The following is a 60,948-nucleotide window of genomic DNA, read 5'->3' on the forward strand; positions in this document are numbered from 1 at the left end:
GTATAGGGTTAGTTAAATAGATCGGACTGTAGATAACAGAAAACATGGGGAAGTGGAAATATTATTTGACTTTTTGTTTAATTAAAATACTTTTAAAAAGGTTAAAGCATGGCATGACGTGATTCTACTGGCTCTGTGGAGGTGTTTTCATTATTATTTGCTTGTAGGGATTTTGTGGTTTTTTTTCTTGAATTTTAATTAGATTTGAATGAAGGAAGTAACTCTCTGGCCTGGGTCTCCACTTTAAGGAATTGGGTTCCAGCCAATTATAGCTGCAGTTATGTAAGAGGATTCAGCAAAAAACAATAATAACATTCATACCATTTTGATGAGATCTATACTTGGATCTTTAGTTTGTTCTATGTACATGTAAGGGTTATTTAAACAGTTGCACTGTAGATAAGAACAGAAAACATGAGCATAAATGTTTAGTTCTCTACACATTGTAATTATACCAATAAAAAAAATTACAGTACCTCTTGTTTCTTCAGAATCAAGAATTTTGTTCCCCTGTGCGTCTGTGAGGATTAACGTGTCATAGCTGCCAAGGGCATCTTGGACTTTGCTGAGTATGCGCTGCACGGTGGCCTCACTCTCCATGAAACGGATCACCACCATTCTGCTTGGTCTTAGTTTGGCATTCACCAAGTCTGCAATGAATATAGATCTAGAATATATCCAAAAGAGTGAAAAAATACAAACCCTTCAACGGCCTCCTTCACGTCTCCTGATAGCTTCTCCTGGTAGCGCCTCCATGCTCTGGACACTACGCTGACAGACACAGCAAACCTTGTTGCCACAGCTCGCATTGATGTGCCATCCTGGATGAGCTGCACTACCTGAGCCACTTGTGTGGGTTGTAGACTCCGTCTCATGCTACTACTAAAGTGAAAGCACCGCCAGCATTCAAAAGTGACCAAAACATCAGCCAGGAAGCATAGGAACTGAGAAGCGGTCTGTGGTCACCACCTGCAGAACCACTCCTTTATTGGGGGTGTCTTACTAATTGCTTATAATTTCCACCTGTTGTCTATTCCATTTTCACAACAGCATGTGAATTTGATTGCCAATCAGTGTTGCTGCTTTAAAATTCAACAAAAGGACTACAGTATGAAACATTGTTGTGAGCTTGGCTGCTTAGTGTGATTGATACTGATTGTTGTTTGTGTTGTTTTTTTTTGTTTTTTTATCTCTATTTTTAGGAATGTGTTTTTATTAGGAATGTGTTTTTAGGTTATATTTTAACTGGCTTATTTATTTTTATTTTATTTATTTTATTGTCCTTTTAAATGCACTACAAAAGCAGCTGATGAGAAACAATTTTTCGTTTCTCTGCATATTGAAATACCAGGTGAAATGACAATAAACTTTATCTATCTATCTATCTATCTTACACACTGCTGGCCGATGGCACACAGTTAAGTACATTATAATATGTTGCGCTGTACTAATTTGAGGATGCATTATAAAGCCAATATTACTGAACAAACAAGCAGCAGTCAATAAAGAGTCGAATACAGTAGGCCACAATTCAATCAAGTTCATGTTCGCGGATCGCGGCCTCAACCTATTCAGTCAAAACTGTGCTGATGGTGGAGGAGTGCATAGTTCATTAGGAAAACATGTTCATTTAGCCAAAGTCTGTTTATCTTTTTAATGTAAATAATAGTAGTACTAATTACAATGAAAAAATTAAATTAATTAGTGATCCCCACAGCTGCATGATTTTACTGCTTCCATGGGAGCTCAGACCCTCCTTATGGGAGCTAAGCTCCCACAGACTCTCACGTAACTCGAACCCTGGGCTTCATCCAGCCAGAGGGATGACCGACTGTCCGCGGTGCACCAGGTCGCTCCCGCGGCCTCCTCTCCCTTTCCCAGTAGGCTCCAGCACCCGCTACCTGCTCCGACGGCAGACTTACTATGAGTTATGTTGCCAGTGGAACAGACACACTGGACGGTCAGCGGTCGTTCCCTCTGGCTGGATGAAGTCCGATGCTCCTAATCTATGTGTCCCTGCAGCTGGAGGCTCTCCGCAGTGGCGCACAACTTTCTAAATTCTTTCATCTCCGAAAATAAAGGTCAGGTCAAAACATTGTATCCATCCATCCATCCATCCATCCATCTTCATCCGCTTATCTGGGGTCGGGTCGCGTGGGCAGCAGCTCCAGCAGGGGACCCCAAACCTGTCTTTCCCAAGCCAAATTAACCAGCTCTGACTGGGGGATCCTGAGGCGTTCCCAGGCCGGTGTGGAGATATAATCTCTCCACCTAGTCGTGCCTGGAACACCTCCCTAGGGAAGTGTCCAGGAGGCATCCTTACCAGATGCCTAAACCACCTCAACTGGCTACTTTCGACACAAGGAACAGCGGCTCTACTCTGAGCTCCTCGTGGATGGCTGAGCTTCTCACCCTATCTCTAAGGGAGAAACCAGCCACCCGCCAGAGGAATTCCATTTTGGCCGCTTGTACCCGCGATCTGGTCATGACCCAGCCTTCATTACCATAGGTGAGGGTAGGAACGAAAATCGACCGGTAGATCGGGAGCTTTGCCTTACGGCTCAGCTCTCTTTTCGTCACAAGGGTGTGGTAAAGTAAGTGCAATACCGCCTCCGCTGCTCCGATTCTGCGGCCAATCTCCTGCTCCAGTCTCCCCTCACTCGTGAACAAGACCCCAAGGTACTTGAGCTCCTTCACTTGGGGTAAGGACTCATTCCCTATCTGGAGTTGGCACTCCACTGGTTTCCTGCTGAGAACCATGGCCTCATCCCAACCGCTTCACACTCTGCTGGGAACCGATCCAGTGCGAGCTGAAGGTCACGGACCGATGATGCAATCAGGACCACATCATCCGCAAAAAGCAGTGACGAGATGCCAAGCCCACCGAATTGCAACCCCTCCCCATCACGATTACGTCTCGATTACAGCTCTCGCTTTGCATGTACAGGGTTTGGATAACACTGAGAAGGGACCCCCTCACCCCATACTCTTGCAGCAAATCCCACAGTATCTCCCGGGGGACCCGGTCATACGCGTTCTCCAGATCTACAAAACAAAATGTAGACTGGATGGGCTTACTCCCAAGCCTACTCCAGGATCCTTGTGAGAGTAAAGAGCTGGTCAGTTTTTCCACAACCAGGATGAAAACCACATTGTTCCTCTTCAATCCGAGGTTCGACTATCGGCTGAACCCTCCTTTTCCACTGTGGAGTTGTTTGACTACCTCAGTGACTTCAATCCCCCATCAGCCTCAAGCTCTGCCTCTACTAGAGAGGGCGTGTCAGTCAGATTTAGGAGTTCCTCAAAGTGTTCCTTCCACCGCTCAATTACCTCCTCAGTTGAGGTCAACAGAGTACCATCCTTACTGTACACAGCTTGGACGGTTCCCCGCTTCCCGAAAGTCCTTCTCCATGTCTTCTCCGAACTTCTCCAACACCCGCTGCTTTCCATCTGCCAGAGCAGAGACTGCAGCCCTTCAGGCCTGTCGGTTTCTTGCAACCGCCTCCGGAGTCCTCCGAGACAACTAATCTCGGAAGGCCTCCTTCTTCAGTCGGACGGGTTCCCTGACCACCGGTGTCCACCATGGTGTTCGAGGGTTACCACCCCTTGAGGCACCTAAGACATGGAAATCACAGCTTCCCGCTGCGGCTTCAGCAATAGAAGCTTTAAACACTGTCCACTCAGGTTCAATGTCCCCAACCCCCAAAACCTCCGCCGGGGTTGTGAGTTGAAGATCTTACAGACAGGGGCCTCCTCCAGAAGTTCCCAGTTCACGCGCACTACCCGTTTGGGCTTACCGGGTCTGTCCAGAGTCTTCTCCCACCATCAGTTGACAGCTCCGCCCCTCTCTTCACCCGAGTGTCCGAAACATGCGGCCTCAAATCAGATGAAACGATTACAAAATTGATTATCGATCTTCGGCCTAGGGTGCTCTGGTACCACGGACACTTATGAGCATTCTCATATTTGAACATGGTGTTCATCATTGCCCACATGCATGTTTAAGTCTCCCAGTAGAACTATGGCATCCCCTACTGGAGCCCCATACAGAACTCCATTCAGGGTCTCCAAGAAGGCCGAATTCTCTGAACTGCTGTTTGGTGCAGATGCGGCTGTGGCTCAGGAGGTAGAGCGGGTTGGCTGTTAATCGGAAGGTCGGCAGTTCAATCCCCGGCTCCCCCTGGTTGCGTGTCGAAGTGTCCTTGGGCAAGATACTGAACCCCGAATTGCCCCTGGCGGCTATTCCGCCAGTGTATGAGTGAGTGTGAATGTTAGTTTCCGTTTGAGCACTTAGGCTCAGTGTATGAATGTGTGTGACTGGTGAATGCAGATGTAGTGTAAAAGCGCTTTGAGTGGTCAAAAAGACTAGAAAGGCGCTATACAAGTACGGAGCATTTACATTTACACAAACAACAGTCAGAGCGACCCTCTCGTCCACCGGAGTAAACTCCAACGTAGCGACACTCAGCCGGGGGCTTGTTATTATAGGCCAATATTAGGCCTAGTTGCAGTACCGGAGGCTCATCTTAATTAGGCAACATTTAATCAGGCACTGTCATCGCCCAAGTGTAGGCTATCTGCTGCAGATTTATCAAGTGTAACACACAACAGCTACACAAATTGGACTCAATATGGTCCAAATATCAAAATCAATATTTTTCGACAGAAAAACAAAACAACATCTTGGTTTTTTGGTTTGAAACAAAATAATGAAAGAATGAACCATACATGGATTTAAATCCCTGTTTTCACAGACACACGAACGTAAGAGTTCTCACATCTCGTAAAGATGTGTTTTTTTCTTTACTATTTTCAAAATCACAGATGCCATACTGGAAAGTACTCCACTACAACTAAAAGTCCTGCATTCTTGTAAAAGTATGTCAGTATTATCAGCAAAATGTAGCCTAGTAAGAAAAGAGTATGAAAAGTAAAAGTACTCAGTAAAATGTTTCTGTCAGAGTTTTAATGATGTTTCTGGATTAATCTACTGCTGCATTAATGTGTAAGTATGTAGGCTATACTTTAATTGCAGAAAAAAGAGGAAACAAAAAGAACAAACTCATCTTGTTTCAGTGTCAAGTTTTTTCCCATGGAGGCAATAAAACCTCTCTTGCTCAAATCAAAGTGAAAGTTTCTCTGAGTGACAGCAGAGCTGCAGTCGAGACAAATCTCTCCGTTTCTCTCTAAAGAAACATTCAACTGAATCCATCAGGTTTTTCTCAACAAAACAGCAGAATCTCTGCCAAATACTGGTGAGTACACGACGCTACAAAGCCAAAATGCACTGACTCAGTATTTGGACAAAGTTTAGTTCAAACCAGAATCTGACTGTCAAAGCAGAATCTGACTGTACAGATAAAAGATTGTGTTGATAAAGTGGAATTGGGCCCCAGAACAATAACTTCAGTTTATCTGAGTTTAACATTAGAAAATTACAGGTCATCCAGCTTTTAACATCCTGAAGGCACATTTGAAGTTAAGCTAACTGATGAGTTTCATCTGGCTTGATCGATAGATATAACTGAGCATCATCTGCATAACAATGAAAGTTTATGGAGTGTTTCCTGATAATATTGCCTCTGTAATAGGATCTGATGGTCAATGGTATCAAATGCAGCGCTAAGATCTAATAAAACCAGTACAGAGACAAGTCTGATGCAATAAGGAGGTTGTTATTAATTTTCACCAGTGATATCTCTGTGCTATAATGAGCTCTAAATTGCTCTGTAGAATGTCACACAGCTGTTTGGCAACTGCTTTCTCCTGGATCTTAGAGAGAAATGGAAGGTTAGATATAGGTGTTGTGAACTCAACCAGACGCACTTCAAAGAAGGTCAGATGGTGTCAAAAGAGGGAGGGAAGTTTCCCTCCCCAAGAGTTGACCTTTTCACACGTAAAACCCAGAGACATCGCCTTGTGTTTCGTAAGGACTGAACTTTCTAGCCATAAAGGTGTCACTAAAGACAGTTCACAGGACAGGAAAAGGGGCGATCTGACCCCTTCTCCCTCCCGCAGGTCACCTCCAGCCTCAACCTGACTCTTTTCTCTCCACATAACGGCTGAGCCATAAACCACCATTTCATTCTCTGATAACCGGTGCGATAAGCCAGGAATGCAGAGAAGAGAGACCATAAAAACCCCTGTTTCTCGAACCAAGCAAGGTTCCATTATAACTGTGTTTATTCTCTTTAAATAATAACCTTGCTAAGTGAGCAGCGGTGTTCGCCTCTGAGTTTAGTAAGTAATAACCCTGTTGTTATTCTTTAGTGATGTTTGAAGACTAGCAGCAATCACCATGTAATTGCATAAACGAAATTTTACTGTCACACTTACATCTAAATTGTCTAATGAGTTAAAACCAGTAACCAGCAAGTATGCTGAGGACAGGTAATCAAGCTTTTTTACGTTTTATATAACCATTATAACCTTTTTCCATAGTGTTTAGCCTTGTTTTTAGCCTTGTTTTTAGCCTGTCTTTATCCGAATTTAGAACTAAGTATTTTTCCAAATGTCGATATTGTGGAGAGAGAGATTAAAGGGAAATACGTGCAACTTATATTTCTTTATCCCAAAAAGTTAACACCTTAGCGACGTTTGGGAGGCCATCCCCAAAATGACGTCACACTACCTAGCGGGATCAATAAAAAGGCCCTGCTGTCTTTTGTTCGCTTCTTGCCTCTTCAAAAAAACTCTTCTTTTAAACTTTCTTGAAACTAAACGTATACGCTCTCTAAACTTCCTTTACTTTTGAATTTCCGATTTTTTTGTTTCGTACTTCAGACGAGCTGAGAAAGCTACGACCCTGAATTCGGGAGATTTAATTTTTGTTTATTCTATTTGGAGCTGCCTGCTTAATCTCAGCAACATTAAATAACCTATATTCCCGAGGCCTCGTGAACCTACGGCGAATGTGTGAGTTTATTTGATTTTGTTGTTGCAACCTCATCCGACCGTTGTGAGCCACTTTGGACCAGAAACTCAGAAGCCTTCATTTATGGCCTTGAATAAATGAAACCACGGCGCCGCTATAGCGACACCAAACGAACTGAGATCAGAGCAAAAGCCTTGGCTGACAGCCCGTTGCTGCAAGCGCTTCCCACAAGAGGACTCCGGACCCAATCCACCGGTTTCAACCCAACTCGAAAACGCCACTGGGGTCGGGCCAGAACCGACTTCCCGAGCCAACCGACAGTCGAGACTCGCCACAGGACCTGCGGCAACAGTAGGGCAAAACAAACCATCCTCTGTGACTCGTTGGTGTTCTATGGGGGCTCCATCCACAGTTAATAACCCTTAGAATAGTCAAACTAAATCTGCAACCCAATTTCAGTCATTCGTTCCCTCATACTCGTAGAATTCTCTCCCTCTACAATATAAACTGAAATTCAATCGAACCTTACATAGGCTACCCTGTTTTAGTACCTCTTGGTTGTCATATTAACTGTTATCCCTGTAATATCACCACATTTACCCACTATTGTACCCTCTTTTGTTAGTTAATAAATTCACCTTGAGCACAGCGATGTATGTGTGTGTGTTATTCAGAATCTAGAGTCCCTATACATAGAACTTACGCTCAGATCTGAGACTGACTGATTGACCTTATGATTTCATGAATTACCAGAACTTGGTATAATTCGCAGGCTATACTCAAGGACCTAAAGCCTTGGGCGGACAAGCAAATCTTTAGCAAACCTCTTCAAATTTTGAGATATAAATTAATATTCCCGGAAATATTAATTTTCATAACTGTATTAATAATGAATGAATAATAATTCAATACTTGGCTCAATAGAGCTGTGACTCTCTGTCAGCCTGGCTACAGTGCTAAAAAGAAACCTGGGGTTGTTCCTATTTTCCTCTATTAATGACGAGTAGTACGCTACCTTCCTATAAGTTTTAAGACTATCTTGCCAAATTGAACGAGAATTTTCGAACGGCAATTCCTCTCAAGTTTCCGCGATATTTGCTTTAATTTGTGAGTTTCAGTATTATACCATGGAGCTAACCGTCTTTGTTTTATTATTTTCTTTTTTAGAGGGGCAACAGAGTCGCAAAATCCCCAGGGACTGCTGCTTCATTGTTTAATATTTGCCGGCAGACGTGGCTCGTATGTCATTATAACTGCGATTTGAATCTAAACAAGCTTATAATAGCTTGTATTCAAATTAGCCGCTGAACTCTAACCTTTCGAGTGACACCACAGTACGAGCTTACATGTCCCTTTCACATCCTACAGTAGCCAACAAGAGCCCGCGCTCTAAGGAAGGGCCACAAAATCTCACACAAAAACACAAAACCTGAGCTGCAGGTCAACACTTTCATCTCTGAGATGGCTGCTCAGTTCAGACAGTCAGCTCAACAGAAAGCCAGCAGCAGCAGCTCAGAGCAACAAGCTGCCAAACCAGGAGAAGTTCCCTGTGACGTCTGCACTGGAACCAAAGTGAAGGCCCTGAAGTCCTGCCTGGTGTGTCTGGCCTCCTACTGTGAGACTCACCTGGAGCCTCATCTGACAATGGCAGGCCTGAAAAGACATCAGCTGATCGACCCTGTGGAGAACCTGGAAGGCAGGATGTGTACGAAGCACGATAAACTGCATGGTTGGGTAAAAAACTAAAAGCAGGATAATAACCAGGATTTTAAAGTTTTTAAAGATGTAAATGCGTTCAGTTATGTGCTTTGATATCAGATATCATAACAGTATGAATGAGGAAATGAAACTAATGAGACAGCCGCCTCAGGCTCTGCAGGAGGGGAGTAGTTAGAGAGAAACTGCCGGTTTTTCAACTTATCCTGTGAACCTTCACAGCATCAGTTGCCGGAGTTGCTGATCTAGGCAAGGCAAATTTATTTGTATAGCACATTTCAACAACAAGGTAATTCAAAGTGCTTTACATAAAACATAAAATCTAGGGATCTAGGGTTTATCTGATCTCGCTCTCTGAAACAGAAAAACTCAGAGTTTCGCTCATCTCAGGCTTAACATACTTCGAATTTTCACTAATCCCGATTTCTGAAACGGGGCCCAAGTGTGTCTCATGTCCCTGTAAACAAGCTTCTTTGGTCTTTAACATTGTGGGGCCAATAAATGTTCCAAAAAGAACTGCCAGTTGTGGGTAGTATTCAGATCCTTTGCAAAAGTAAACCATAATGTGAAACGAAATACTCCAGTTAAAGTAAAAGTCCTGCATTCTTGTAAAAGAATGTAAGTTTTATCAGCAAAATCTACTAAGAAAAGAGTATGAAAAGTAAAAGTACTCATAGTGCAGTAAAATGTTCCTGTCAGTGTTTCACCATTATATCTGATGTTCCTGGATTAATATTCCTGCTGCATTAATGTGGAATTATGTATACTTCCATGGTAGAAAGAAGAAGAAACATAAAGTCTGAACTTATTTTGTTCCAAAGCTGTGTCAAAGTATTTCACAAGGAGGCAATAAAACCTCACTTACAGATCTGCACTGAGAGGAGGAGAAACAGGGAAAGAGAGCTGCAACGTCACATTTCCTCAAATGAAAGTGAAAGTGTGTCTGAGCAACAGCAGAGCTGCAATCGAGACAAGTCTCTCTCTTTCTCTCTAAAGATACTTTCAACTGAATCCATCAGGTTTTTCTCAACAAAACAGCAGAATCTCTGCCAAACCCTGGTGAGTACACGGCCCTACAAAGCCAAAATGCATTGCAAGTTTAGTTCAAACCAGAATCTGACTGTTTACATCTGTTTTAACAGATAAAATATATGATGTCATAGATTTGTGTTAATGTTGTTGACACACAGTAAATATTGGTAACTGTACTTGTTTTGCAGACTCTGCTGTGTTGTTAAGTCAGTTTAACTTTTCTTTTCACAAGAAACAGACTTGTCTCGACTGCAGGTCTGCTGACACTCAGACAAAAGTTTAGTTTCATTTTGATCATGTGAGACTTAAACTGTCGTGCTTTTCCAGTGCTGCTCCACCTCTTTCTGTTCTGCAGGTGAGGTTTTGTTGCCCTTCAGGTTCAGGTGTGATTAGTTATTTTCTTCTTTTGGCAGTAGTAGATTTAGTTGGAGCAAGGCACTGAAGGATTATAAGGGCATGGTTACTAGAGACTTCTATTGTAATTTTTCTTATACTGCAGTCTACAGCATGCTCTAACAGTCAAGTAAAACAAAAGAGGTCACATGTAAGAACAAACTGTGGGCTCAGTGGGCTACAACACTTGACGGTCACTCTTCAAGCCCACAACAATCCCAACATCAATTCAATGTTAAACTTTATCATTTTTTGCACCCTTCTTGTCCTCAGAGTGTGGATATGTCTGCTGCCAGCTGTCTGCTGACTGAAGATCAGTTTCTGTGCTCCATCTGTCTGGATGTGTTCACTGATCCAGTCAGCACATCATGTGGACACAACTTCTGTAAAACCTGCATCACTGAACACTGGAATATTAATGTCCTGTATCAGTGTCCCAGCTGTAAAAAGGTTTTCAACACAGAACCTGAGCTGCAGGTCAACACTTTCATCTCTGAGATGGCTGCTCAGTTCAGACAGTCAGCTCAACAGAAAGCCAGCAGCAGCAGCTCAGAGCAACAAGCTGCCAAACCAGGAGAAGTTCCCTGTGACGTCTGCACTGGAACCAAAGTGAAGGCCCTGAAGTCCTGCCTGGTGTGTCTGGCCTCCTACTGTGAGACTCACCTGGAGCCTCATCTGACAATGGCAGGCCTGAAAAGACATCAGCTGATCGACCCTGTGGAGAACCTGGAAGGCAGGATGTGTACGAAGCACGATAAACTGCTGGAGCTGTTCTGTAAGACCGACCAGATGTGTGTCTGCGTGCTCTGCACTGTTTTAGACCACAAGACACATGATGTTGTTCCTCTGAAAGAAGAATATGAAGGAAAGAAGGCCGAGCTGGGGAAGACAGAGGCTGAAACTCAGCAGATGATCCAGAAGAGACGACTGAAGATTCAGGAGATCAAACGCTCAGTGGAGCTCAGTAAGGAAGATGCAGACAGAGAGATAGCAGGTGGTGTTCAGGTCTTCAGCGCTCTGAAGGAGTCTGTTGAGAGAAGCCAGGCCGAGCTCATCGACACGATCAAAGAGAAGCAGAGAGAGACAGAGAAACAGGCTGAAGGCTTCATCAAAGAGCTGGAACAGGAAATCTCTGAGCTGAAGAAGAGAAGCTCTGAGGTGGAGCAGCTCTCACGCTCTGAAGACCACCTCCACCTCCTCCAAAGACTCCCGTCCCTGAACGCTGCTCCACCCATGAAGGACTGGACAGAAGTCAGCGTCCGTCCACCTTCATATGAGGGGTCTGTGGTGAGAGCTGTGAGTCAAGTGGAGGAGACGCTCAGTCAACAGATGAAGAAGCTGCTCGCTGAGGCCGAGCTGAAGAGGGTCCAGCAGTATGCAGTGGATGTGACACTCGATCCTGATACAGCAAGTCCCAAACTCATCCTGTCTGATGATAGAAAACAAGTTAAACATGGTAATGAAAAGAAGAATCTCCCAGACAATCCAGAGAGATTTGATCCGTGTGTTATGGTTTTAGCAAAGCAGAGTTTCTCTTCAGGAAGATTTTACTACGAGGTTCAGGTTAAAGGGAAGACTGACTGGGATTTAGGAGTGGCCAGAGAGTCGATCAACAGAAAAGGAAACATCACAGCGAGTCCTCAGAAAGGTTTCTGGATGATATGGTTGAGGAATAAAAATGAGTACAAAGCTCTTGCTGGCCCTTCAGTCCGTCTCTCTCTGAAGTCTCAGCCTGAGAAGGTGGGGGTGTTTGTGGATTATGAGGAGGGTCTGGTCTCCTTTTATGACGTTGATGCTGCAGCTCTTATCTACTCCTTTACTGGCTGCTGCTTCACTGAGAAACTCTACCCATACTTTTGTCCTTGTGTAAACAATGGTGGTAAAAACTCTGCCCCTCTGATCATCTCTGCTGTCAATCACACTGAGTAGAGCAACCATTTGATTTTCTACATTCAATGTAATAAATGTATATTTGTGATTCATGTAAAATGTAAGTTTTAGGAGGCTTGCTCGTCACAATTTGTTGGATGCTTTTTACTGGAGTCGCGTTTCCTGGATCTCTACAACTCAGCTGGAAAGTACAACACATGTCCAACAAAGAAGAAGAAGTTTAGAGTAAGTTAACCTGAACATCTTGTTTTTGCCGACCTTCAGTGGTTTTACTTCTCACCTTGCTGCAGTGATGTTCAATGCGACACACACAACAGCGATCAACACAGCTTTCTCTTTTTTAGGTTAAAACGTTTCAACGTTCCTCAGAATGTAAAGACAGATAAGCTGTATGAAAACCTTCCTCTGCCGTTGTTGCTGCAGCGGTCTGTGTGACAGCGGGAGCAGAGGGCTCTGTGAGCGGGCGTCTGGCCGGCCTCACATGCTCCTCCCCCGCGTTGGCACAGGCTTCGCCCGCAGACACTTGTGGAGCTCCTCAACTCCAAAAATATTCAAGCACATTTTTGTTCCGCCATCACTTCTTGTAAAACTGTCAATATTCAAAACCTACACAGTTGATTTCTCACCTCAAAACTTCTCAGAAGTGGATTTAGTGATGAAATTCCATATGACAACTGTAAAATATAAAACTGCAGTAATGATGATGCAGTGAATAGTGAATATTCTCTCTGACCAATCAGCAGTCTGTCGTGTTTTCACGTTACATTTTAGTATCCCTCAGCTCGCTTGGAACCTCGAGGGAGGTGAGGTGATACAAAAAAAGTACCTGGAAGCAGGTACAGGTGGAACATTTCTACAATGGAAAACCAAACAAAGGCGAGTCGAGCCTAAGGGCCTCCGCTCAGACTAGCTTGGTTTGGGAAGGAGAGGGAATAAGCCAAAAAGCATAATACCACCTCTTTAATACAAACACACCTGTCATCATGAACAAACTGCAGTCTGTGTTTTATTAAAGTGTCTCTTTTATCAACAGGCGCTGGTGATTCTTCTTTCTGTGAATGAAGTAGTTAAAACTTGATCCACCTCGACCAATGACAACATTAAGCCACTTTTTAAAGGGAACGTAGTCACCGGCATTAGTTTGTTTACTGCCAATCACATGCATATGGTGGATAGCAGTTGTAGCCTTTTCAAATGTTATCGACCGAATGGATCACATTCTGATTGGGAAAAGAGTAATTCGCTCGGGTTTTGATGGTCAAATATATCGATCCACCGTGTTACAACATCTGTTTTGGCTGCTAGTAAAAGTTACTTCAACGCTCAACCCTCTTCGTTGAAACCACACCCCCTACGCAAAGTCAGGGCCAAAAGTGAAAAAACTGATCTGAAAGTTAAGGCACTAGCGCCAGCACACAGGTAAGACATGTGAAATATATGAGCCATTTTGAATAGATTCTTTGGGATATTATCCCACAGTGGCTCAATATTTTATCATAGGGACACACATTAAGGGAAAATGCGTTTTTAGCTGGAAGTGAAGCATTGCTAGGATTAACATGAACGAAGTTAGCTTCATACTAGCTAGCTAGTGTTGTGACTTTCACCCTCATTTCAATAACTAGCTCAAGTTTTTTTTGCCTTTAACGTGGAAGGTCTTTGTTAACTCTGTTTGTGAGAATGTCGACCATAACTCGACAGTGGCTGCAGCCGCACAGAACCTTATAAACAAAAAGAAGAAAACAGAGTAGTTCGTCCAGCGAGTAAAGTCTGTATTCAGGAACAAAGAAAGTTCAACGCTGAAAAAGTTGTGTCTCTTATCACTGCTTGCGCAGTTGTGGAAAAGACAATGTGATGGCTGTGCTCAGGTCTACTTATACCTGAGTTGAGGCCCAACAACTGGGGGTACAGTTATTGGGCCTCACAGTCTGGTTTAACTTGAGTCCTGAAAGCAAAACTATCAAGCATCAAGTTCTGACCTGGTAAAATCCTCAAACAACAAACAATAAAAAAATTAATAAGACAGCAACCCTTGAATTGACAGAATTTGAAGTCAGCTAATTAAAGATAACAACAAACACTTACACAGATTTACCTCTAACACACTCCAATATATGCATACCTCTGGTTGAGAAGAATGGAGTGTGGATTGTAGAGGCACTGTAAAGGGAGTGTTGTTGCCTGTAGATCAAAAGATACACTATGTTCCATCTTTGTTATGTTGTCTATTTGTAATCATATGGTCTTTTGGCTGTTGAACACTTCCATTGTAGAAATAGAACAAGAAACAAAAAATAAAAACTCATCTGGTTCCAAAGCTCTGTCAAGCTATTTCCCAAGGACGCAATAAAACCTCACGTCCAGAGCTACAATGACCATGGACAAAATATTCTGACTAAGGTGTTTACACAAACAATGAATAATGAGGTCACCTGCCGAGATTTGCATCCCTTCCTTCCTCAGACCAGGTGAGTGTTAAAAGTATGATATTCTTTATGTCAAGTCAAAACAGCCCCAAAAAGTAGCTTGTAACAATTTTTGATTCTCAAGTGTCTTAAAACAAACTTGAGGTGAGTGTATTATTTGGCAAAACTGATTTTCTACCTGCCGAGATTTGCATCCACCTGTTTTCTCAGTGTATAACGCATTTCCTTTGTGTGGTGCCAATGTTATTATAACTATAACTAAATTCTCATTTTATTAATGTCCAGTCATGCTATCAGCTCTGTGTGGCTGCACTTGTTAAAGGCTAACATCAGAATGCTAGTACGTTTTTGTCCCCCTTCAAACTCACCTTCACCTGGCAGTGATGAGTTGTGTGTACTCTGGTGTTACAAAAAGCAACTAATAAAAACACTGACATTGGCATTTTCCAGCTGATCCAAGGAGCGTTTAAATTGTTTATTTAGCTGAAGGAGGAGGATTTTCGCAAACGTATGAAGCTATGTGGTTTTCACTGGACAGGAAGGGGATGAAAAACTGTAATCTGAAAAGAAACTAAAGCTGTCAGACAAATGTGTTGATGTGCAGTGGTGAGACTCACACTGAGCAGAGGTCAGGCGCTGTTGGCGTGATGATGACTGTTGTTACACATGGACTGGTCGTCAAACAACGACACTCTGCAAACAAACATTCAGATGAAGTTCAGTAACATCTACGGAGAGAAAAGCTCATGGCGTGCCTCACACTTCCCCCAGATAGTAAGATACTAATTTCAATTTACTGTGTGCGCTTTAAAAAACTATTTCAAATGTATTTTTAGAAACCAACATCAATTAAAGGGCCACAGAGGACATCAAACAACTTCCTGAGAAAACTGCTATTTGCACTGAATAAGATTCTAAACACCATATTTAAACTTACCATATCTTATAGAGTACTTTTTACATCTGTCAGTCGTACTTTTTGAACATTCCTATCGTGATTGACACAATGACAGACTCCACCTCGCCAAAGAACAGACGGACCTGGAAAATATGTAAGCAAAGTTTGTTTGTTTGTTATTCTAGTTATTTTAGTTAACACAACAAATCCATCCAGATACAAACAACAATCACAAACAACAATTTCTAATACAAATATTAATACATTTTATTTGTAATGCACTTTACATTTGAAACAAATCTCAAAGTTACAGGAAAGATAATAAAAGCAAGGTAAAAACATCCATCCATCCATCCATCCATCCATCTTCATCCGCTTATCTGGGATTGGGTTGCGGGGGGAGCAGCTCCAGCAGGGGACCCCAAACCTCTCTTTCCCGAGCCACATTAACCAGCTCTGACTGTGGGATCCCGAGGTGTTCCCAGGCCAGTGTGGAGATATAATCTCTCCACCTAGTCCTGGGTCTTCCCCGAGGCCTCCTCCCAGCTCCCTAGGGAGGCGTCCAGGAGGCATCCTTACCAGATGCCCAAACCACCTCAACTGCTCTACTCTGAGCTCCTCGCGGATGGCCGAACTTCTCACCCTATCTCTAAGGGAGACACCAGCCACCCGCCTGAGGAAACCCATTTCGGCTGCTTGTACTCGCGATCTCGTTCTTTTGGTCATGACCCAGCCTTCATGACCATAGGTGAGGGTAGGAGCAAAAATCGACCGGTAGATCGAGAGCTTTGCCTTATGGCTCAGCTCTCTTTTTGGTGCAGTAAAGCGAATGCAATACCGCCCCCACTGCTCCGATTCTCCGGCCAATCTCCGGCTCCAGTCTCCCCTCACTCGTGAACAAGACCCCGAGGTACTTGAACTCCTTCACTTGGGGTAAGGACCACTCCACCGGTTTCCTGCTGAGAACCATGGCCACAGATTTAGAGGTGCTAGTCCTCATTCGCACTCGGCTGCGAACCGATCCAGATCCAGCTGAAGGTCACGGACCGATGATGCCATCAGGACCACATCATCTGCAAAAAGCAGTGACGAGATCCCAAGCCCACCGAACCGCAGCCCCTCCTCGCCACGACTATGCCTCGATATCCTGTCCATGAATATCACAAACAGGATTGGTGACAAGGTGCAGCCCTGGCGAAGGCCAACCCTCATCTGGAAAGAGTCCGACTTACTGCCGAATACTCGGACACAGCTCTCTCTTTGGATGTACAGGGATTGGATAGCCCCGAGAAGGGCCCCCCTCAACCCATACTCCCGCGGCACCGAGGGACCTGGTCATACGCCTTCTCTAGATCTACAAAGCACATGTAGACTGGATGGGCATACTCCCAAGCCCACTTCAGGATCCTTGTGAGAGTAAAGAGCTGGTCAGTTGTTCCACGCCCGGGACGAAAACCGCATTGTTCCTCTTCAATCTGAAGTTCGACAATCGGCCGAACCCTCTGTTCCAGCACCTTGGAGTAGACTTTACCGGGGAGGCTGAGAAGTGTGATACCCCTGTAATTGGCACCCACTCTCTGGTCCCCCTTTTTGAACAGGGGAACCACCACCCCAGTCTGCCACTCCTTGGGCACTGTACCCGACTTCCATGCAATGTTAAAGAGACGTGTCATCCAAGACAGCCCCTCCACACCCTAAGCTTTTAGCATTTCTGGGCGGATCTCATCAATCCCTGGGGCTTTGCCACTGTCTAGTTGTTTGACTACATCTGTGACTTCCACCAGGGAAATTGACGAGAATCTCCCCATCAGCCTCAAGCTCTGCCTCTACTAGAGAGGGCGTGTCAATCGTATGTAGGAGTTCCTCAAAGTGTTCCTTCCACCGCCCAATTTCCTCCCCAGTTGAGGTCAACAGGGCCCCATCCTTACTGTACACAGCTTGGACGGTTCCCCGCTTCCCCGTCCTGAGATGGTGGACAGTTCTCCAGAAACACTTTGGTGCGGACCGAAATTCCTTCTCTATGTCTTCTCCAAACTTCTTCCACACCCCTGCTTTGCATCTGCCACAGCAGAGACTGCAGCCCTTCGGGCCGTCGGTGCATTGAAGGCGTAGGGAGGCGACCCTCTCGTTCACCGGAGTAAACTCCAACGTAGCAGCGCTCAGCTGGGGACTTGTGAATATCCCCACACCCGCCAGGCACCTCACATTTTGAGCAACTCCAGAGAAGAATAGTGTCCATCCCCTATTAAGGAGTACGGTTCCAGAACCGAGACTGTGCGTGGAGGTCAGCCCCACCAGATCTAATTGGTAGCGCTCCCGCACAAGTTCCGGTGAGAGAGGTGACGTTCCACGTCCCCAGAGCCAGAAGGTAAAAACATCTATATGAAATTACAGATAAAAAGTGTAACAACTTGCAAGGTTAATTTTACACTCATGAGTTCTGCTAAAAAGTCCTTTTTTAAAAGTCTCAGTAGTTTGAGGTGCACTCAGATGATCGGGGAGGGCATTCCAGATCCGAGGAACGGCAGAACAGAAAGCCTGATCACCTATATTGCTGAGCTTAGTCCTGGAGAGTAGGTGGTGATTGAGTTTGTTGAGCGGAGGGATCGTGTTGTAGTTAGAGGGGTGAGTAGTTCTTTCAGGTAGGGGGAGGCATTTCCATAGATGCACAGGTGGGTGAAGAGGGAGACCTTATTTTCAATCCTAGCAGAAACAGGAAGCCAGTGAAGTGAATGGAGATTGGGTGTGATGTGGTCAGACTTTCGCACTCTCATCAGGATCCTTGCAAGCCCTTTTCTGGACATACTGCAGTCTCTGCAGACTCTTGCTAGGGATTCTGATGAGAAGTGCGTTACAGTAATTCAGTCTGGAGGAGACAAAGGCGTGGACCATTAACTGAAATAAAAATAAAAACAAAGCTTTAAAAAAAAAAACGATAACTAACTAACCTACTTATGTAGGCTTTATTGTAGGTTTGAAAAATAACTACAAGTAACTAAAATGAAAGAGGAAAGGTCCTTACTTTTCGTTTATTTATTTCATAGGCCAAAGCCTACGTTTCGAGGTACGCGCGGTGATTAGCAAATTAGCAAAGTCCAGTAGGCACCTGTTGGTGAGCTAGTGAGCGGGTGTGTTATGCTTTTATCCTCCGTGTGAAGAGCTGGCACACTGCGTGTCATGTGGCTGGTCTGCCATGATTGCTTTATCCGTCAAGAGAGCCCGGGGTCAGGGCGGCGTCTGGCTGCAGCGTAGTGGCTGGACACTGCTGTTAGGAGAAGAGCCCCATGTAACGTTAGAGGGAGGCTAACTGAGCCGGGTAGGGATCGGCTGGTAGTTGGTGGGATTTGAATATGTTTTCTATTATTATTTATACATTGTAGAAAATAATATGAATAATAATAATAAACTTTATTTTATAGAGCGCCTTTAAAAGCAGCTTCTCAAAACGCTGTACATAAAATCACAATCCACAGAAAAATACAACAAAAAAAGGTTAATAAAAACAAAAAAAACAACATTAATAATAAAAACAATATAAAACAATCATAAAAAAGACATCAGCAATCGAATGCAAGTTTAAAAAAGTGTGTCTTGAGAAGAGCTTTAAAAGTGCCAAGCATCTGGGCTTCCCTGAGTTCAGGAGGAAGAGAGTTCCAGAGTGAAGGAGCATAAACAGAAATGGCCCTGTCACCCATAGATTTTAGGTGCGTTTGAGGAACAGTTAACCGATTACAATGTGAGGAGCGCAGTCTGCGATTCGGGGTACAAGGGCTTAATGAGCCAGATAAGTTTTGCGGAGCCAATCTGTGTAATACCTTGTATGTCAACATGATGATCTTTCTCGACACGGAACCTGACCGGGAGCCAGTGTAAGGACTTCAAAACAGGAGTAATATGGTCGGATTTCCTGGTTCCCGTCAGGATCCGGGCTGCAATTTGTTAATTGTGGTTTTAGAAACTCCGGCTAAAACGGCGTTAAAGTAATCCAGTAATGTGACAACAAATTAATTAATCAGCTTTTCAGCGACAGATACATTTAGCGTTGCACAACAGTGCTCTGAACAAAAAAATCAAAGGTGAGGCTGGTGTCAAAAATTACATCAAGGTTCCTCATTGTACTTTGGGTCTCTAGAACAGAGCCATCAACCAACAGGGACAGTGGAGCCGCTTTTCAAATTTGATGGAACCTATAAGCATAACCTCAGCTTTCCCACTGTTCAGGCAAAGAAAGTTATTGCTCATCCATGCTTTTATCTCAGAAATATAACCGGAAAGATAACAAGCATCAATGTCTTCACCAGATTTAGAGTGAATGTAGATTTGGGTATCGTCAGCATAAAAGTGATAATGGAGGCCAAGCGATTGAAATGTGTTGTGTTGTCTTAATGTGCTGTGATGAATTTGATTTGCATTGGCCTCTCAGGGCCACCGTATTAAGCCGGTCAAGCCCATGCTAATACAAACCCATTCTCATTCAGACATATACTTCACATTACTGCAATACTAGTATTAGTGACAATAACGCAGCTCTGTCACAGTTAATCTTATAGGAACAGTCAGTCTGTCTGTCATATCAACTATGAACAGTGCAAAACCGTTATGATAACTACACACTAGAGATTAAATTGGACTAAGGTTAAACTGTAAGTGTTTCCTACAGACAGGCCAGCAGAGGTGTTTCCTGCCAGGCGAGATTGGGGGCGATGTTTCACTCATTGCATTTGAATAAAGTCCACTATAGAGCAGACAAAGTCTTTGAAAATGAAATGTCAAATCTGTTCTCATTTTCATTGTCACATAGTTAGGAAATGGCATTTTAATTTTAATTTTGACCTAAAAAGACCATGAGCACATGGACGTGTAAATGCAATAGACTGGTGGCGCTGTTTCACTCATTGCATTTGAATAAAGTCCACTATAGAGCAGATTAAGTCTTTGAAAATGAAATGTCAAATGCTGTTCTCATTTTCATTGTCACATAGTTAGGAAATGGCATTTTAATTTTAATTTTGACCTAAAAAGACCATGAGCACATGGACGTGTAAATGCAATAGACTGGTGGCGCTGTTTCACTCATTGCATTTGAATAAACTCCACTATAGAGCAGATTAAGTCTTTGAAAATGAAATGTAAAATGATTGCATTTTCTTTTTCATTTTTACCTAAATAACACATGTGTGGAAAATGATAATGTAATTGTGGGATTACATTTTCATTTTCAAGTTTGCATGATAATTTTAATTTAGTTGCCTGTACGCTTCCATAGTATGGGGTAATGTTCCTCCATGGATATTTCCTGTGCCTAATGTGGACTTGAAGCTTCTAGAGAAGAAGAAAGAATGGAGTGAAAGGACTGTGGATAATATTGGATATTTGATTCAAGATTATGTGAAGAGGAATAATTATAACTATATGCTATATTTATTGACGGATCAAAAGATCCAGGGAGTGAACATGTAGGATCAGGAGCATGCACACCTGAGTTTGATGTAGTTATATGTAAAATAATTAATGACAAATTATCTGTATATACAGCAGAAATGGTTGCTATTATTTCAGGGTTACAGTGGATAGAAGAGGGGAGAGCAGAGAGAGTTGTCATTTGTTCAGACTCCACTGCAGCCCTTAATAGTTTGAATTCCAAAGAAACGGTAAGAAGTGATTTATTGATTGAAATACTTACAATGATGCTGAGAATACAAAGAGCCGGAGTTGATGTGCAATTTGTTTGAGTCCCTGCTCATGTTGGTGTTGAGGGGAATAAGAAAGCAGATGAGACTACAAAGACAGCGTTGAAATTAAAAGATGATGAAATCATGACAGTTCCCTTTGGAAAAGGAGAGGCCAAATCATTAATAAGAAAGGCAGTGTGTGTGACGGATGGCAGAAGACGTGGGACTCAGATACTAAAGGGAGACACTATTACAGCATACAGAAATCAATGAAGGTGAAGGGTTTCAAAGGGAAATGCAGAAGAGATGAAGTGTTTTGTTCAAGATTAAGATTTGGACATACTGGATCAAAATCAACTCTTTATTTAATGACATAATGTGTGTCTGATAAATGTGAGGTTTGTAATGTTCCTGAAAATGTCGAGCATGTCATCATGAAGTGTAGTAAAAATGATTTTGAGAGGAACATCTTGCGTGACAAGTTATGAATTAGGACAGGGATGGAATTTAGAAAGGATTTTAGGGATTAGAGAGGAAACAAGGGAGAGAAGCAAAGCTCTCTTTATTTTTCTTAAATGTACAGGCTTAGATCGTAACATATAGTTTGTTTGTTTTGTTGAGTTTTATTTTATTTATTTTTGGTTTTATTGAATGTGCAACCTGAAGTATGTAAAGCCTTGTTATTACACACTCCGGTACAGTTGGGGGCGGTATGCACCTAAACATGGTTGGTTGCGAACAGTGGTGTAGTCTAGTTTTTTGTAGTGAGTATAGCCTACTGTGATTTTTCCCTCACGCGTCCCAGAGCGATTTCCCATAAGCACCACTACACTCACATACAGTATGTACATGTAATAGAGAGCATTCTGATAGACTGCTTAGGCTATATGTTATCAACAACACAAAGACTTTTAACAGCCAATGAGAGTTACAGGTGGGAACAAAACACTTAGCATACGAGACGTGACATTCCAGAATATTGGGGTCACGAGATCAAGACTAGAAGGTGCATTTTGGGCAATGCAGATGCAGATCTGTTTTTCTATATTTACATTGCATTGCATGTTTTCTTAGTGTGCCAAAAAAACTTTCTCATAGCGCTTACATTTGTTATTTAACATTTCCTGTTGCTATATTTCAGAACATTTTGAACAAATATTTTCAAAAGGTGGTGGGGACATGCCCCCAGTGTAAATGACACAGGTAGGGAGAATAGACTGATTTTCTAATGTTTATTAATCACCATCTAACTCAGTTAGGAGCTGCATGAAGCCTTAGATGTTATACGAATCTGGTTTTAGCAGCTTACAATTTTCAAAGCACATTTAAGAGTGTTAGTTGCAACTATTATTAATACTAATGGAAAGCTGAAGCTTATCAGTAATAACTATGAACATAGGCCTATGTGCACTTCTATCACCAAAACTCATTCATTCAGAATATTAACAACAGCGAGGACACAAAAAGTGGTCCACATCATCTCAAGAACACTTATCTTCCAAAACCATTGTCAAGGTTATGTAGCTGTATCAGCTGAATTGCATGAGCATCACCCAGGAAGTGCTACAACTGCACACACACACAGTATTCTGGCATCGAGAGGAGGAGCAGCAGCAAAGGAGGAGAGCTGCACCGTCACATTTCCTCTTCTGAAAGTGAAAGTGTTTCTGAGTGACAGCAGAGCTGCAGTCGAGAAAAGTCTCTCTGTTTCTCTGTGAAGAAACTTTCAACTGAATCCATCAGGTTTTTCTCAACAGAATAGCAGAATCTCTGCCAAACCCTGGTGAGTACACGGCCCTACAAAGCCAAAATGCACTGACTCAGTATTTGGTCAAAGTTTAGTTCAAACCAGTATCTGACTGTTTTACATCTGTTTTACCAGATAAAAGATATGATGTCATAGAAAAGTGTCTTTTTCTATAAAAACTACATGTACATTTAGCTGGAACTATAAACAGAGTTAAAACCAAACCCCAGTGACTGCAGCTGCTTTGTGTTTCCAGTATTAAGTCAAAACCTGAGCTCTACTCAAACAGGATGTTCCTCTCTCAGCGCAAGCCTTTTTTAAGCTCCTCTGTTGGCCGTTGCGTTGAAGAGAGAAGCTGTTACAGTTTCCTGCAGTCCAGAGCAGCTTCCTTCTTTTCTTCTGCACATATAATGTGTCTGATTCTCTGCTCTTTGTATCATCATCCTCCCTGTCTCTGTCTCCTCTTTGTCCAAACTCATTCTCTAACACTAAAGGTATTTGCACAGAGGAGGTGATTCTTCTTTTGCTCCACTCCCTCAGATGTTTTAATAAAACTAATAATAAAGCCAAATACTGGCTATGTTTAGCCGACTTTGAAAATATTTTCACTCTGATCACCATAAAAGCAACAGAGTAATATAATGTGAAAATATTGCGATGACCCCTGTGGGGCCCTGCTGTGTAACTTCTGCTTACTCTCTTTAAGGATGATGATCATGAACACCTGAGGTCCAAGTTTGTGCTGATTACTTAAGCCTGGCAGTATTGCAGTTTCCTGTCTCTTCTTTCCCTGTCACCACATGGCGTTCCCCTCCACGGGTATGGCTGAGGCCGTTTTGAGTTAAATTATGTTGTTGTACTTTCAACACGGTGTGCCAGATCGTGGAGGAACTCAAAAGAAAGGCAAAGTACTGCAACAGTGAAAAACTGAAGGTGGGGAGTTTGATTGGGGAGGTAGCCTACACCTGTCAACTGTAACGCAGGTGTTCTGAGGTGAGCTCAGGGAGGACAGAAACCCTTTCAGTACAATATCACAACAAATACATACACAATATAATACTAATAGTCTAATTCTTACAATATTTAGCATAAATTGTTTTCTTAATGAAGGTTGGCACCTGTTGATAGGCTATTGAATTTTCTTATGTATGCAGTATGTAGGAAATATTAACATCCACATCAGCACCTCCTCTACCTCCTGCCCTCTCTCTCTCGCCACCTGTTGTAGTAGCTTCTGTATATTTTGCGTCTTTTATTTGTCTTATTGTCCTTTTCATTTCTCATAAACTTGTGTGGTTTAATGCTTGCTAATATAATAATAATTCAAATAATATTTTTTGAGTAATATTTTGAGAAATAGAAATAATAAACTAGACAGTGTGAATGCTGGCTGTTGGAGGCTAATGCTAAACTGAATTGCAAAACTTCATGCAAGCTCTCATTTCAGCCTCTCTCTTAAACAAGCATTAGATGCTGTCTCCTTAACCCCCCCCCCCCCACTGTGTTCTGATTGGCCGAGATCCTGAAGCAGGATGATTATTCCGCTCAGCAGTACAGACAGATAAAGCATAGGAGTTGCCAGTTGTTATTGAGTTACATAAGACAGAAAATATAAGAAGCCTAATAAGTCTCCTTTAATGTGTGTGTGAGTGTGTGTTATGCATACATGTGTACTGTGTGACAGAGAGACAGGTGGACAATGAGACTGAGATGGACTGTGAGACAGAGAGAAAGGTGGACTAAAAGACTGTGAGACTGACTGTGAGAAAGAGACACAGGTGGATTAAAGAATGTAAGACTGACTGTAAGACAGAGACACAGCTGGACTGTGAGACGGACTGTGAGAAGGACTGTGAGACAGAGACACAGGTGGACTGTGAGACAGAGACACAGGTGGACTGTGAGACGGACTGTGAGACAGAGACACAGGTGGACTAAAAGACTGTAAGACAGGTGGACTATAAGACTGTGAGACAGAGAGAGAGGTGGACTAAAAGACTGTGAGATGGACTGTGAGACAGAGAGAGAGGTGGACTGTGAGATGGACTGTGAGACAGAGACACAGGTGGACTATAAGAATGTGAGACTGTGAGAGGGACTGTGAGACAGATAGAGAGGTGGACTATAAGATTGTGAGACTGACTGTGAGACAGAGACACAGGTGGACTAAAAGACTGTGAGACGGGCTGTGAGACAGAGAGACAGGTGGACTAAAGACTGTGAGACAGACTGTGAGACAGAGACACAAGTGGACTGTGAGATGGACTGTGAGACAGAGACACAGGTGGACTATAAGAATGTGAGATGGACTGTGAGACAGAGACACTGGACTAAAAGACTGTGAGACTGACTGTGAGACGGACAGAGAGGTGGACTATAAGACTGTCAGATGGACTGTGAGACAGAGACACAGGTGGACTAAAAGACTGTGAGACTGACTGTGAGACAGAGAGAGAGGTAGACTGAAAGACTGTGAAACAGGCTGTGAGACAGAGACACAGGTGGACTGTGAGACGGACTGTGAGACAGAGACACAGGTGGACTATAAGACTGAGATGGACTGTGAGACAGAGACACAGGTGGACTATAAGACTGTGAGACTGACTGTGAGACAGAGAGAGAGGTGGACTATAAGACTGTGAGATGGACTGTGAGACAGAGACACAGGTGGACTAAAAGGCTGTGATACTGACTGTGAGACGGACAGAGAGGTGGACTATAAGACTGTCAGATGGACTGTGAGACAGAGACACAGGTGGACTATAAAACTGTGAGACGGACTGTGAGACAGACAGACCGGTAGACTAAAAGACTGTGAAACGGGCTGTGAGACAGAGACACAGGTGGACTGTGAGACGGACTGTGAGACAGAGACACAGGTGGACTATAAGACTGTGAGACTGACTGTGAGACAGAGAGAGAGGTGGACTATAAGACTGTGAGATGGACTGTGAGACAGAGACACAGGTGGACTAAAAGGCTGTGATACTGACTGTGAAACAGAGAGAGAGGTGGACTATAAGACTGTGAAACAATACACACCCATTATAAACTCAGAAAAGAGCAAAAAAAAAAAACATAAAACTTTGACAGCGACCATGAAAAAACCATAAAACATATCAAAAAGCTGAATACATCATTAATAGATTAACTTCTTGTGAGCAATTTACAGTTCAAATCAAGGCTGTAGCTGAAAGTATGCTGAACTGGTGAGCTTTCAAAGTGGAGTAGGTATGAGGAGGATTTTGACAGTCTCTCCATTCACTTACAATGGGAGAATTTTCCTGGAAAACCTTGAATAATTTGGAAAGTAAGATGCGAATGCTTGCAGCATTCACACACAACAAATAAATGTTTTGGAATGTAGATTATTTTCTGAGCTTGCTGATCTCATAGAAATACCACCACTGAACTGCACATCTGAGCTCTGCTTCACTCGCAGTATAGTCCAGGACCTGAGTAATGAGCTGTCTCAGTAAATCAGATGCTGAATACATGCAGACTGCAGCCGCACATTCATGACAACCACAGCTCATATTTGTATTTGTATAACAACAGAACTCAGGATGACTCTCCTGATATCATTGTTTGTTTGATTTTATGAATCAAAAGATATTTAATTACAGTTTTGTTGTTTCCCTTTTTCATCCTTCTTGTCCTCAGAGTGTGGATATGTCTGCTGTCAGCTGTCTGCTGACTGAACATCAGTTTCTGTGCTCCATCTGTCTGGATGTGTTCACTGATCCAGTCAGCACACCATGTGGACACAACTTCTGTAAAACCTGCATCACTGAACACTGGAATGTTAATGTCCCGTATCAGTGTCCCAACTGTAAAAAGGTTTTCTACTCAAAACCTGAGCTGCAGGTCAACACTTTCATCTCTGAGATGGCTGCTCAGTTCAGACAGTCAGCTCAACAGAAAGCCAGCAGCAGCAGCTCAGAGCAACAAGCTGCCAAACCAGGAGAAGTTCCCTGTGACGTCTGCACTGGAACCAAAGTGAAGGCCCTGAAGTCCTGCCTGGTGTGTCTGGCCTCCTACTGTGAGACTCACCTGGAGCCTCATCTGACAGCTTCACGCCTGAAAAGACATCAGCTGATCGACCCTGTGGAGAACCTGGAAGGCAGGATGTGTACGAAGCACGATAAACTGCTGGAGCTGTTCTGTAAGACCGACCAGATGTGTGTCTGCATGCTCTGCACGTATTCAGACCACAAGACACATGAGTTTGTTCCTCTGAAAGAAGAATATGAAGGAAAGAAGGCCGAGCTGGGGAAGACAGAGGCTGAAACTCAGCAGATGATCCAGAAGAGACGTCTGAAGATTCAGGAGATCAAACGCTCAGTGGAGCTCAGTAAGGAAGATGCAGACAGAGAGATAGCAGGTGGTGTTCAGGTCTTCAGCGCTCTGAAGGAGTCTGTTGAGAGAAGCCAGGCCGAGCTCATCGACACGATCAAAGAGAAGCAGAGAGAGACAGAGAAACAGGCTGAAGGCTTCATCAAAGAGCTGGAACAGGAAATCTCTGAGCTGAAGAAGAGAAGCTCTGAGGTGGAGCAGCTCTCACGCTCTGAAGACCACCTCCACCTCCTCCAAAGACTCCCGTCCCTGAACGCTGCTCCACCCATGAAGGACTGGACAGAAGTCAGCGTCCGTCCACCTTCATATGAGGGGTCTGTGGTGAGAGCTGTGAGTCAGCTGGAGGAGACACTCAGTAAACAGATGAAGAAGCTGCTTGAGCTGATGAGGGTCCAGCAGTATGCAGTGGATGTGACACTCGATCCTGATACAGCACATCCTTGGCTCCTCCTGTCTGATGATGGAAAACAAGTTAAACATGTTGATATAAAGAAGAATCTCCCAGACAATCCAGAGAGATTTGATACTTGTGCCTGTATATTAGCAAAGCAGAGTTTCTCTTCAAGAAGATTTTACTACGAGGTTCAGGTTAAAGGGAAGACTAAGTGGGATTTAGGAGTGGCCAGAGAGTCGATCAACAGGAAGGGACAAATCACAGCGAGGCCTCAGAAAGGTTACTGGACGATATGGTTGAGGAATGAAAATGAGTATGAAGCTCTTGCTGACCCTCCAGTCAGTCTCTCTCTGAAGTCTCAGCCTGAGAAGGTGGGTGTGTTTGTGGATTATGAGGAGGGTCTGGTCTCCTTTTATGACGTTGATGCTGCAGCTCTTATCTACTCCTTTACTGGCTGCTGCTTCACTGAGAAACTCTACCCATACTTTAGTCCTTGTAATAACGATGGTGGTGAAAACTCTGCCCCTCTGATCATCTCTCCTGTCAATCACACTGAGTAGAACAACCATTTGATTTTATCCATTTAATGTAATAAATGTACATTGATGTATTTTTCAGATTCTGATCTTTTTTTGTAAATGTTTTTCTTTGATGTTTTCAGATTGATTTGATCTAATGTCGTCTAATTTATTCTAATAACTGCATTACCTGCCTTCAGCACGGTTAAATCATGAGAAAACAACGTCCTCAGAAATAAGAAGCATTTACACATTTCTTAAATGTCTGGCTGCCAAATTCTAAACTGTTTATATTCTGATCATTGTTTCTATAAGAAGTGTTGCATACTGGCACAAATTACTGAAGAGCAGTTTATAAATGAGACAAAAGTCTTTTGTTTTCTCTCTTTTTCTTTTTAAATAAACAAAAGCAAAATAAAGTTTTATTGTGTCTGATTAAGTTATTTTGTTTCTGATTGGTATCAAAGCTGAGAAACAGCTGATGGTGTTTCTAATGACACCAAATCATGTGATTAAAAACAACATCAGCTGTTCTCAGACGTGACTCGAGCTGACGAGCTCCAATCCCCCATCACATCTGAGACAGTCTGCAGTGGAAGATAACGTGGTGTTATTTAAGGTCTCCTGCTCCTGGAACTTTTCGCGGTGTGTGCCGTTTAATTATTCTAAAATTCAAATGGATTCCAGAGACAAAAGTAACAGTGAAGGCAAAACATAAACAAGGAAAAGACACAACAAACAAGAGCTTTACCTCAACATCTGCGTAAGTTTGGTTAACTTTCCAGCTGTATCAGTTTTTTTTTTTACCATCTTGTTCCACAAAGAAATTCAAAGAAGAAAAGTTCCAGAGAAGAAGGAGAGGATATTGATTCATGAACAAGTCCAACCCTCCTGCCTTGCCTGATTAGTTGGATGGAGGTCTGCTGATCTGATAAAGGCAGTTAGTCTAAAAACTATTAAAACAGTTAAACTGAGTTTTTAGTATGAAAGATTGTTGGAAGTAACCACTGCAGATGAGAAACCGATCGAGTCACGTTTCAGTAATATCAGCTGTTCAAGGACATTTAAACAATCTTATTTTAGTATTTAGCCACGACAGTTGACTTCATCATATTCTGCTCATTTTCAGGTTCAGAGTGTTATTTAGGGGTTGTACCAGAACAGGTTTACATGGTTTCATTTTCGAGGGCGTGCCACACTAGCTGCTAGGTGAGCATTATGATGCATGTTAGTGACGCAGATATGTTACAGGAGTAAAGGCTGAACTACAATCCAGCTGTTTTCTGTGGGAGATGGTTACTCCCTTCAGGGTGGACTTTTTCACTTTGCAAACCTAGTGCATGCACAAAATATTTAAAACACAATAAAGGAAAGAGCAAAAGGCAGAATATGACCTCTTTAAGAGAGTAATGTGATGAAAATAGTCTTCTACCAAGACTGAGAAATGATTTATACATTAAAATATAATAGCCTTTTCTCCCTTCTGCTGGTGAAGTAGCAGTAAAGTATTCATCCCTGATTTTTTCCTGAGGTGGGGAAGTGTCTCCTGGAGGTGGACATGTTGGAGCTGCTGGGCCGTTTGACGAGAAGTTGACGTACGAGGACTTTGTGGAGGGGACGGGGAGCTTCGAGGAGGACACGAGTCTGCCTCAGGGCCTCCGAGACTGGAACCAGGAGAGAGGAGGAGGCCGAGGACACGAGCCCGGCTCAGGACAACCAGCGGGACCATGTAGAGTCCGAAAACTCTTAACACTCCCCTCAACACAGACATTTGGGTTTTATCTGTTTAAAAAAAGATGTACAAAAGAGAAAGAAGAGGGCAAATGAAATTATAATTCCTGCTCTTAAATTAGGACACAAATGAAGTAATTTAAGTTTATTAATCACCACTTTGAGAGAATATTTCAGTCAGAAGTGTTCCTCCAGAGAGCCACCAGGCTCTGCACCATCTCCACTTAAATGTAGAATTTACTTTGATTCCACTGAGGCTGCGATCAGTTTGTTTTTTCACCGACGCTCCAAATCGCCTTAAACAGGAGATAAACAGACTGTTTTTAATCTTCCTGAACCGAGTGTACATGGTGCACATTTACAACCGACTGATTTTTATTTTTATTTATTTCATAAAAAGGGAGTTCTGCTCCCTGACTGACGTTGGCCTTCCTGATAACGAGGAGGAGGAAGTCGAACACAGTCTGAAGAAGTTTTCTGCAGCCAAATGTTTCACTGTTCATGTCTTAAACACCACAGCAACTGTCAGTTTGAGCTCTGCTGAGTTTGGTTTTCTTCTATACAAACACCTTGATGCTGTAAAAAGATGTGGAGATGATTGTGTACATTTTGTGTGATAATGACTAAACAGGAAGCTGCTACATCCACTGACTGATGGGAATTAATATTTCAGTTTTCTATGAAGGATTTCTGCTGATTCAAGGGAAAAATCTACAGTTTTCTGAGTGAAAGGCTTGTCTTTGTTTTAATTATTTTAATCATCCGCTCCCCTGAAGGATAAATCCAATTAAACTTATTAACAAGTACTTTCTTTATCTGCCTAAACTATTATAAACACATAAGAGAGGTACTGTTACAGTGCACAGTGTTCCTCTCTGAAAAGTCTTCTAACATAAGAGATAAAATACAACAACGTGTCCTGATATGTGGAATTCAGTTGTTGTGTCTTTAGTCCCTGAAACTTGGTCTTCGGGGTTAAAATGCTGATTGCAAACCTCCACCTACGTAGCAGAATGTAGGTTATTTAAAGTTAATTGAAAACAGTGAAATTAATAAAATCAAAGCTTAAAATGTAGAAGTACAAGCTCATTTGACTGATTCCAGATCAAACTGAAGCGTTTAAAGGCAACATTAATGCCTTAAATTATAATAAAAGTAAGACCCACTTGATTATAAGCCGGAAATCAGTGGGTAAAACTTTCAAACATATATTTAAAAGTCTTTTTAAAGACATTTAGAATTTAAAACATTTGTCACAAGAATTTAAAAATACTTCTTTCCAGTTTAGCACCAAGAAAAGATTTTCTTTGGATTTTATCTAAATTTAAGGCCTTTAATTGAAGCCATTTTAGACTTCAGGACCTGCAGAAACATTTACAATAAAATCAAAAGTTTGCACAGTCTTAATAACTCAGACACAAAACGTGGTCCACATCATCTCAAGAACACTTATCTTCCAAAACCATTGTCAAGGTTATGTAGCTGTATCAGCTGAATTGTATGAGCAGCACCCAGGAAGTGCTACAACTGCACACACACACACACACACACACACACAAACAGCATTCATCGATCCACCACATTAACGTTAGGTAAGTTAACTAATAACAGATGCAATTTAACAGGAAAACAATACTGTTACAGTTCCGTTAATGAGAACGTATATGCTGTTTTCACTCACCAGGTAACGTTACGACAGCATCAGCCTCATCTGGCTCCTTTTCTGTAGTTTCTGTAACCTTAACCTTCATGTCATCTGCTGCAGCCCGTGTCACCAGGAGCGGCAGCAGATTCAGCTGCAGGCTCACATCTCCTTCACATCTCCTCGAGTAATTCACATCAGTTCATTTCAAACGTGCGCAAAGTGACAGCCAGGCAGCTGCGTTGTTGTTTGGTAGGTGACGTCAGATCCCGGTCACAGGCCACGGAAGCTGCAAATGTCAGTTCACACAGACGGGGTGAATTTATGAATGAACGTGTGAAAGTTCTGTCACAAAACGATGTTGTTACGTATCATCGCGCTGTTTTAAGTGAGTATAGGGAAATCTTTGACCGTTCCTAGTGGTTATATGGCGTATACCTGCGTATCACGTAGACTACACCACTGTTTAGAGTTGAGATTAAAAAGCAACAAATGAACAGGACGAGAAGGTTCAGGTCACATTTTTTCAGCTTTAGACCTCCATTTCCTCACGTCCTGTTCTTGTTGAAGTTAGAATCGTGCATCAAATAAAGAAGCACCTCATCCCCATCACATTTATGCTGCTGCTGGTGGCATCACTGGCTCCCAGTGTGTTTTAGAATTGACTTTAAAATTCTATTGATCACTTTTAAAGCTCTTCATGGTCTCTCGCCTTGTTATATTTCTGACCTTTTAGTCCCATACGCACCAGCACGTACCTTGAGATCCTCGGGCAGAGGTCTGTTGTCTGTTCCAGAGTCTCGACTGAAAACTAAAGGGGACAGAGCGTTTGCTGTCAGGGCCCCGAGGCTCTGGAACAGCCTGCCCGAGGAAATCAGGTCGGCTGAGTCAGTGAACTCTTTTAAGTCCCTTCTTAAAACATACTTTTATGGGAGAGCCTTTCCCGATCTTATTTGACTTTATTTTATTCTATTTTACTAATTTTATATTAATTTTTCATGCTCTTAACTTGTTTTTTTAAATTATTCTTTACACTTGTTAAAGCACTTTGTAACTTGTTTTTGAAAAGTGCTCTACAAATAAGGATTATTATTATCGAGAGGAGGAGCAGCAGCAAAGGAGGAGAGCTGCACCGTCACATTTCCTCAAATGAGTGACAGCAGAGCTGCAGTCGAGACAAGTCTCTCTGTTTCTCTGTGAAGAAACTTTCAACTGAATCCATCAGGTTTTTCTCAACAAAACAGCAGAATCTCTGCCAAACCCTGGTGAGTACACGGCCCTACAAAGCCAAAATGCTCTGACTCAGTATTTGGTCAAAGTTTAGTTCAAACCAGAATCTGACTGTTTTACATCTGTTTTACCAGATAAAAGATATGATGTCATAGAAAAGTGTCTTTTTCTATAAAAACTACATGTACATTTAGCTGGAACTATAAACAGAGTTAAAACCGAACCCCAGTGACTGCAGCTGCTTTGTGTTTCCAGTATTAAGTCAAAACCTGAGCTCTACTCAAACAGGATGTTCCTCTCTCAGCGCGAGCCTTTTTTAAGCTCCACTGTTGGCCGTTGCGTTGATGAGAGAAGCTGTTACAGTTTCCTGCAGTCCAGAGCAGCTTCCTTCTTTTCTTCTGCACATATAATGTGTCTGATTCTCTGCTCTTTGTATCATCATCCTCCCTGTCTCTGTCTCCTCTTTGTCCAAACTCATTCTCTGACACTAAAGGTTTTTGCACAGAGGAGGTGATTCTTCTTTTGCTCGACTCCCTCAGACGTTTTAATAAAACTAATAATAAAGCCAAATACTGGCTATGTTTAGCCGACTTTAAAAATATTTTCACTCTGATCACCATAAAAGCAACAGAGTAGTATAATGTGAAAATATTGCGATGACCCCTGTGGGGCCCTGTTGTGTAACTTCTGCTTACTCTCATTAAGGTTAGTCATGAACACCAAGTTTGTGCTGATTACTTAAGCCTGGCAGTATTGCAGTTTCCTGTCTCTTCTTTCCCCGTCACCGCACTCCACGGGTATGTCTGAGGCTGTTTTGAGTTCTCCGTCGTTTTATTTCTTAACTTTATTGGTTTTCCTTTGTGAAATGATGTTGTTGTACTTTCAACATGGTGTGCCAGATCGTGGAGGAACTCAAAAGAAAGGCAAAGTACTGCAACTGTGAAGAACTGAAGCTGGGGAGTTTGATTGGGGAGGTAGCCTACACCTGTCAACTGTAACGCAGGTGTCCTGAGGTGAGCTCAGGGAGGACAGAAACCCTTTCAGTACAATATCACAACAAATACATACACAATATAATACTAATAGTCTAATTCTTACAATATTTAGCATAAATTGTTTTTCTTAATGAAGGTTGGCACCTGTTGATAGGCTACTGAATTTTCTTATGTATGAAGTATGTAGGAAATATTAACATCCACATCAGCACCTCCTCTACCTCCTGCCCTCTCTCTCTCGCCACCTGTTGTAGTAGCTTCTGTATATTTTGCATCTTTTATTTGTCTTATTGTCCTTTTCATTTCTCATAAACTTGTGTGGTTTAATGCTTGCTAATATAATAATAATTTTAGGCTCGGCAATAGGTTATCATATTTTATGAGAAATAGTAATTTTCCCCAGGCAGCCAAATAAATGTTTTGGAATGAAAATTATTTTCTGAGCTCATAGAAATACCAGCACTGAACTGCACATCTGAGCTCTGCTTCACTCGCAGCATAGTCCAGGACCTGTAACAATGTAGCTCAGGATGACTCTCCTGATATTCCACTAATCATTATTTGATTTTATGAATTAAAAGAAATCAGTTTTGCTGTTTCCCTTTTCACCCTTTCTGTCCTCAGAGTGTGGATATGTCTGCTGCCAGCTGTCTGCTGACTGAAGATCAGTTTCTGTGCTCCATCTGTCTGGATGTGTTCACTGATCCAGTCAGCACACCATGTGGACACAACTTCTGTAAAACCTGCATCACTCAACACTGGAATATTAATGTCCCGTATCAGTGTCCCAACTGTAAAGAGGTTTTCTACTCAAAACCTGAGCTGCAGGTCAACACTTTCATCTCTGAGATGGCTGCTCAGTTCAGACAGTCAGCTCAACAGAAAGCCAGCAGCAGCAGCTCAGAGCAACAAGCTGCCAAACCAGGAGAAGTTCCCTGTGACGTCTGCACTGGAACCAAAGTGAAGGCCCTGAAGTCCTGCCTGGTGTGTCTGGCCTCCTACTGTGAGACTCACCTGGAGCCTCATCTGACAGCTTCACGCCTGAAAAGACATCAGCTGATCGACCCTGTGGAGAACCTGGAAGGCAGGATGTGTACGAAGCACGATAAACTGCTGGAGCTGTTCTGTAAGACCGACCAGATGTGTGTCTGCATGCTCTGCACTGTTTCAGACCACAAGACACATGATGTTGTTCCTCTGAAAGAAGAATATGAAGGAAAGAAGGCCGAGCTGGGGAAGACAGAGGCTGAAACTCAGCAGATGATCCAGAAGAGACGACTGAAGATTCAGGAGATCAAACGCTCAGTGGAGCTCAGTAAGGAAGATGCAGACAGAGAGATAGCAGGTGGTGTTCAGGTCTTCAGCGCTCTGAAGGAGTCTGTTGAGAGAAGCCAGGCCGAGCTCATCGACACGATCAAAGAGAAGCAGAGAGAGACAGAGAAACAGGCTGAAGGCTTCATCAAAGAGCTGGAACAGGAAATCTCTGAGCTGAAGAAGAGAAGCTCTGAGGTGGAGCAGCTCTCACGCTCTGAAGACCACCTCCACCTCCTCCAAAGACTCCCGTCCCTGAACGCTGCTCCACCCACCAAGGACTGGACAGAAGTCAGCGTCCGTCCACCTTCATATGAGGGGACTGTGGGGAGAGCTGTGAATCAGCTGGAGGAGACGCTCAGTAAACAGATGAAGAAGCTGCTTGAGGCCGAGCTGAAGAGGGTCCAGCAGTATGCAGTGGATGTGACACTCGATCCTGATACAGCACATCCCAACCTCATCCTGTCTGATGATGGAAAACAAGTACATGATAGTGACGTAAAGAAGAATCTCCCAGACAATCCAGAGAGATTTGATACTTGTGCTGTTGTCTTATCAAAGCAGAGTTTCTCTTCAGGAAGATTTTACTACGAGGTTCAGGTTAAAGGGAAGACTAAGTGGGATTTAGGAGTGGCCAGAGAGTCGATCAACAGGAAGGGAGTACTCACAGTGAGGCCTCAGAATGGTTACTGGACGATATGTTTGAGGAATCAAAATGAGTATGAAGCTCTTGCTGACCCTGCAGTCCGTCTCTCTCTGAAGTCTCAGCCTGAGAAGGTGGGGGTGTTTGTGGATTATGAGGAGGGTCTGGTCTCCTTTTATGACGTTGATGCTGCAGCTCTTATCTACTCCTTTACTGGCTGCTGCTTCACTGAGAAACTCTACCCACTCTTTAGTCCTTGTCTTAATGATGGCGGTGAAAACTCTGCCCCTCTGATCATCTCTCCTGTCAATCACACTGAGTAGAACAACCATTTGATTTTATCCATTTAATGTAATAAATGTACATTGATGTATTTTTCAGATGCTGAAAATGTGTTTTTCTTTGATGTTTTCAGATTGATTTGATCTAATGTCGTCTAATTTATTCTAATAACTGCATTTCGTTCCTTCAACACTGTTAAATCATGAGAAAACAATGTTCTCAGAAATAAGAAGCATTTGCACGTTCCTTAAATTCTAAACTGTTTATATTCTGATCATTGTTTCTATAAGAAGTGTTGCATACTGGCACAAATTACTGAGGAGCAGTTTATAAATGAGACAAAAGTCTTTTGTTTTCTCTCTTTTTCTTTTTAAATAAACAAAAGCAAAATAAAGTTTTCTTTGTGTCTGATTAAGTTATTTTGTTATTGATTGGTATCAAAGCTGAAAAACAGCTGATGGTGTTTCTAATGACACCAAATCATGTGATTAAAAACACCATCAGCTGTTCTCAGACGTGACTCGAGCTGACGAGCTCCAATCCCCCATCACATCTGAGACAGTCTGCAGTGGAAGATAATGTGGTGTTATTTAAGGTCTCCTGCTCCTGAAACTTTTTGCGGTGTGTGCCGTTTAATTATTCTAAAGTTCAAGTGGATTCCAGAGACAAAAGTAACAGTAAAGGCAAAACATAAACAAGAAGTAAACAAAAGACATCAAAGACTCAACAAACAAGAGATTTACCTCAACATCTGCGTAAGTTTGATTCACTTTCCAGCTATCACAGTTTTTTCCATCTTATAAATCTCCACTTTGAGAGAATGTTTCAGTCACCTCAAAGCTGTGCTTCAAAGTTAGTTATCAAGCATCATATTCCTAATTTGATTAAAGTGTAGGACTACATCTTAAGTGTCAGTCTTAGTGTTGATTCACCACACTTTGCTGTGCCGCAAACAGGATTTTGGTTGACGATGTATGCAAGGACCAATCACTGAACAGATTTCCTTATTTAAGAATATTCTCAGATAAATTCACATTGAATGGTGAAATTCCTACGAGGAGTTTATATTCAACAGACATTTAACAATAAAGAATTTCCGAGGGTACACATTATGATATACACATTGGAAATGAAAGATATAAAGATCAACTTTTTTAATGAGTGCCAGTAATTGTGGCCATTACTCCTGGTAAGCCGGCTATTTTCAAGAATTGTGTTTGCTTCTGTCGGATTACGGATGGTGTAGTCAGGAAGTCGATGAAACGCGTGACAGTGTGTGGAGCTGTAAATGCCATGATTCAGTCAGGACAACTTTGATCAAAGACTGTTGTGCAAAATTATATCTGGCGGTATGGTTCTGTTCTGGGATCTCCCTGCCCATCCACGGGCCTACGCAGAAAGCCATGAGGCGGGGAGAGCACACCTCTCTGCTCTTCCACATGCCTACGTGGAACGCCATGAGGCGGGGAGAGCACACCTCTCTGCTCTTCCACGTGCCTATGTGGAAGAGCCGTAAGGTAGGGAGAGCACCTCCCTGCCCATCCATGTGCATACATGGAAAGCCTGAGGCAGAGAGCCGCAGCAAAGAACCCCATACAGAACAGAGCAGGGGTGCAATTTACATGCTTAATCAGATACTAGATGGGCACTGAAGCACGATGTTAAACGAGCCTGGCACTGAAGACTGTTTATTATCAGGATGCAGCCTCTGCTGCCCTGTTATCGCCTCCTGCACACAAACACACATGCGAGCTCATACGCACAAACAGTGGCATGCGCAGAGATAGGTTGTAGACACGTTGAAGTGAAGGTAACTCCAAGCCACTGCAGTATGTCCAACAAAGCCTCAAGAATAAAAGACATCTTTGTCGAAACATCCATTAAACGAGCATTACATGTAGAAGGGGTTAATTGATCCACTCTGTCGATGTCTCTCATCCTCTATGTTATTAAAAGCACACTGCGCCAACGCTAGCTTGGCATTTAAATTCACGTTTATTCATCTAGCTGACGCTTTTATCCAAAGTGACAATTACTACATATGTCAGAGGTCACACGCCTCAGGAGCAACTAGGGGTTAATTGTCTTGCTCAGGGACACATTGGTGTCTCACAGTGGCAAAGCTAGATGTACAACAAGCAAAATGAAAGCTGTCTGAAGTCTAACCGTTAAACTTAGATTGCCATGTATCTTCAATCTGCACATAGTTACCTGCACTGAATCACACAGACACAGAGGGAGGGAGGACAGGAGCTAGCCCGGAACGCCCAGGACAACCTCCCCGACCCTTTATGCGCTATGTGGAAGTGCCAGCAGGAGGACCCTACTGAACACGTATTAGTCAGTTACTCCAGATCACCTGAGTGAGGCTATTTGAATTAAACATACTAGTTTGAGTTGACAAAAACCCAGCAGTTATGACACATGACAGGGCACTCATGGCCCTTGAGCATAGAGGATGGCTTGATTCTCAGGCCAAAGGTAGCGTTCAAAGACAGATGATGACCAACACTCATAGTCTTGGGTGCTGTAATGAAGCTATGGCTGCTGCAGTGATTGGCTCCTAGCAGAGAGAATGATGAAACGCTATGCAGGAGACCGCAGAATTGAAGAGGAGGCGAGGCGAGAGGCAACCCGAGCTCGAGTCATGGGTTCCCCTCATCAGAGACACTGTTTTGCTGGGGGTATTACAGTGATTTGGAACTCTCTGCCCTTCGAAAAGTCTACCTGGAAGGCCATCTAGCCGGGAGAGCACCTTTATTTGCACCTCTATTATTTGTGAAGCCTGAGGCAGAGAGCAGACCCCTCAAAATGACCACACCAGGTAAGACTCCCAGGCCCTCCATAAGCTATATGGAAAGGCCAGCGAGCCGGTCGTTCCACGTGACTGATTCAGGAAATGGTTCGTGGGTTTGGCGTGCGATTCGAAAGGAGCAGCAAAATGCAATGGACACTTTTTGATTTTAATTGAACACAATTAGATTGTATCTACAGCTTATTTTAAATGACTAAACTATTTGATCAACTGATATCAGAATTGCTTTGATCATATAACTTCACAGGAAACACATGAAATTTCAGCTGAGTAAGACTAGCAGCAGCAAGAAAGTGTTGAAATATTCTTTGTTTGACATTTTGTGTTTTTTGTAAGAATTAAACTTGGGGCTCTTACCCCAGATTACCCAAATAATAATTTTCTAAGGCAGGTAAAATCATCTCCAAAAAAAGAAACCGCCTGAAGCCCAGCAGTGGGGAAAAGTTATTTTAAATAAAAATGAATAAAATGTTGTCTGTATTATCTATAGTCACAAACCAAGTAACACAAGCACATTCACATTGACCCTGTCATTGTATCATAAAGACAGACACCATATTAATAAGTTAATCATTTATGTATTGGCATCACAAACATCATTCATTAATTTATTCAAAGCTTCACAAACTAAAGCCGTGACGCCATTATAATCACTTTGCCTGTTTTACATCTTTTGTCCACTTGATGGCACACTAGAGCAAATGAAGCACCATGAAGCTTCAGCCCATGAGTGAACCAATTGGAGGGAAAGCTTCAATGCTTCATGAAGCTTCATCTCACCATCACTAAATAGTGCTATATAAATAAAATTTGAAATGACTTACATAAAGGCATGGTGGTTAAATTTTTTGTTTGACTTTTGCAGGTGCTACAAAACGTCACCATATCACGACATGTTTTATTTGGACGGTGGTGTTCTAATACCCAGCCCCTGTGGTCGCCTGTGCTGACATTTGGCTATCAAGTTGGCAAAAGTCAACCACAGTCATCTTGAACGCACCTTTGATGACATGCGGTTAGCCCCTTAAATATAACATATATTGTTTATTTATGTATTTTACCCCAATAGATGTGGAGTAAATATGCATCACTTGGAGCGCCATTGATGTCTGTCTTGGCCAGCTGCACGGCTCTACCAGCTTCCTTGATAAATTTTAATGCATCGTTGTGTCTGAGGGATTTTTAGAGCGACATATCTCGTAGTTGCAACAGTAAAACTTTATTGTATTTGTACCAGTGATAGTAGAGGACACTAGAAAGGAGATTATATGACAACGATGATGTCACCTATTAAGGAATTGTTTTGGTCAAAGTTCACATAAATGATAAGTGTTTATTTTGAAATGGAGGGTTTTTAGAGTATAATTTCTCCATGTTGCTAGAGTAAAATGTTATAATATATGTACCAATGATAGTAGAGGACACTATGAAGGAGATGATATGACAATGATGATGTCACCTATTAAGGAATTGTTTTGGTGAAAGGTTCCCAAAAATGTTAACTTTCTGTTTAATTATCACAGTTTGAGTTTTTGGGTGCAATATTTCATAGTTGGTACAGTAAAATGTTATATTTGTACCAGTTATAGTAGAGGACACTAGGAAGGAGAAGCCATAACAACGCTGAACTAACTGCTGAGGAATTATGCTGGTGAACGGTCAAATTTCATATAAATTATGTTCACAAAACAACAAAAGAAAGGGTACATTTTGTATTTGCATTAATAACAAATAATAATAAATCATATTATTATGAAAACTAATTATTATTATTGTTATTATTAGTAACATTATATTACCGTTGTATGTAATTGTGTTAATTAAATTACTAAGAGCATTATAATAAAACGTGTAAGTATCTTTCAGGACCTTCGGCTCACTCGCACCTCGTCCTTACCATAATAACACTGCTGTATTGCGGCTGCTCTTGTTACCGCACTTCAAATCATCAGCATTGCATTGCTACATTTGTCCTGTCGTAAAGAAACGAAGTATCATCACCACCTTCAATTCAGTTGGAAACGCATTGCTGCGGGGAGATGACGTCCCTCACCAACTCGCTGATAATGTCGGCCTGCGCCAAGATAGAGAAAAACAAAAGAAAACAAAGTTACCAAAAATGTAATCTAATGAGAATGAAGGGAGGAGCTACAGTGACAGAGGAAAGCTGCAACGTCACATTTCCTCTTCTGAAAGTGAAAGTGTTTCTGAGTGACAGCAGAGCTGCAGTCGAGACAAGTCTCTCTGTTTCTCTCTAAAGAAACTTTCAACTGAATCCATCAGGTTTTTCTCAACAAAACAGCAGAATCTCTGCCAAACCCTGGTGAGTACACGGCCCTACAAAGCCAAAATGCACTGACTCAGTATTTGGTCAAAGTTTAGTTCAAACCAGAATCTGACTGTTTTACATCTGTTTTACCAGATAAAAGATATGATGTCATAGAAAAGTGTCTTTTTCTATAAAAGCTACATGTACATTTAGCTGGAACTATAAACAGAGTTAAAACCAAACCCCAGTGAATGCAGCTGATTCGTGTGTCTGGTATTAAGTGAAAGGAAAGTTTTCGGGATGAACGACATGCTTCCGTGCACCGTCGCACGAGGGACTTCGGGGTATGTTTTTTCCCGTTTGGTGGGCGTGTCTCAGGTGTTACCCAATCAGCTGCGACAAGTTTGTAAACACAAACTTGTTTGTTAAGAGGGCAGGGAAATTCATTGCTTGCTTACACTACAGGAAACCACAGTTTCTGTTGTTGGCGCTGAACCCGGGGCAGAGCTCCACTCAGACAGGAAGTTCCTCTCTCAGCGCGAGCCTTTTTTAAGCTCCACTGTTGGCCGTTGCATTGATGAGAGAAGCTGTTACAGTTTCCTGCAGTCCAGAGCAGCTTCCTTCTTTTCTTCTGCACATATAATGTGTCTGATTCTCTGCTCTTTCTATCATCATCCTCCCTGTCTCTGTCTCCTCTTTGTCCAAACTCATTCTCTGACACTAAAGGTATTTGCACAGAGGAGGTGATTCTTCTTTTGCTCGACTCCCTCAGACGTTTTAATAAAACTAATAATAAAGCCAAATACTGGCCAATAAAAATATTTTCACTCTGTTATCATAAAAGCAACAGAGTAGCAGAATAATTATTATTTCATGTGTGATGTGACAGCAGTGGAGGGATCACATCGTGTTTTTTGGAGTTCAAATTCAATTATTTTATGATTTTACAGGTTAAAATTATGATGTTAACAAGAACCAGGGGGCATGGGATGTCATCACTGATAATAAACATATTGTGATGACCCCTGTGGGGCTGTGCTGTGTAACTTCTGCTTACTCTCATTAAGATTAGTCATAAACACCTGAGGGCCCAGTTTGTGCTGATTACTTAAGCCTGGCAGTATTGTAGTTTCCTGTCTCTTCTTTCCCCGTCACCGCATGACGTTCCCCTCCACGGGTATGGCTGAGGCCGTTTGTTGTAGTAGCTTCTGTATATTTTGCGTCTTTTATTTGACTTATTGTCCTTTTCGTTTCTCATAAATTTTGTGTGGTTTAATGCTTGCTGATATAATAATGATTTATAATGGTTATAATTTTTTGAGTAATATTTTGCGAAATAGTAATAAATAAATGTTTTGGAATGTAAATTATTTTCTGAGCTTGCTGATCTCATAGAAATACCACCACTGAACTGCACATCTGAGCTCTGCTTCACTCGCAGTACAGTCCAGGACCTGACTGAGTAATGAGCTGTCTCAGTAAATCAGATGCTGAATACATGCAGACTGCAGCCACACATTCATGACAACCACAGCTCATATTTGTATTTGTATAACAGAACTCAGGATGACTCTCCTGATATTCCACTAATCATTGTTTGATTTTATGAATCAAAAGATATTTAATTACAGTTTTTTTGTTTCACCCTTGTTGTCCTCAGAGTGTGGATATGTCTGCTGCCAGCTGTCTGCTGACTGAAGATCAGTTTCTGTGCTCCATCTGTCTGGATGTGTTCACTGATCCAGTCAGCACACCATGTGGACACAACTTCTGTAAAACCTGCATCACTCAACACTGGAATATTAATGTCCCGTATCAGTGTCCCAACTGTAAAAAGGTTTTCAACACAAAACCTGAGCTGCAGGTCAACACTTTCATCTCTGAGATGGCTGCTCAGTTCAGACAGTCAGCTCAACAGAAAGCCAGCAGCAGCAGCTCAGAGCAACAAGCTGCCAAACCAGGAGAAGTTCCCTGTGACGTCTGCACTGGAACCAAAGTGAAGGCCCTGAAGTCCTGCCTGGTGTGTCTGGCCTCCTACTGTGAGACTCACCTGGAGCCTCATCTGACAGCTTCACGCCTGAAAAGACATCAGCTGATCGAACCTGTGGAGAACCTGGAAGGCAGGATGTGTACGAAGCACGATAAACTGCTGCAGCTGTTCTGTAAGACCGACCAGATGTGTGTCTGCATGCTCTGCACTGTTTTAGACCACAAGACACATGATGTTGTTCCTCTGAAAGAAGAATATGAAGGAAAGAAGGCCGAGCTGGGGAAGACAGAGGCTGAAACTCAGCAGATGATCCAGAAGAGACGACTGAAGATTCAGGAGATCAAACGCTCAGTGGAGCTCAGTAAGGAAGATGCAGACAGAGAGATAGCAGGTGGTGTTCAGGTCTTCAGCACTCTGAAGGAGTCTGTTGAGAGAAGCCAGGCCGAGCTCATCGACACGATCAAGGAGAAGCAGAGAGAGACAGAGAAACAGGCTGAAGGCTTCATCAAAGAGCTGGAACAGGAAATCTCTGAGCTGAAGAAGAGAAGCTCTGAGGTGGAGCAGCTCTCACGCTCTGAAGACCACCCCCACCTCCTCCAAAGCCTCCCGTCCCTGAACGCTGCTCCACCCACCAAGGACTGGACAGAAGTCAGCGTCCGTCCACCTTCATATGAGGGGACTGTGAGGAGAGCTGTGAATCAGCTGGAGGAGACGCTCATTGAACAGTTGCAGAAGTTGCTTGAAGCCGAGCTGAAGAGGGTCCAGCAGTATGCAGTGGATGTGACACTCGATCCTGAAACAGCAAATCCCTACCTCATCCTGACTGGAGATGGGAAAAAAGTACGTGATAGTGATGTAAAGAAGAATCTCCCAGACAATCCAGAGAGATTTAATACTTGTCCTAATGTCTTAGCAAAGCAGAGTTTCTCTTCAGGAAGATTTTACTACGAGGTTTGGGTTGAAGGGAAGACTGAATGGGATTTAGGAGTGGCCAGAGAGTCGATCAACAGGAAGGGAAAAATCAGAGTCAATCCTCAGAATGGTTACTGGACGATATGGTTGAGGAATGAAAATGAGTATGAAGCTAATGCTGGCCCTGCAGTCCGTCTCTCTCTGAAGTCTCAGCCTGAGAAGGTGGGGGTGTTTGTGGATTATGAGGAGGGTCTGGTCTCCTTTTATGACGTTGATGCTGCAGCTCTTATCTACTCCTTTACTGGCTGCTGCTTCACTGAGAAACTCTACCCATACTTTAGTCCTGGTCTTAGCGATGGTGGTGAAAACTCTGCCCCTCTGATCATCTCTCGTGTCAAACACTGAGTAGAACAACCATTTGATTTTCTACATTTAATGTAATAAGTGTATATTTGTTGCTATTGTAGATTCTGAACATTTTTTTTCTTTAGATGTGTTTCTTTGATGTGGCTACAACACACAAATTTCACTGCTCTGATTGATTTTATCTAATTTATTCTAATAACTGCATTACCTGCCTTCAACACTGTTAAATCATCAGAAAACAACGTCCTCAGAAATAAGAAGCATTTACACGTTCATTAAATGTCTGCCTGCAAATTCTAAACTGTTTGTATTCTGATCATTGTTTCTATAAGAAGTGTTGCATACTGGCACAAATTACTGAGGAGCAGTTTATAAATGAGACAAAAGTCTTTTATTTTTCTCTCTTTTTCTTTTTAAATAAACAAAAGCAAAATAAAGTTTTATTGTGTCTGATTAAGTTATTTTGTTTTTGATTGGTATCAAAGCTGAAAAACAGCTGATGGTGTTTCTAATGACACCAAATCATGTGATTAAAAACACCATCAGCTGTTCTCAGACGTGACTGGAGCTGACGAGCTCCAATCCCCCATCACATCTGAGACAGTCTGCAGTGGAAGATAATGTGGTGTTATTTAAGGTTTGAGTTGTGTTGGAGCAGCTGATATGAACACTAAACCAGAGCTACTGGTTTGTAGAGAATAAGTGACACCTGAGGATGCCCTCTAGTGGAGTTCATAACAAACTGCAGCCTGTGGCCATTGTCCATTAACCATCTACTCCTCTCCTGCTGCTGCAGCGACTGACTGAGAAAGCAGACACTGTTTCTGTGCAACTGCTGATCAATAACTAATATCTAGCGTTTGGTCTAAAAAGTTTTTATAATCCTAAAACACTACGTTCAAATTCTGAATATTGTCATATTAATTAGTGTGAAAGTAAACATAGTCACTAAAACCAAACACTTAGTCATGTGTGCCTCTTATTAGTGTCACGGTTCTGAGGTGTTGGTGTTTCATGTTTCCTGTTTTACTTTGACACTTGTCTGTCACCATTGTGTTATAAGACAGGACAGAACAGACCAAAACGCAACACTCAGTGGGAAGGAGGTTTATTGAGGTTTTATAGAGGGGCTAGGGAATTGGAGATGGAGCTGCAGAGGACGTGGATACGGAGGACCGAGGGACAGGCGAGGCGCAGGAGGTGAGGTGAGGAGCAGGGGGAGCCGGGAGGGCGCGAGAGGAGAGGACCGGAGGACAAGCCCGGCTGACAGGGCTCGGCGTAAGGCGGATTCCACCTCCCAGACCACAGAGGCGATGAGACAGGAGCGTGGCAAGATAGTGTCCGGGGGGTTTAAGGCGGTGTCTGTGGAGTGGAGTCGGGAGAGAGCATCTGCTTTGGTATTGAGGGATCCAGGGCGGTAGAGGGGGAAGTTGAACCGGTTGAAGAACAGGGCCCACCGAGCCTGGTGGGAGTTCAGTCTCTTGGCGGTTTGTATGTAGGAGAGGTTCTTATGAACGTTCCAGACCAGGAAGGGGTGTTCTGCTCCCTCCAGCCAGTGCCTCCACTCCTCCAAAACCAGCTTGATGGTCAGAGGGCGCAAGGATGGAGCTTGTTGTCCTCTGGGGAGCGCTGGGAGAGGGTGACGGAGGTGAACAGGGTTTTGAGGCGGGTGAAGGCTGCAGCGGCTTCTGGAGACCAGGTAAAGGGGATGGAGGAGGAAGTGAGACGGGTGAGGGGGGGCGGCGACGGTGCTGTAATTCCAGATGAAACGGTGATAAAAGTTTGGGAACCCAAGGAAACGCTGCAGCTGCTTAACGGAGGTGGGGGTAGGGCAATCGGCAACGGCCTGGATTTTGGACAGGTCGGTGTGAAGCCGGCCGCTGCAGCACCACGCACGTCCGTGCTCCGTGTGCTGGGCGGGGTCGTGGGAGAAGATCAGGATATCGTGGAGGTAGACAAAAAATCTTGTAGGACGTCATTAATCAGGGCTTGAAAAACGGTGATTCCGAAGGGCATGACTATGTACTCATAATGACCGAGGGGGGTGTTAAAGGCTGTTTTCCACTCGTCCCCCTCCCGGATCCGCACCAGATGGTAGGCGTTTCTCAGATCTAATTTAGTGAAGATGGTGGACCGGGAGAGGGAGTCGAAGACCGAGTCCATGAGTGGCAAGGGGTACTTGTTTTTCACAGTGATGCTGTTGAGCCCCCGGTAATCGATGCAAGGACGGAGGCTTTTGTCTTTCTTTTCGACGAAGAAAAAGCTGGCACCCAACGGGGACGAGGAGGCCAGTCGATGTTGGGGTTGTGAGCGGCTAGTCAGGGGAGGTCGAGGACAAGGGGTGTGGATGGGGAGGAGATCAGGTGAAAGGAGAGGGCCGCGCTTATCTCTCCCCGGAGTAACGCGAAAGGCGCCGTCTGGCCGGGGAATGCTTTTATTGCTGTAAACCCCCGCTCACAACCCCAACATCGACTGGTCGCGGGGAAAGATCAGGAATTGGAGCACGAAATGTCACGCGTCCTGCCTTTTGTCTGCTCGAGCCCCCGGTAATTGTGCTTCACCTGTCCCGCCGCCCATCCCCACTGACCTAGTAAAGACCAGGCCCTGTCTCTACCCCCTCACCGCCCCTACGACTGCTCCATAGACCTCCTCCTGGACGCGCCCCTCCCATCCAGTCACCTATACAACCTGTCGCGCCCGGAGAGGGAGTCTATGGAGCAGTATATTAAAGACTCCCTTGCAGCCGGCATCATTCGCCCGTCTGCGTCCCCGTTGGGTGCCGGCTTTTTCTTCGTTGAAGAGAAGCCGCCCAGGCGCCTCCCTCCCCCGCACCGAGCAATCGAAAACTCTCCGCATCTCCTCCACAAAGGAGGAGTAGGAGGAGAGAACTTGAGGCTGGCCCTCGCTAACCGCCGCGTACCAGGAGAGAGCACGGTCGGAGCAGCCCAGCGATGTAACAAACTTTTGCCTCATTGGACTGGAAAGTCACAGACTGCCTCTTAAATACCAGGGGGCACTGTACCAGGAAGCCGTCGCACATGCCCAAAACGCCGGAGAAGTTGTCCAGGTGGGAGACCGGAGACTCACGAGGGAACGGGACGCCGGCGGGGGAACACGGGGTGAAGTCGGCCAACAGGGAGCGATGCGTAGCGTGAGATGGGGACGGGGGCCGACACGGACTGGAGGTGAGTCATTTGCCGGTCGAGCATGGTTCCCTGAGAGGCTACAGCGTGAAAGACTTCTTGTGGAGTTGTGCCAGTGGAGGGGGGCGTAGAGGGTGGGCGTGCTGGGTCCATGGTGGCTTGATCGTTCTGTTATAAGACAGGACAGAACAGACAAAAACGCAATGCTCAGTGGGAAGGAGGTTTATTGAGGTTTTACAGAGGTGCTAGGGAAGAGGAGAAGGAGGTGAGGTGGACACCGGGGGACGTGGACCGAGGGGCAGGCCGGGAGGGCGCCGTGGAGGAAGCCCGAGAGGAGAGGACTGGAGGACGAGGGTGAGTGAACCTGGGAGGGAATGCAGAGAGACAGAGTTGGCACAGGAAATAACCGGGGGCTGGAAAACAGAGATCACTTCAGAGGTTAACCAGAGCTTGAGAGGTTGGCACCAGGTTGGGAGCAACGACGATCAAGCGCAGATGGAGTGGAGAACCGGGGTTGATATAGGGGCAGGGATGAGGTTGATTACTGGCAGGTGTGGCAGGCTGGGGAGGTTGTTGAAGAGGTGAAGAGGAGGAGAACACAGGGAGGCAGGCAAAGTACAGGAGAGCAAAACAATGGGAGAAATAAAACGAGATATATAAAGAAACCAAGACACTCACCGTTCAGCCTGGCTGTCCCCACAACACGTTGGCCTTTCTCATTTCCCAAATTTGTGCCTCCTCGATCCTCGCTCCTCAAGGTGCATTTTAGGAATTTTGGGCCCAATCCGAAAGTCCACACTCACAGACTCACAGACTTTGAGGCACGTTCCTGGGAAGTCTGTGAGGGCTTCGGGCTGTCCCACTATCAAATCATCAAGTGCACGAGACCCTTTTCGTAAGTCCACGTTTCTGTAGACTTTGCCTGAGGGAATTGCCCACAGTTCATAGCGGTATGTTGTGAAACACGGGGGTTACCAGGGGACACCTGGAAGCGAGAGAAATATCCCGGCAAATCTGCCTTGTAGGAGAAGAAGAAGAACGGTGAACAAAAAAGCATGGAAACCAACACTGATGTGAAAATTGTTAGAATTTTTCTTAACATAGATTTAAGATGGTAAACAGAACACATGACGTCAGAGGAATGCAATCACGTTATTACACACATAGTTTATTCAATTGTTTATTTTAGTTTTTGGTTAATGATGCTGTTTTGACCAAAAATAGTGTATTGACAAATGTAGATTGACATTTACCTCTCCCCGAATCTGTAGGGAAAGAGCCTGTGCAAGACTTAAAAATCCAGCAAAAACATAAAACATACATTTTTTATACAATTTGAGAAAATGAACTTAACATTGTTGGGCCAATAAATGTGTTGAAAAGAAGAAAATCAAGAGTCTTATTTTTCCTGATGTTTAAAATCTACTGTCAGAACTGCCAGTGGTGAAGTATTCAGATCATTTACTTAAGTAGAAGTACTAATACTACACTGTGACAATACTCTACTACAAGTAAAAGTCCTGCATTCAATACTATGAGATGTACTATGTACTATGAGAAGAGTGCAGTAAAATGTTCCTGTCAGTGTTTCCTTATTATATCTGATGTTTCTGGATTAATATTCCTGCTGCAGTAATGTGGATGTTGCATTTTACTGCTGTAGATGTTTAAGGTTGAGCTTATTGGAACTACTTTATAGCCTGTTGGGTAGTTTAATCTGCAGCAATGCATCATGGTCTGTCAGATCATCATATGTTTGTAGTTTTACTGTCCTGTGAGAACTACGCATCTCTGAAAAGTCAGAAAAACAGCCTGTTTTCAGCTTTGTGACGATGCATTTTCCAGCTGATCCAAGGGGGATTTCACTAACAAAGACTACACCCACGAACATAGAAGATTGACAATGGTTTATTGCTCGTAATGGAGCCGAGATAGATTGTATGAACGGGTCGAGTGCCCAGAGGGTGGGCTGAGGGATGTAGGGATGGGGGAGAGGGTCGAGGGATGAGGGGTAGGGGTCGAGGTGTGATGGATGTAGGGTTGAGGGGATGAAGGGGAGGAGTCGGATCCGCGCCGATGGATGCGTGAGTGAAGAGCAGACCGGTGTCTGCTGGCGAGAAGGTGTGCGGGAAACGGTGGAGTCAAGACTCGGGGTGGGGGAGCCGTCTCTTAGTCCGCAGACGTGTGGAAACCCCCAAAAGAACTTCAGATGGAAAGGTGTGCGTGAGCGTTTCTGATACCGTTTAGGTCATAACGGATGTAAGTGAGGTATTGGTTATGTTGTCTGGGATTCCCTGCCTGGAGACGGTGGAGGCAGCTCTGATGCACAACGGAAGCCCAAGTAGAGTTTGGGGGAAATGCCGGACTTGGATAGGATTTGGCGGAGGAGTTGGTGAAACCAGAAGAGTGGCTACTTCCCTGTCTCTGTGCCGCGTATGGAGTCAGATAACCCGATCTGAGCGAGAAAGAGAGTCAGCGATAGTGTTTTCGTGGCCTGGGATATGGGAGGCTCGGATGATGAATAGTGCTGTGCTGAAAACCGAGGTGAGCCTCTGCATGAATTGCATTATGTCTGGGCCATGGAACCGTCCTCTGTTAATTATGTCTACCACTGCACTGAGTCTCAGTAGCCTATATTGTGATAGTTTTATTGGACCGCTTAGACCCCCCAAAGAATGGCTGCGAAAAGACTGGGTACGTGTCGTAGATGGTAGGGGAAGGAGCGAGGGCTGATTTGGGTGGCCAGTCCACTGCGAACCAGCTACAGCTGTAGTTGCCGAAGACGGCAGAAGAGGCAGCGTCTGTAAATAGCTGGATGACTTCTGACTTGGTGGCGTGGTCGTCGTGGAAGAAGGAGATGCTGTTCCCGGATGAAAGGAAATGTAACCGTGTTTAAGCTCCATTGCATGCCGTGTCTAGTTTGATGTGGTCATGGACAGATGGGACGGAAGCAGTTATGGAAAGGAGATGCAACGGGAAGGACCGACCTTGTGAGATGATCCGGGTGGTGTAGTTAAGTGGCTTAGTAGTGAGAGAAGACGGCGTTTGGTGCGACGGTGGCCAGAAGGAAATTGCAAATTGGCAAGGAAATGTGGTGGATTTTCTCAGGGGCAAGGATGCCTGGAGTGACCTTGAGTCGAGGGTGATGCCCAGGAGCTCCAGTGATGTGTTAGGTCCTTCTGAGAGAGGGACTCCGAGTTTGTGGAGTGCGGAAGTTGAGATGTTGAGGCCATAAGATGGTGGCGTAAAAGGTGAGGAAGTCATCTGTGACTTTAATATATGTCAAATTAATTATTAATTAATTTAATTTAGTTATATCTTATTATTTATTTATTTCATTTTATGTTTTGGGCTGCTCTTACGTCCGAAGGTTAGACGAGCTGCAAAGTAGTAGGTGAGGTGTTAGATGGTACCAGAAGATGGCACAGACGAGCTTGTGGTGAAACTTGCAACAGAGGCGAACGTGCCTTAGACCACAGCCGAAGGTGTGCGGCTGTTAAATCACGCATGTACTTGGCACGTGCAAGCCTTTATTATACAGTTTATGGTAAAGGCCCCTGCGGAGAAAAGGGCATGCTCTTCTCTTTCTTTTGTTCGATGTGTTGCTTTCGTGACCATCGAACGGGTTGTACTTCAAAGGCGCGGCAATAAGCTTCGGGTCTGGGGTGCTCCGGTATGTCCCTTGGTTGAACTGCTGCACGCGGATGGCAGCTTGAGGCGAAAAGAAGACGTGGTAGATGTGGAAACTGTTGCCACCGAAGCGTGAGGCCAAGTTTAAGATTAAGGACAGGTAATCGTCCAGCTCTGACCTGCGGTCAGGGGAAGAATGGACATCTATTGTTGGGGTACAAAGAAAAAGGGGAGCAGAATTCTGCTGGTGTAAGTACTTTGGATATGGTAGGAAGTGGTTGCTTGGGTTCGGTAGGGCTAAGAACAGTTAGCAGTTCTCTTGGAATAAGCGATTTATGGGAGGATGGATTAATCAGTGAAGCGAGTTCGCTATGCTTACCGGTGAGAGTCTTTTTACGTGAAGAGGGTGACACTGGGGATGGTCAGGCTGGGCTCGTGGGGCGCACCAGAGGTGTGAAAAGCGGGTTATGTGAGAATGGAGTAATCGGTGAATTGAGTTTGATGTGGTCAGGGGGTGGGAAAAGGATAGACAGGAGGAAAGGTCTGGCAGACGGCGGAGTCATGGGTCGCCTGTGTGGGTGCGGTCTGGGTTTCTGCGGTAACTGGTATAGAGGCAGGAAGGACTGATGGTGCCAGAGGAGATGGGACAGGGAAAGTAGGTACAAGGGAAAAAGAAGGACAGTTTGAGTGCTTGCTCCGAGGTTGCTGGTAGCGATAACACAGATTATTGCTCGAGCGCCTGGACCTTGAGCGGGCCGGCAGACGGCGGCTAGTCGGGAGAAGGTGAAGACTCCGGTGTATCTGATGTTAAATGCTTGTCGAACATGTCTCTGTCCGAGGTAAGTGATAGGGGTGGGAATCACCAGAGGCCCCACGATACGATATTATCACATATTTATGTTGCGATTCGATTTTATTGCGATTTTGAATATATTGAGATATATTGCAATTTATTACCTTTTTCCAACTTCCAATTAGGGCCCTAAAGTCAAACTTTGTCTGTTTATCTAAAAAGATACATTTCTCTGTTTGTTCATATCACTTTTTCAGTCCTCTGTATGGTCTTACGTTTTCTAGTGGACTAAAAAAGCAATAGATTTTATTATTCTAGTACCAAAAAGTTAAAACTCCCATCTGCAAGTTATATAATAAAATATCGATAATTGGCGTCCGTGTATTGATACAGTATTGCCATGGCAAATATCACGGTACTATGTTGTATCGATTTCTTCCCCCACCCTTAGTAAGTGATTTCATTTGTTCGTCACACTTGAAAGCCAAGTCAAGGGGAAGTGAACGGAAAAGGTGTGCTTAAGTACTTGATGTGCCGAAATTGGATGAGTTTGAGGCGTGGCCTTAGCTCCCGAATCTAGTTTATAAAACTTAATTTTATAGTTTATTTAGCTGGATGAGGATTTTCTCAACAAATAAAGGAACTCTTCATCCTGCAGTTTATCACAAACATGTGGAGATATGTGGTTTTCACTGGACAGGAAGGGTATGAAAAACTATAATCTGAAAAGAAACTAAAGCTGTCAGACAAATGTAATGCAGTAAAAGTATAAAAAACTTCAGTACAGTACTTGAGTAAATGTAGTTACATTACACCACTGAGAACTGATGCAGCTCGACCCACAACTATGACTGTGTAATGATTACAGCAACAGTAACTAAGCCTAAAGTTGGAACTAATAGAAGTACATTACAGACGCATTTAGTTACATCAACTTACTTCTTTTTAACTCAAAGAGCTTTGATAACTTTTGGAAAGTTGAACTTGTGTTGACTATTTGAGACTTTCGTTGTGTTCATTGAATTTGCATATATAAGTTATCAGTTGAAAAAAATGCGGGTGTGTGGGGATGGGAGAAAGAGAATTAAAAAATAGCCTAGTTGCTGCATCTTTTGAGTTTGAAAGAAACAGACACGATCAATTAATTATTAGACTTGAGCGAGTACTCGGTGGAAAAGAGTCTCTGGTATAGATGGTGCATTTCTACACCACCATCATTGAATCCATCCTCACCACCATCTGGTACGCTGCTGCCACTGCCAGGGACAAGGGCAGGCTGCAGCGCATTCTAACACACTTCTCTGCCCTTCTAATTCAGCAGTTACCCACCCAAAACCCTACGCAGAGTCGCAGTCTAACACACTTCTCTGCTCCTCCATTTCAGGAGTTACTTGGTGAAAATCCTATAGTGACGGTGTCTGCCCCCCGACCATCGAAATTATTTAATTTGCATAAAAACCTCATAAAAATTAAAACCACAAGAGCAATAGTGCAAACTAATAGGAGAGTTAAATGTGGACTCTCTCTCTTCTAAAGGTGTACTAGTAAATGGACTAATATCAGATTATGATATTGATTTATTTTGTCTTACTGAAACCTGGCTCGAGGCACAGCTATCGTCGACTCTAGCCTACTAATCAGCTCTAAACCTAAACTAAATTATAACCCATTTGAAAGCCTTGTTCATCTTCCAGCATCTCAAATTAAAGGAAAAGCCTTTTTTGCCTCTCTGGGAACAATCTAGTCCAGATGTGACACTATGCATAGTGTTGACCTAAATGCAGTTTAGGTGTTAATTAAGGGTTTAGAAAACTTCATGTTTCAGCATTAAGACTTTGCCTAAAAACACAAAACCCATGTGTCGCTCCGTAAAGCTAGCCAGTTCCTCAATCAGCATCATAACCCCCCCCATTTTGTCTTTGGGCTAAACTGGCAGAAAATTTGTGGCCCCAACCATTTGAGTCTGGTATACAAAACGGCACTGATGCAGTTTTATGTTTGCACCTACAGAGGGTTAGCCATTAACTCAACATAGCCAATCATTTTGACAGTGAGGTCTTTCATTTTACATGCAAGGGTCTACAGCCTTGCAAGTCCAATATGGACTCCCATGTCAACATTTACATAGACAAGCAGGTCAATCTACTGAAAAAATTAGGCCATGCTGGCAGCAGCAACTGAGCTGAATTGATGCAGCGTGTGAACTCTGAATGCTCCTTAACACAATAGGCCTACAGGGATTTGCAAGAAACGTCAGTTTACAGGAGCCCTTTTTGGAAAAAAAATCTCAAGTTTTATTTAAAGCAGAGACAACAGGGAGGGTACATGCAGAAACACCGATTCAAAAAGAAATCTTGCATATGGTCCCAAGTCCCAAACTTGAATTGCCTCCTAAAGTGACCATGCGAGACAGTCAGGGTCAGGTCATGGCCGGAGATGTCGCGCTGGTGAGGCCCGTTGTGTTATAATCTGGCAACACAAGCAGCGTATTAAGTTGTTACTGCATCCATCATGCTATAGGCTAGTATGCATTCCATCTATAAATAAGTTTACATGATTTTGAATTATGTTGTACAGGAGACATTAAAAATTAGAGTCTAGCCACCATAAATGTTCTTACCTCGCTGGAGCTCATCATCCTGACTTTCTGTTGTGCCTCCAACTGGCAAACCAGAGCCTATAGGACAGCACACTCGCTTTTATTCACCAATACACCACCACTTTTACAGCTGAATGACATTTCAGGAATTTTCAAAACCAATGGGAAGTCATAGCTTACGCTTGTAGCCACGAGATTTCTGAAAAAAGGTAACCTTACTTTTATATTTGTTGTAGGCTATAATACTACTAGTTTGTAGACAGCCTATGCTTTAAAGAAAAATAAAACCTTGCATGCAGAAACAGATTCAAAATGAATTCTTGCATATGGTCCTGTCAAGTCCCAAACTTTAATTGCCTCTTAATGTGACCGTGTGAGACATCATTTGCCCTTACTGGCCACCGGGGTCTTGATTGCAGTGCTGCTTGTAACCAGGGGTTCCAGCGTCACCAGGGGATCCTTGCCAGTCTCCTCGCCCAGTGTCACGGTGGTCTTGTTGAGGGCCTCACAGGCCTCCGGGGTGCTGGCGAGTCCCGTTTTATTGCAACCTGACAGAAGTAGCCCATTTAGATCTTGCTGCATCCATGATGCCAATAGTATGTCACCGATATATTTAACAGTTTGCATGATTTTGAATTATGAAGTAGGTCTAGGCTGATCAACTGTTGTAGACTTTGTTGTGTACTTAATGTAGTTTACTGTGAAATCCCAGTAACACGTTTACTTAACCCTACAAATATAAGACAGAATCTACTCACCTCCATCAGCATCTTGTTGCAACAAAAAAAAAAAAAAAAAAGAAAAAAAAGAAACACAATTTGTTGTACAGGTGACATTAAAAATTAATTTTAACAACCACAAGTGTTCTTACCTCTCTGCAGCTCATCATCTTGAATTTCTGTTGTGCCTCCAACTGGCAAACCAGAGCCTATAGGAAAGCACACTCGCTGTTATTCACCAATACAACACTTTGTTACAGCTGAATGATATTTCAGGAATTTTCAAAGCTAATGGGAAGGCATAGCTTACGCTCAAAGCAGAGTAACCTTACATTTACATTTGCTGTAGGCTACAACACTACCAATTTTTAAACACAGCCTATGCTTTAAAGAGAAAAAATATAAAAAAAAAAAAAAACCTTTGGTAAACCACACAGTCAGCGCGCAAACAAGCAAGGCCCAAAGAGCTCCCATTGTTCCAGTCTCCAAATGAAGATGCCACCTGTGCTGCATGTGGGGTTTAAAAAGGCCTGTCGTGCTGGTGACACAGCTGTTGCTGATCAGCTCTAATTGTCGCTCACCTCAGTGGAATCTGTGGGCTTTTCTCATTTCTCAGTTACAGCATCTATGTTACCACTGTGTACATTCAATGACTTTTTGAACTCAAACTATTATATTATGTGAGTGTATAAATATCCGTATTTTGAACATGATAAATGTCATACTGAGTTAATTCTAAATGTATTGATCTTACAGGGAACAGTCCATATTCATTAGTCACAAAATAACAAAGGCTACTGCCAATTTCATTGCATTTGTATATGAATTTAAAGAGTAGGCTATGTTAAAACTCATAAACTCAAAGTCTGAAAAATGTAGCAAAACTCTTTAAGCTTTTATAAAATTGTGTTTTTAAAAAGTTTGTATCTAGTTGATTTCTATAGCATCCTCTCCTCGTGTCTCCCACCTGAGATGCTAGCGGAGGAGTGGAAGCAACAGGCATTTCATGAAATGAAATCTTTCCTTCCCTTCATTTTAAAGAGACACCAACTGTAATACTGTAAAAATTCAATTAAAAGCCTAGTCCTAATTAGATGCCTGTCCCTTTTACTGTCCTGATGTGGTTGCACATTTTGACAAATAAACGCAGGCCGTGTCTACTTTTTATAGAAGTTCTTTAGATGGATAAAACCTCTTCAAGCACACTGGGTCGCCAACTTGAGCTGATTCCAAGCTGCTTAGATTGTACATACCAATATAAATGTTTAAACCTTTGTCAGTAGGGACATGCTACACATCCTTAGATTGTTTACATTCTACACAATTTGGTTTATTTGACAAAAAACAATGAGCACCAAAGTATTATTCATATAATATATACCGGAATGATAAATGAATAAAGGCCTGTCCCAAAAAGAAGCCTGTTCCAGATAGGGGCAGGGTGAGTTCAGTTATTTAAGCTGCCCGGGCTATTAATTGAAGTTTTACGACAATATTGATCTTGGAAGATTATTTCTCCTACCAGCAACCCATCCCTGAATTTCCACTCTGGCATCCCAGTTTGATGTTGCGTTAAGCTTGATTTATGCTCCTGCAAAAGGTCTATGTGCGTAGCTACACCGTAGGCTGCACACATACCTATGCATTTATACTTGTGCATCGGTGTCTCATCATTCTGCAATTACACCCCCAAACGCTAGAAATAGGATGAATCGTCTCCCCATTAAGAAAGACGCTGCGTGCATTTACGCACGAGGTACAGCCGCATAACGTCATTGATTATTTGAATCTCCCAACACTCCGACAGGATCGGTCAGGGTGAACTGACAGCAGCCTCTCCAATTATGAAAGTAATTAGTTAAAGCACAAACACACAGCCTATAGATCAGGGGAGCTACCGTCTTGTTAAGAGGAGCTGAGCTCCCTCTAGTTTGCACTCGACCATCAGATTCCCGCAACAGGAAATAACGTTACTCTTTTACTCATGGATTTGTTTTTCTGGTGCAAAAATGTTTCAAGGTGTTGTTGAATTATAAAAAAAAATCACTTAACTTAAATGAGTTGTAACATGCCTTACTGAGATTGTAAAGGGTAAAATAGTACCGATTTCTTTTTAGTAATGTGTTATATAACTGCATTAGAGCAAAAAGCAATACATTGCTGTAATTGCGTAACTTAAACCCAAGAGGCCTTTGACAAGTTAAAATCCCTGTTCATGTCAGCTCCCATCCTAGTCCATCCAGATCCCTCCAAACAACGGTTCAGCTTCCACTCTTCGCCAGTTCGTCAGTTTACCTCCCGTGGTACAATTGCTCCGGCTAACTCTTAGAATTACAGTCTTGTCGAATGTTTTTGAAACCTGTACTTAACGTCCTGTTTTTTGTCTATCTCAGTTACCACCTTAGTGTTGAGACGCTGCCCGTCTGCCTGCCTGTCTGCCTGCCTACCAGTCAGTCTGCCCAGAACTGAGCTGAAGGATGCCATAGTCAAGCCCCACTTAGTCTGGAAACCTCCGCTCCCTCCCCAACCATCTGTTTTACGTTGTGCTCTTTTAGGAATAAACCTGCTTGTGTTTTTGACATCTGTCTTGTGTCCGCTTTTGAATCCTCAGAATGTTTTTTCATTTAGTGACGCATAAACCTGCAGGAGGATGAGTGTGATCAGCTGCTGCAACTGGCTGCTGTCACTGTTGTTTTAACTTTTCACTCTGAAGCCGTTTAACAGTCGTTCGCTGCTTCAGAGTCCAAAATCATCAACAGTTCACTTCATCATGTGTTCATCAGTTCACGTTGTTGTTTGAATGTCCGGCCGCCGCTGCACCTTCCGGGATTTCATCCTGTTGCACTTCACCGTGGGGTTATGTTCACTGCCATTAAGGAAAACAGACCACTCACTGCTGAGGAACAATGTTTCAACATTTTTGATAATAGTACCAATATTAGACCTGAGTTTTGGTGCGGATACCAAAATTAATCAGATTCAAAGGAACCAGTTTTATTTCAACGAAAGAAATCTAACAAAATTAGACAGAGAACGAAGGGAGGAGCAACATTGAAAGAGGAGAGCTACAACGTCACATTTTCTCAAAAAAAGTGAAAGTGTGTCTGAGTGACAGCAGAGCTGCAGTCGAGACAAGTCTCTCTGTTTCTCTCTAAAGAAACTTTCAACTGAATCCATCAGGTTTTTCTCAACAAAACAGCAGAATCTCTGCCAAACCCTGGTGAGTACACGGCCCTACAAAGCCAAAATGCTCTGACTCAGTATTTGGTCATAGTTTAGTTCAAACCAGAATCTGACTGTTTTACATCTGTTTTACCAGATAAAAGATATGATGTCAGAGATTTGTTAGTGTTGAAACACAGTAAATATTATCAACTGTGCTTGTTTGACAAAGACTCTGCTGTGTTGTTAAGTCAGCCTAACTTTTCTTTTAGTGAGAAACAGACTTGTCTCGACTGCAGGTCTGCTGACACTCACACTAACTTTCACTTTCATTTTATATATATAAACTGTCGTGCTTTTCCAGTGCTGCTCTACCTCTTTCTGCTCTGCAGGTGAGGTTTTGTTGCCCTTCAGGTTTGGGTCTGATTAGTTATTCTTTTGGCACAAGGTGAATTTAGTTTGGAACAAAGCACTGAAGGATTGTAAGGGCACCTTGTTGTGACAGGACACTTTTATTTTTCTTATATTGGAGTCTACAGCATGCTCTAACAGTCAATGCAACACATGTAAGAACATCCTGTATCTATGGCTCAGTGGGCTACAAAACTCCCTTTACAGTAAACTTCACTTTTCAACCTTTTCACACCACATGTAACCTACAGAATGAGTTTCCACAAATGACACAATTGCTTTGTGTTCAAAGTTTAAGACACTTCAAGTATCTTCAACAAAGTCCAGTTGGCCTTGATTTTAACTGTTCATTTTTTTTCATCCTTCTTGTCCTCAGAGTGTGGATATGTCTGCTGCCAGCTGTCTGCTGACTGAAGATCAGTTTCTGTGCTCCATCTGTCTGGATGTGTTCACTGATCCAGTCAGCACACCATGTGGACACAACTTCTGTAAAACCTGCATCACTCAACACTGGAATATTAATGTCCCGTATCAGTGTCCCAACTGTAAAAAGGTTTTCTACACAAAACCTGAGCTGCAGGTCAACACTTTCATCTCTGAGATGGCTGCTCAGTTCAGACAGTCAGCTCAACAGAAAGCCAGCAGCAGTAGCTCAGAGCAACAAGCTGCCAAACCAGGAGAAGTTCCCTGTGACGTCTGCACTGGAACCAAAGTGAAGGCCCTGAAGTCCTGCCTGGTGTGTCTGGCCTCCTACTGTGAGACTCACCTGGAGCCTCATCTGACAATGGCAGGCCTGAAAAGACATCAGCTGATCGACCCTGTGGAGAACCTGGAAGGCAGGATGTGTACGAAGCACGATAAACTGCTGGAGCTGTTCTGTAAGACCGACCAGATGTGTGTCTGCATGCTCTGCACTGTTTTAGACCACAAGACACATGATGTTGTTCCTCTGAAAGAAGAATATGAAGGAAAGAAGGCCGAGCTGGGGAAGACAGAGGCTGAAACTCAGCAGATGATCCAGAAGAGACGACTGAAGATTCAGGAGATCAAACGCTCAGTGGAGCTCAGTAAGGAAGATGCAGACAGAGAGATAGCAGGTGGTGTTCAGGTCTTCAGCGCTCTGAAGGAGTCTGTTGAGAGAAGCCAGGCCGAGCTCATCGACACGATCAAGGAGAAGCAGAGAGAGACAGAGAAACAGGCTGAAGGCTTCATCAAAGAGCTGGAACAGGAAATCTCTGAGCTGAAGAAGAGAAGCTCTGAGGTGGAGCAGCTCTCACGCTCTGAAGACCACCTCCACCTCCTCCAAAGCCTCCCGTCCCTGAACGCTGCTCCACCCACCAAGGACTGGACAGAAGTCAGCGTCCGTCCACCTTCATATGAGGGGACTGTGAGGAGAGCTGTGAATCAGCTGGAGGAGACGCTCAGTAAACAGATGAAGAAGCTGCTTGAGGCCGAGCTGAAGAGGGTCCAGCAGTATGCAGTGGATGTGACACTCGATCCTGATACAGCACATCCCAACCTCCTCCTGTCTGATGATGGAAAACAAGTTAAACATGTTGATGAAAAGAAGAATCTCTCAGACAACCCAGAGAGATTTGCAACCTGTGTTTATGTCTTAGCAAAGCAGAGTTTCTCTTCAGGAAGATTTTACTACGAGGTTCAGGTTAAAGGGAAGACTGGCTGGGATTTAGGAGTGGCCAGAGAGTCGATCACCTGGAGAGAGAATGCACGGAGTCCTCAGAAAGGTTTCTGGATGATATGGTTGAGGAATCAAAATGAGTACAAAGCTCTTGCTCTCCCTTCAGTCCGTCTCTCTCTGAAGTCTCAGCCTGAGAAGGTGGGGGTGTTTGTGGATTATGAGGAGGGTCTGGTCTCCTTTTATGACGTTGATGCTGCAGCTCTTATCTACTCCTTTACTGGCTGCTGCTTCACTGAGAAACTCTACCCATACTTTAGTCCTTGTATAAACAAGGGTGGTAAAAACTCTGCCCCTCTGATCATCTCTCCTGTCAATCACACTGAGTAGAACAACCAATTGATTTTCTACATTTAATGTAATAAATCATGTATATTTTTGTTGATGTATGTTGTATACATAAATGTGTTTTTTTCTGTAAAATAATTTCTTATATGTGTCACGTTGCTACTTACTGCTACAACACACCAATTTTACCGCTCTGATTGATTTGATCTAATCAAATTTATTCTAATAACTGCATTACCTTCCTTCAAGACTGTTCAATCATCAGTAAAACTATGTCCTCTGAAATAAGAACCACTTGCACGTTCCTGAAGTGTTGCAAAGTGGCACAAGAGCGGTTAAAGAAATGAGACAAAAGTCGTTTTTCTCTCTTTTTCTTTTTAAATAATCTAAAGCAAATTTAAGTTC

At 43.3% G+C, this 60,948-nt stretch overlaps 5 protein-coding genes across 7 annotated transcripts; all 5 read left to right on the forward strand.

The window, feature by feature from the left end:
• Positions 1–9,527: 9,527 nt before the first annotated feature.
• Positions 9,528–12,525, forward strand: LOC119893640 (E3 ubiquitin-protein ligase TRIM21-like). The gene is made up of 2 exons (XM_038705929.1): positions 9,528–9,649; positions 10,289–12,525. The coding sequence occupies exon 2, from the start codon at positions 10,298–10,300 to the stop codon at positions 11,942–11,944; it is 1,647 nt and encodes a 548-aa protein (XP_038561857.1). The 5' UTR covers positions 9,528–9,649; positions 10,289–10,297; the 3' UTR covers positions 11,945–12,525.
• Positions 12,526–22,563: 10,038 nt separating this feature from the next.
• On the forward strand, positions 22,564–28,310 carry LOC119893641 (E3 ubiquitin-protein ligase TRIM21-like). Of its 2 annotated transcripts, XM_038705930.1 has the most exons (3): positions 22,564–22,684; positions 23,355–23,467; positions 26,312–28,310. In XM_038705930.1, the coding sequence occupies exon 3, from the start codon at positions 26,321–26,323 to the stop codon at positions 27,956–27,958; it is 1,638 nt and encodes a 545-aa protein (XP_038561858.1). In that variant the 5' UTR covers positions 22,564–22,684; positions 23,355–23,467; positions 26,312–26,320; the 3' UTR covers positions 27,959–28,310. The 2 variants fall into 2 exon arrangements, with proteins under 2 accessions (XP_038561858.1, XP_038561859.1); XM_038705931.1 differs by lacking the exon at positions 23,355–23,467 and having other exon boundaries at positions 22,574–22,684.
• A 4,113-nt stretch (positions 28,311–32,423) lies between these two features.
• LOC119893284 (E3 ubiquitin-protein ligase TRIM21-like) lies at positions 32,424–36,144 on the forward strand. 2 transcript variants are annotated; one of them, XM_038705326.1, is made up of 4 exons: positions 32,449–32,554; positions 33,225–33,316; positions 33,419–33,532; positions 34,139–36,144. In XM_038705326.1, exon 4 carries the CDS (start codon positions 34,148–34,150, stop codon positions 35,789–35,791), a length of 1,644 nt encoding a protein of 547 aa, XP_038561254.1. In that variant the 5' UTR covers positions 32,449–32,554; positions 33,225–33,316; positions 33,419–33,532; positions 34,139–34,147; the 3' UTR covers positions 35,792–36,144. The 2 variants fall into 2 exon arrangements, with proteins under 2 accessions (XP_038561253.1, XP_038561254.1); XM_038705325.1 differs by lacking the exons at positions 33,225–33,316; positions 33,419–33,532 and having other exon boundaries at positions 32,424–32,554.
• Positions 36,145–40,741: 4,597 nt separating this feature from the next.
• On the forward strand, positions 40,742–44,539 carry LOC119893286 (nuclear factor 7, ovary-like). Its single transcript, XM_038705327.1, has 2 exons — positions 40,742–40,888; positions 42,495–44,539. Exon 2 carries the CDS (start codon positions 42,504–42,506, stop codon positions 44,139–44,141), a length of 1,638 nt encoding a protein of 545 aa, XP_038561255.1. The 5' UTR covers positions 40,742–40,888; positions 42,495–42,503; the 3' UTR covers positions 44,142–44,539.
• A 13,539-nt stretch (positions 44,540–58,078) lies between these two features.
• Positions 58,079–60,640, forward strand: LOC119893289 (zinc finger protein RFP-like). Its single transcript, XM_038705331.1, has 2 exons — positions 58,079–58,206; positions 58,936–60,640. The coding sequence occupies exon 2, from the start codon at positions 58,945–58,947 to the stop codon at positions 60,583–60,585; it is 1,641 nt and encodes a 546-aa protein (XP_038561259.1). The 5' UTR covers positions 58,079–58,206; positions 58,936–58,944; the 3' UTR covers positions 60,586–60,640.
• The last annotated feature ends 308 nt before the right edge of the window (positions 60,641–60,948 follow it).

The sequence above is a fragment of the Micropterus salmoides genome, unplaced genomic scaffold (assembly GCF_014851395.1).
Source record: "Micropterus salmoides isolate LMB-PRFRI ecotype aquatic unplaced genomic scaffold, ASM1485139v1 Ms_hic_scaffold_8, whole genome shotgun sequence".
NCBI classification, from domain to species: Eukaryota; Metazoa; Chordata; class Actinopteri; order Centrarchiformes; family Centrarchidae; genus Micropterus; species Micropterus salmoides.

Coding starts and splice junctions, on each gene's coding strand:
- LOC119893289 (XM_038705331.1), top strand. CDS start 58,945: ATGTCTGCTGCCAGCTGTCTGCTGACTGAAGATCAGTTTCTGTGCTCC.
- LOC119893286 (XM_038705327.1), top strand. CDS start 42,504: ATGTCTGCTGCCAGCTGTCTGCTGACTGAAGATCAGTTTCTGTGCTCC.
- LOC119893640 (XM_038705929.1), top strand. CDS start 10,298: ATGTCTGCTGCCAGCTGTCTGCTGACTGAAGATCAGTTTCTGTGCTCC.
- LOC119893641 (XM_038705930.1), top strand. CDS start 26,321: ATGTCTGCTGTCAGCTGTCTGCTGACTGAACATCAGTTTCTGTGCTCC.
- LOC119893284 (XM_038705325.1), top strand. CDS start 34,148: ATGTCTGCTGCCAGCTGTCTGCTGACTGAAGATCAGTTTCTGTGCTCC.